This window comes from Photinus pyralis, unplaced genomic scaffold (genome assembly GCF_008802855.1).
Source record: "Photinus pyralis isolate 1611_PpyrPB1 unplaced genomic scaffold, Ppyr1.3 Ppyr1.4_LG3b, whole genome shotgun sequence".
Classification (NCBI taxonomy): domain Eukaryota; kingdom Metazoa; phylum Arthropoda; class Insecta; order Coleoptera; family Lampyridae; genus Photinus; species Photinus pyralis.
This window is the reverse complement of record NW_022170510.1, coordinates 20,676,117-20,748,205: the sequence shown is the minus strand read 5'-3', so window position 1 is coordinate 20,748,205 and position 72,089 is coordinate 20,676,117. Positions and strand designations below refer to the sequence as shown.

The following is a 72,089-nucleotide window of genomic DNA, read 5'->3' as shown; positions in this document are numbered from 1 at the left end:
CTGCCATTTGATTGATGTGTAATGTAATTCAAATTTCTAAGTTTCGGCTCACAAACGTTTTTCTTCAAACTGCACCAAAAACCAACCACTTCACAATGTGCTGAGATAGCCCATAACCTCTTGTTTTAATGTGGAAGATGAATACAAACTAATTCAATCAAGTGATAACTTTCTATTTTATTTATTAATTGACAATTACCCTCAGCCGACTACTATCTATACATTCTAACAATAATAGAGGAGCCATAAGGACCCGACAGATCCTCCCTGAAATCGCACCTTTGTCAGTAGGTATGCCTATTTATCTGTCTTATCGGAACATTTTTTTATGATAGGTATTTTTAACGTCAAAACGTCTTACGAAACGTTGAAAAGTGAGTAATAACATCTACCACCGATTATTGTACTGTAATCTGGAAGCTCTCGTTCTAGACGAAGATCTAGAATCCCTATAGTAAAGTATTAAAGTAGAAATCGCACCGTGCAAGAGCTTACACATAATTGTTCTTCGTAAAAATTTGTTGGTGGATACCTTCCGGCAACCACAAAAACATTATCTATGAGTTCTATGACAACATCATTTCAAAAGGAGAGATGCTAATTTGGATACAATGACTTGCGAGACACTTTGCATGCCTGAAGGCGACAGTGATATTCTATTCAAGAAGAAAGCTAGCGATCGAGCTACAATACGATTTGAAATTGGTAAATGAAATTGTGAAAGGACGGATGAAGATCATTATGCATAATAACCATTGAAAAATGTAGTGAATCAAATCACACTGTTACTTTTATGTACTGTAATAAGTTACAAATTACGATTCTGGCTTTATATAAAAGGTCCTTTTATAACTGAAAGAGGATATTTATTCACAAAATTTTATTGCAGGTACCTGCGCTGATACTATCAATGTAGATTAGCATTAGCACATAAACAGTGGCCTATTTGGTGTTTTATGGCAAGGGATAGACTATATACAGATCCTGCACAATGAATTATGCAAAACGTAGGTCGTTATATGATAGTTCACCTATGTTTATAGTTAGTACCAATTTTTATTAATATTTAAAAGCACGCTTTATATCTCCCCCTAACTGGTTCATACTTTGTGAAATAATGCAATGTTGCGTCAGAAACTCCAACAAATTTCGGCCAATTAAATGCTACAGAAAATAAATAGATTTAACGGTTGGATGACAGACCGAAACTTTAGATTAGCAATTAAACGGATCAGTGAGTGGATTTTATCATATAAAAAACGATATCACTCAAAATAGTCAAAAACAGAATCCGAAAATTTATCCATTATGTTACAGAAGGGGTGAACATACGAATACACAGTACAAATTAGATTTCCAATATGGTACTCCCCATAACATAAATTCGGGTGAAAAAGCAACCCTTCACGTTAGCTCTGTAAATCTCAAAAGAGTGTTAAAACACTTTCAAATGTAATAATCGTATAAAGGAGAATTTCAAGATTAGTTCAGGTTCAGATCACATACTCCGATAAGAATAATAATGAGTTGAATTTTGCGGGTATGTATCTAATGAATCCTGAAGCACTCGCAGCTGGATTGCAAGCTGTTTGTAGAGATTCTATTACTCTCGCCCAATTTAAAAATGGTCAAACGTTTTCCCAACTTTCATATATAAACGTCTAAAACGAATAAGGTCCGTTATAAATTGTAATTGGATGACTGCGGCAACGTCCAATATCTAAATCAATTAAGTTATATAGGACCGCAAGGTTTCTTTATACAATCCAATTAGGACAATTTTGTTGGAATCCCGGAACGTTATTTACCTACCTACCACAAACTTTCTTCAAAGTTTGTCGGCCTATTCATTCCCTGCTGGTTGAGACTGCGGCAACGCAAATTAAATACAGATTATGGCGTGTACGGCATAATTATCTGTATTTTTGTGTTATTAAACTGCACTTAGAATTTATATTACTTCCAATATCAACAGCATGTGCAATAATTATTTGCAGGTGTATATGTATAATCATTGAATTTATAACTATCAGAAGCGCAGGTTAAATGGCAGGATATGTGACTGTTTTCAATAGTTTAAATTACAAGACGTAGATGTCTCTACCATCGAGAAAGATGAATAATAATGTCAGTTTTTTACCTTTGTTAATTATTATACAGGAATCTGTAATGAACCCACTATCTCGATTTGTAATTGTTGTATACAGAATTCTAGATACCCAAGAAACGTACTTATAAGGCATTTATGTGGCACACAGGATGTTGAATGACGTAAGATAAACATTCTTCCTTTCATGAATCGTGACCTTACTTAACATTCCTTAAGGAAGATTGAATTACATTTGAGCAGGAAAGCAAAAAATACGCAGGCATCCTTGATCACTGTAACAGAAATTAAATGTACCTACCTATCTATTCTTAATTTTTGTGTGTGTCGGTTAAACCGTTGCCACCGGTTAAACTACCTAGGACAGGGGTCGGCAACCTATTGAAACGGAAGAGCTAAAAATTACAATTTACAAAATTTCCCAATTCTTAAAGAGCCACAAATAATTTTTGATTCAATATTATAGTTTTTGGCTATATACAGGGTCCTGCAACAGTCCGTCGGTTTTTCCTACATAGCTGATAGATACCTGGTAAAAATATTGGTGGTTGCGGATCTACAGAAATTATTTTTGAATGTACAGGGTGTTCCATTTTTACGATGTCAATTAATAACTGATCTTTTTAAATAGAACATCCTGAATATTTGGTTGTTTCAATGCCGTTTGTTCAAAGTGCTATTTGTCTTCTCTTAAATGTTTATAAGGGGTGCCCTGTGCTTAAACTCCGCAGTGTTTAGGTTATTCAATATTTTTCACAAAAGTACCTACTCATTAATTAATTACGTGTTTATACATCGGAGTAGGCTGGCTATAATAAAAAAAACAAAAGAATACCAGAAAGTAAACAAGTGTCAAAAATTAGATAATTATTTGCTGCAAGTATACTTTTGATACAAAATAAGATTAATTAAAAAGGCGAATTTCGAACAAATGAACTAATTTCTTTAGATAAATACGGAGAGCCGCAACTTTATAGGTATCAAAAGAGCCGCAGGTTGCCGACCCCTGATCTAGGATCACACGTCACACCTGGCAATTTTGATACAAAATAAAAAGGTCGTTAACCTCTTTTCTTTTAAATTCTGACGTTTGAAATTTGTTCTCAATGGTTAATCGATAACTTATCGATAATTATCGATTAATAGATAGTCAATCGATAAATTTTAAAAAAATGGTCGACCGGTCAACAAAAAAAGAATTTTTTGCGCATGGGATTTACACAATATATATTCTGACTATAATAAGCAAAAATAAATAAAAAGTGCGATTAAGACATCGAAAATATTTGCTTTTACAAAAGTTACAGCGATTTGATTGAAAGCTTTCAGGGGCGAAAATTAAAGCTGGAATCTTTGTTTTCCCTAAAAAAAAAAGAAAAATGGAGGGTGATATTTTTCCGCGGTTACTTAGCAAAGAGGAAAAAAAATCCTGGAACAGTTTTAAAGCAATAGTCCATGGTTTCCCGTTCAGTGTTTCCTGGGAAACCATAGAGCTGAAAATTATGACGAGCTGACAGGATTTGGTTTTGTATCATGGGGTATAGAATGTCTCTAAAAAATAAAGATGCACAGGTTACATTCTCATTTAGATCAATTTAAGGATAATATGGGAGCTTATTCGGAATAAGGACAACACTTTCTCGAGACAATGGAACTTAGGCACCTTCCCAAGGCCAGGAAGTTGGAAGCATGATGGAAGATCAGATTCAGTTGAACATGACAAAAACAGCAAAACTGTTCCATTTTTAAACATTTAGACTCTAAGATAAACAAATTATAAATGTAGAAACGTTACCATTTAATAAATCATGCCTATGTAAGTAGGATTCTATAGGTATTTTTATTTTTTGGTTTTTTGCATTTTTTTCACACAAAAACAAATACATAACCATTTTTTGTTCTAATTCTTATTTGTGGCTATAGAAGCAATAAAAATAAGGTATATATGTCCCATGCGCAAAAATGCTGTAGACCGGTGTAATTTATCGAAAATGTTAAAGGATTGGTCGATAAACCTATAATTTCCGATAATCTATCGATTAATCTCACAACTAAACTATTAAGATAGATAATTATCGAGAGAATTTTTAACGACATAAACTTTTCAATGTTTAGGTATACCAGTTTACTTCCAACAAAAGCGATGTAAAAGCATTGTTGAGTTGCCATATGATCACAATTCACAACCTACTGCTGTACTCATTTTTGAGGATTATCGTCCACTTGATCACCTTTGATTTCAGACAACTTGAGCATCAAAAGATCCTGTTTTATTTAAATTATCTCTCGCAATATCAATACCAAAAAAACAAAAATGTTAGCGAGTGTACGCATGGATGATGTAATATATCGATTGAGAATATATATCGATGAGATTTATGAAAAAGTATCGATAGTTTTCTCTTGATAATTTCCGCTACTTATTTATTAATCGATAAATATCAGAGATAGACAATTTTCGTGGCAATAATAATCGATTATTATCAGCAGCTAACAATCATTATTAATTATTTTCAAAAGTTATCGATAATTATCAAACGTTATCTTTCATTATCGAAAATTAGCCTTACGATTTATCGATAATTGTCGATTATTATCGAAAGTTAACGATAAGTGATTAAAGTTATCGATAATTATCGATAGTTATCAATTAATGATTAATCGATAATTATCAGACTGAACAGACTTATCGATAAATCGATAACAATTTCATTTATCGCTCAGCTCTAGTAGGTATACGAATTCACGTAAACTGGGACTGATTTATTTGTGCACAATGCTGCATGGTTATAAAAAAAGCTGATTCGCGAAATTTAGTTATCAAATGTGAATGTGGAAATGATGTAGCTGCCTGCTTGCAACGGACAATATTTTGCCTTAAAATTTTTTTTGATCGTTTTTTAATAACAAAATCTCCCGCTTTCAGTAAAAATGTGGAACCTGCCTATTTTACTGCCTGTGAATAGAATGTATGAAATTGCATTCCTTCAAGGACAAGGACTGCAAGCTTCGTTCGTCTAAATGTATTATTATTTACATTACAAATTTACGCAATGCTTCTTAAGGGATCTATTTTTAGAACATTCCAATCCTATTTATAAAACCATTCCAATGATAACACAAAAAACATCCGGAGTTCCTGACATCTGACGATTAAAATGGAAAATATTCGAATGGTCAAAATAAATGGTTTGTAATGCTGCCATCTAATGTCAATGTAACGCTCCACTTTCGATCGCCCACGGACTTTCAAACGATCGAACTGCTCCTAGCGGCGGCCAGTTGGCACATGGTCACAAACTGTTATATGGGATCCGCGCTTCTGATAGTTATAAATTCAATGGTATAATGTGCTGCAGGTTTTACATCTATAGATTGCATTACATAGATGCATGCTCAGTTTTTATTACTGCAGCGCGTGTTGTGTTGTTGCTTTTTCGTGCAATATAAAACTCGAGGTCAGTTCGGCTTAAATACGGCTATCAGTGTTTAAAGGGTGTAAAAATTACTCCAGTTCCCCAAAACCGCAGCTTCGAGGGTAGCACTACAACTTTCCAAACTAAATGCGGTAGATTCACAAATATATTTTGTTTTTCATTGCAATGTGCGTATTTTATTTATTTTATTTACGATAAGTTGTCGCCACTGTCCTTATAAAGTCACTGTAGATTGGACTAGCTGTAGCTATGTGGCTGAATGCAAGACAGAAGTGCACCTTATGTTTTTTTTTGTAATTACAATGGTCCAGGCCGAAGGCACCCGTGGAGCAGGCCCAAATGATCCTGAGGGCTGACAATTTGGGGGTGGGTGATATGAATGGTTATGATAATATTATATAATGATCATATATAAAACAATAGATGGATAATTAAATTATTGCGTCGATTAGTATAAAACAAGTCAAATTTTTGTAAGTACCGTCTCTGCCTGTGAAAAATAGACTGATGTCTTACAGAGCCTTTATAATTGCACAAAAGTTATAAATTATACACTAAATTCATACTACTAACTATAAATAGTGACAAATTACGCTTTACTCTTTCAAGAGACGCCTCTGAAATGACGTAATTTTCAACCATTGCCTAGAGCGTCGTTTAATTGCATATTTTTAATCCATTTTAAACATTCTAGAGAGCAGTTAAGTGTCGAATAAAAACAGGTAATAAACTTTACGCTTGTCACTTGAACATTTCTTATTAGTTTCGTGCGGTAAAAAAACGAATTTGACTTGACTTGCGTCCCAAATTCTTTTTACAGTTTCGCTCCTAAATTTACAATTTATACCATTGTGCATGAAGAAGTTTATGGTAATATTCAGTAGAAATTACAAACACCAGGACGTAGACGCCATTAAATGGAATGGTCGAATTATTCCACGTGTGGTTCGGTTTGATGCATGTTGATGTAAGAGCATTTCTGAGACAATAGTGGAATCATTTTCCATTTTTGCAATCCTATGATCGTCGTTGTAATGCTATTCACATAGCGCTCGGAATATTAAAGAACTACATTAAATTAAGATTCAAATTTTCAGGGCTGCTTTGAAATTCTCCCAAAGTTTTGCGATTTGAATTTGAATTAATAATACAGCGAAGAAACGAGAGAAATTGTAAGTAATTTTTTTTCGAACAGTTATATTACTTATTCAAACTGAAAAGGCGAATATAATGGAATTTGGTGTAAATTCGAATGGTGTATTTCTCGAACTTTTGTTATTGAAGGAAAGTTGCTGTAAGTGAACAATTTATTCGAAGTAGAAATATGGCGAATGTATAATTTGATTATCTCGTCGATTTTCGAAATACGCATGTATAGGTAAGAAAAAATCTTTCGCTACGACAATTTCGGTTAGGTTTTATTTTCTAAATCATAGAAAATAGGACTATAAGGCCTATGCGAATACATGTGTTTCCATTGTGTTCGAATCGTGTTAGTTTAATAGCCATAGATGTGAAATGAGAATGAGAAATATAAAGAGCCGCAACTTGATTAATGTAGATGAGGCTTAATCAGGCACCGACAAATAGATAGATCGTAACACCACAGAGTAACACCGCTTGTTAAAAAACATGTAGATGTTTCAGTACCTCGTTAACTTCGAAAAGAGTAGTACTCTGGAGGCTCTATTTTCAGGCAAATGTTTTATTATTGTATTTTTATAAATACTGTTATATATCATACCCTAAGGTGTTTTTTTGTCAAATGTAAAAATAGGTAGTAAGTAATATAAGTGGTAATAGTAATCAATTTTGAAGTTTTGTTTTAGTGGTTAGGTGGTCATAGAACAAAATTTAATACCTAATCGATACAGGATTTTATGCTCTACACCACACATTTTGTATTTTGATAAAGTGTGTAGTTTTCCTGTAGAATGCCAAAAACTAAAAACTAAGAAAATGCGCCTTTTTTGACATGCTAGGACAAAAATAATCGACGCAATTGTTTATTTCCAAGGCACTCTCTAAACTTTACAGTAAATAATTATTTATTGTTATTTAATTTCAGACATAACGTAATCAGATTGAAAGCTGCAATTTCAAATTCACTTTAAAAAGTATGTACTTATTGTATTTTATGATTCTGTTTTAAATATATCAACTTTGCTTTTATTGAATTAAATGAATTCATGACGACCCTCTGGACTTTCAAATCACTCAAGACGTCAGATCACAGTTCGAAAACAGTACAGGAATTATGGCCTCACGGGCTGTCAAATTTAAGCAGAACCTACCAACGATTAATCACAGCTCTAAATCCACGGCATCTATTACCGCAATAATGATCGTGTTGGATGAAGCTCGCTATACCCGAGTGTTGCTTAATTTTAGCAGTGCAAATGGGTGTAATTGTAACTCATTCGAAGACATTAACTTAAATTCTAGTAGAACGATCCCGAGCAGAAATGGAAAGACACATTTGAGCTATGCGCCGACACATGCTTTCGGAACGACTAATAGACCTAATCTAAGAATTTCAAAGAATGATCTACTCGTCACAAAAACCACACTAACAGTTTGTCAAAATGCCGGAAAGGTAAATGTATAACTAAAACAAAAGCTTTTAGCTTCAGTGAATTTAAGCGACGAAAGGGGTTGAAAAGTTTAAATACGGATATCTAGTAAAAAAGAACAGAGAACGTCCGGACTGTCGTATCTATCTGTCGGTTGGGCTAAAACTTCAAATTATAATATCTCGAAAACGGAAAGCACGAAGAGGATACTCTTAACAAAGAAAATTAGAAATCTGCACGAGACGTACTTCTCGATGGCGTCAAAACTTTCAATTCGAATATCTCGAAACCTAATTATCGGAATAAGTTGCTTGCAAAGGTAAAAAGTAACTGGCGGTGTCAAAACAACAAATTTGAATATCTGGAAAACAGGATGTCATAAGAGGATACTCTCAAAAGGAAAATGGTACGTCGAGCTATATCTGTCGATGTACAGGGTAAGTCGACGATTACGCGGAGTAACTTAATGCCTTGAAGATATTCGATATAGTGTTTTTGTCGAGTTTTTGTATTATATGGTTAAATATTCTCTACATTTAGAAATATTTGGAATTATACAGGGTGCGCTCACAAAGTAGGGCGCCAAAAAGGTACATTTTTTTAAATGGATTTGTGAGAAAAATTTGGCATTTGCAAGCGTCCATGCTCTATACCTTTTATCCTGTGTAAAGTAAAAGTCCAATAAATACATCTACTATGAACCATTAAAAAAAATAGCTTACAGGGTGTTTTTTTGTAAGGCCAAAGTTACAAAACTTCATATTAATCTCAATTTTTTAATGGAACTCTCTGTATATGTGAATTCAAGCTCCAAAAACGTTCAACTTTTGATAATAATTAATGGGAATACGAGAAAGAGAGACCGTGATTCGAGCTTTAAAAAACTTTAAAGCGCGTGACAAAATTCCCAGTGGAAGGTAACTCTTGGGCGCCCGAAGTCGACCACCCCTCGAAGGAGAAAAACAAATACCTATCGGGAGATTGGTATGTACACGTAGACTCCTCGTCTTTCTACAAGCGTTCTTCCACGGGCCCTCATTTGCTTCTAGCCAGCCCACCAAAGTGAGATGAAAAAATACCTGTTTACAAATAAATTGACAAAAATGTCCTAAAAAGGTTAAAACATTCTACACTTGGTCTAGCTTTTGGCGCGTTTGGCTTTAAATTAATGTACTGTCTATTAGCTAATCTTCTAAAAGTCTTTTGAATTTGTTACAATAATAAAAGTCATCACTTTTAATTGTACTCTAAAGGTCTATTGAAGTAATAACTACCTGGGATCGCCCGCGGCCGTACCAATTACGCTCAATCTTATTTTTCTTTTTCACACAGTAGGTAAACTTGTTTGAATCTTCGACCCATTTAAACCTGGACTGTTAGCGTCGTATAATATTTAATATAATACTTGAAGCCAACATCGGCAGCGCCATCACTGGGTATGACGAAAATAAGAACTAAATCTGAGGCGCTAAATATGAAATTTGCAAGGACAAGTATATCCACACAAAATGTTTATACAATAACTGTTTATACCACGAATGAATTTATATAATAAATAACTTTTCAAGTAGATATAATTTTTGGATAGTAATAACAATGGATCGTGGAATAAGATTTTATTTAACAAATGTACATGTTTATTGCCGCATCTAACTAATCTCCAGGATAACGTGTAGTAGGTACATGACGGTGAGGGTGTTACACAACGATCCATATGTTGATGATCAGTGAAAGTGTTTACGATTTCATCTACTGCCATTTCTTCAACTCTTGTTCTTGGTCGGAGAAACTATCGATATTTTCATTTGATGGATTTGGAAAAATTCAAGGAACCGAATTAGCTTTTTACTTACGCGAAAAACGTTTCTGTTTTAACGTCTTTGTTTTTAAGGTTATAAACTGCATCACAATTTTTTACAAAACAACTTCAGCGTTCCATTTTTAATTCATTATATAAAAGTAACACAATCTAACCAACCCAAAATTACATAAAACCACTATAAAACACTTAAGGTAAGTTCATAGCTCTCCGTTCATACGTTTCCGTTTGTCCGTTAGCCAATCAGAAGACAGCAAATTTTTAAATCGTACGTCGTCCGTTTACGACGGAAAAGTTGGTTGAAGTTGAACATTTACGTTTCCGTTGGTCCGTTTTTAACAAGAGTGAGGTTATGTTTGGTACGTAAACAGCGTTCGCCTACTCGTTCTTCACGGTAATATGCCAGATAGCAATGTGTTCTTACTTTCGTACCATTTTTACATACTGAAAATCACTGACGGTACAGTACAAAATAAAGTTTAGGTTATGATTATACTTGCAAATGTACAATGTGGACGGATTGCTATGAACCTTAACAAAATGTACTATCCGTTTGACGGATCAACGCAACGGATGAACGGACAGCTATGAACCCACCTTTAAAAGTAAATCTCGTAAAATTGACGTGTGTCAAATTTCGTTAAACAAAACGCCTTGTGATGACTCTGTTGATGTTGGCTTCATAAATTTTGACTTGCAAGCAATCCGGTTATTTTTTCATCCAAGGTTTGAATATATCGAGTCCTTTGCGAAGGGACAGCATTGTCATATGTTCTGAACGTCATTTTATATCCTGCTTCGTATCCCATTTGAATAAGAATGACAGATTTCATTAGAATGCACGGTCATTTGTTTCACTTTATCTACCTTAGCGGTTAAAGTGATTACTTTATCTACCCTCACTATGGTAAAAAGAACTACACCTTGTGTTTATAGATCTGGTGAAAGCCTGCGACACGGTGCCTAGGGATGAAATTTGGAGGGTTAACGGAATTTCAAAGAAGTACACGCGGTTGGTGAATGACATGTATGATGAAGCACATACCAGAATAAGATCAAGTGTTGGAATGACGGACAGGTTTCCCAATGGAGTTTGAGTACATCAGGGATCTGTGCTCGGTCCATGTTTATTTATCATACTAATGGACGTTCTGCCGCAAAAAGTACGAAAATAAGCCCTTTGAACCATGTTTTTGCATATGATATAGTGCTTGTAGATGAGCGAAAAGGGCAACACCGACATCGCTGAATCCGATTCTAATAATAAGAACAATATTTATGATATAAGAAAGTACAAATCGTTATGGTTAGTATCCCTGGTATGGCCTGTGTCTATAAAGAGTGCTATTCATTTAAGAATTCCTCCTCAGCATAGTATGATTTGCTGAGTAGAAGGTTTTTTTGTAGCTCTTTCTTAAAATTGAAACGCTGGCATTAATTTATAAGAAGATGATAGCTTCTTTAAGCACGTGTGAATAATGCCGTGCTGGGTTCTAGTTAGCCTATGGTAGGGAATACTAATGTGATCTTGGTATAGTATGAATATAGGTGCATATACAGTGCGTTCGAGATAAGAGGGTCACTAGCATGCCGTGTGCCATATCACACAGAAAAAACCTACAATAACTTATTCAATGTTTCGTTTTTACGATCTACTTTTGCACGATACAATCTCCCCGTGTAATGCAACAGGTACCGTGCATCCTGACAGCACACGGCATGCTAGATTTCATAAATTTTCTAAATATTGAATAACGAATTTCTCTATTTTTTTGTATATCAACCATATGCATATTTTATGTTATCGTGGGGAAAATGTACACATTGCATTTGAAAAACAAAAGTTGTATCGATTTCCGGTTACATCGGAAGTGATACCGGAAGTGTGAATATGCGATCAGATAGATCGTAACGAGGATAGTAATGTCACATATAAAATTAGGTATATTTAACAAATTTTTCGTATCTCGCCAAATAAAAGAGATATTGACCCTCTTATCTCGAACGCACCGTATATACAGTGAAGGTAATGTAAGTATTTTAAAGCTTGATAATGAATTTTTACAACTGGTCCTAGCACTCACTTTCCCTAACATCCTTATAGTTATTTTATATTTATTATAGAAGGGAAAAAAGTATTAGATTTTAGCTCGAGGTTGTGTCGGGAGCCCAAAAACCTAGACCTAAAATCTAACATTCCTCCACGAAGGAGTTGTGCGCGTTGACAGGATTTTTCCGACGACAGCTATTTATAATAATAATAATAATAATATATTTATTGAACACATACATAATATGAAGCGTTCTCAATAGGTTTATGATCGGCAGTGCCGTTTTTCACATATCCCCCTTTACTTACATGTACGCAAGATAGCGCTTTATAAGATTACTGCAGACTGCTTTTCTATTAGCAGCTGCTTAAAACTTATACTAAACTGTGCGAGTGATCTACAGTTTCGGAAGAGATTAAGATGATCATTAATTAATGATGGTGCGACGTGTAAAAAGCGACATTTCAATTTTGTGGTTTTATGTATGGGCATGGAATACGAATGAACATTTCTTAATGATAAATTGTGAAATGCTGATCTCTTAACTAATAAGTTATGTAAATATACCGGTTATTTCGAATTCAAGATTCTATATAACATTTTCCCCATTTATTTGAAAAAAATCGGAGAAAAACTGTAAAAGGTAGAAAAAAACTGAAAAATCTCCAGGACAGTATAACACGCTTGAGGATGGCGCCCAGATGTCGCCGACCCCACATCTTGTGGCTCGGTCCCTAAAGTTGTTAATTACACGGCCCCGATAGGTACATGTACACTCCTCGTCATTTGACAAGCGTTCTTCTACGGGCTCGCATTTACTGCCAGTCAGCCAGCCCGCCCAAGTGAGATTAAAAGCTACCTACCTTTTTACAAATAAATTTGCAAAAATGCGCTAAAAAGGTTACTTTATTGAATGTCTTGATAATCCCATGTATTTGTGTTGTTTTTCTGTTTCGACTATTGAATCGTGGAAAAAATGCTTCATATTTCCTAATTTAAATTTATAGCTGCAATAATACCACAGTTTGTTGGCAATAGTATCGACGTACCTAACTTTGAATACTTGCATACTCAGATTGGAAGTTATTTATGATATTATGTATCAGATGAGTTGGATTGTGAAACACCGGCCCTTAGTAAACCAAATCCGGTATAAATGAATTCGTTTGCCCGTGATGGCTCTGTCTAACTTTCAAGTTTGTGTCGGTACGCGCTAAACTAAACCCCTACACATAAAAAATGACGATAAAGATGAGCGTTATTGGACGTTTTGCATAGCAACATGATACTTCATTTTACAGCCGCAAGGTAAGATTCTTGTGGTTTAAGATGCGTAGGTATGAACTGCGATTATTTTCCCAATGTTTGCGGTGATTAGTATAACAGAAATACTACACTAGAAATATTACACTTTTGTACAACACATAGTTACAAGAAATGCAATCAGTTTTAGGGTGGAAATGTAAATGAGGTTACTAAAAGAATTCGGATTTTTTTGTTTATTCTTATGAAAATTTTATGTTGTCGTACTGAATAAATTACGTTTTTAATAAAATGCGTAAAATTTTTTCGCCTTGGTAATTTACAAAAATGTAAATGGGCTACGTATAAAGTTATTCTACCGAAACAAAAAAATAACTGAATGGCTCATTGCGTAATTTCACCCCGCGTACCTTCAGAATATAAATTTCGCATTACAGATGAAATTAGTAAAATTACAAAGGGCATACACTAACAGATTGGCAGTAGACACACACATGATATTATATCGACAGATCAATACTGCAATATGTAAATTTTCTAATAGCATCATAAATGTAAACGGGTCAAACAAATTTATTTACTTTCGCTATATTTGCATTGTGATTTTATTGAAATAAAACCAGCTGTCGAGTGCAGACGTCTTCCCTGTTAGCTGTTTCAAGGAGAATGTCGTAATTTTAGCTTTAATGTGGAATAAAATCGCAAAATAAATAATTATACAAATTTATTCCTGTAAATGTGAGTAATCTGCCCACATTTAATCATTAGTCTGCTCTTTATTGTATTTGTTATACACATAAATCCAGTCCTCTTACCTGCAACGTTTAAATGGTGGCAAGGTTGTGCATTACCATAAATTTCAATACATAATGTGCTAGCAAAACAAATTTAATTTACATTGTGACACTAGGAGGAAACAACACGAAGAAATATTAGGACGATTATAAACCGTGCACACTGGTATTGTTTAGATTTTAGTATGACATCGATCGACAACAGTGTATTTTACGAGTATTTTACGATCGAGTTTGAAAATGCAGCTTGTCATTTAATTATGCCCAAAAAAGTCAATCTAGATTATCTTCACCTAATTCATGGCATCTATGAGAGGAACAATATAAATGCCTTCTTATTATGCATTAAGCTGTTTCTAAATTTGAAATACACACAATAATTTAGACAATTAATAGAAAGAGCTTTTCCAAACTGCTTACGTACATAACAGTAGATAAGTTTAAAAGTAAAGCTTGGCCGTTTATTGTAGGAGAAGAAGTTGCTAATGGGTGAAAAACAATTTGAACGTTGATTTCATCAAGATAGAATTTCGCACCGAAAACGTGTGGAAAGGTTAGAAGTTGTAATGCCAGATCGGATTTTAGTTAATATTGAAGTTCCACACGGCTATATTTTAGGACGTGTACTTATTTTACAGCTTTGGAAGACAAATGCTGTAACACATTACTAAACTTGGGTAAAATGGATTATTAATCCAGGCGTCAGAGTCCCAAAAACCGGTCAATAAAGAAAACATTTTTAATAAGCTAATTTTTTTTGGATGTAAATAATATATGGTACCTAGAAAAATAATTCTCCAACTACGACCGGAACATTTGTTTAAACAAAGGGAAAGGGGAATTTTTATGGTTTTTTTTTCATATATCTCCGTAACCAGGGGTTTGGGGATAAAAATGGCTTCTACTCGTAGGATCAATAGTTTAGCCGCAATTTCTATCTAAAGAAGATGTAAAACTCAAATGCTCACTTTTTGGAAAAAAATGACTATCTTCAAAGTTGACCTACAGAGCTCGGGTTAGGCGCAAATTATTATACATTTAACACTCAAAAACGTATATAGTGACTTTCGTCGAAAAATGTCTAGTTAAGGAAATATAACGCAAACACTGCAAAAAGTCCGAAAATTTCGCGGTTTTTCGATATACTACACTTTTTCCACAACTTTTAGAGAGTTGCAAACTTGAATATACACTACTCTAATGGGTCCAAACAACATACTAAAAAATCAGAGATACATCATCTTTTGCGAATTTAGCGATTTTTTGTGTCGATTTCGACTGGCCTATTATGTTTTTTCGTTAGGTCACTAGTGTTCTAGATATTGCTTGGAAATGGAAGTACTACAGCATATTTGTATGACAAGGGGTTCGCATTCGCAAAATATCCATCAATATCCAGAACAAAAAAGAATGGCATTATTCTCCTTCAGTAATAATTAAATGAAAAACACGAAAATCGTCGGAAAAGTACTTTGAAATATACGTAGGGTTTTAGTCTACAATAAACGCTTTTTATACGGAACTGTGTTGCTAGGGATATATTTACAGTCTGGAGAAGAGATTAAAACAACAAGTGGTTTACTAAAAATTTTTTCCTTATCAAAACCTTTGAGGCCTGGACTATACCTATATTTTAACGTATGGTAAGCTTTCGTGTCAGTTCTGAAAACATTACTCGGTTGGGGAATACAAGGCAGACTCTTCGCCTTCATTGCAAACTTCCTAAATAATAGAGAACCTTTCTAACCATCATGGGGTAATGGATCAGCTCAAAAATCTTCAGCTTCGGGATCTGTGTTAAGTTCAACGCTGTTTCTCGTTGCAATAAATGAGAAAATCGCGATATTATCCTTACGTTTAAAATTATATTCTGCAAATGGCCGAAAACAGCATTCACCCCGCTCACGATCTCATTTTCCCAAGACGTCCACTAGACATATGCTCAAACAAACCCTCTCTGCCCACTCAAACGCATAATGCCCAATCAGATACAGCGAGAAACATAGCCGTTTCCAGCTCATTCGGAGCAAAGTGTAAGATGGTCTAATTTATTATACTGATGGATCCAAAACCTCTAAAGCCGTCGGTGCAGCATTCATCATTACAACAACTCGATTGTATCAGCTTCCGACAAGCAGCAGCGTGCTCACGGCTGAACTATATACCATCTCTGTAGTCCTTGATCACTTCGATCCTGCTTTCAATTCTATCATTCATTTCTATCTTGCCGCCAAAGAAGCGATAAATAGTCCTACCCCATAGCAATCCCCACAATGCTCGCTGCTGATGCCAAATCATGTTCAGGCAGCAATTGTATCTTGGCTGGCAATTTTCATGGACCCGACCACTACCACTACAAAGCTCCGCCCGATAAATCCCGATGTCCGCCCATGAACACGACTTGGCCTATCCCGATCTGAGGTCACATTGAATCGCCTCTCCCTTGGTCACACTCGAGCTACCCATCTTCATCACATTCTAGGTCAAGATCCCCCTTTCTGCTCCTCCTGTCAGAAACCAGTAACAGTACATCATATTATCCTAGACTGCCATATGCCTTTATCACCCAAAGACATAAAACGGGCTGGGATCATCACTTTTGAAGTTCTGCGTAACATTTCAGACAAAGACAGAAAAGTAAAATAAAATAGGTTAAAGTAAAAGAAGAAAGGTCATTACTTCACTAGTTTCGGTTCGAATTCAGCTCGACGAACGGAAGACAAATAAAAAACTAATTAAAATACATACAAACGCCGCCCTATACAGGGTGATTCCTATAGTACCTGCCACCGTTTGGGAGCGAGTAGGTGGTGCGTAGGGGAGTATTTTGATATAGGACACTTGGGGTCGGAAATCTAAAATAAGGGTGCCAGAGCCAAATTTACCTTCTGGAATTTCGCGCCTGTAGGTAGGCACCCCAACCGGCCGGCGGTGCACACGGAGCGATCTCAGGCGGCGATGTGTGGCTGACACTTGATCAGAATTTTGTTTAAACCCACGAAATCCCGTCTGCAACGACGCGTATCAAGTGAATAAACACTATGCCAATAGTATAATAATAGTTGGCTAGATGTAGGAAGTGCATTGAGAACAACGGTGGCCACGTTGAACACTTGTAAACGTTATTGCTTTTGACTGTCGTTTTCCCTCCTCCCTCCCATGTCGCTTCCTCGCGCTAACTCGCTCTGCATCGCTCCGCGCGAAACGTCGGTCGGTTGGGTTGCCTACATACAGGCGTGAAATTCCAGAAGATAAATTTGGTTCTGGCGCCCTTATTTTAGATTTCCGAACCCAAGTGTCCTATATCAAAATACTCCCCTAGGCACCCCCTATACGCTCCCAAACGGTGGCAGGTACTATAGGAATCACCCTGAAACAAATAACTACAGCGCGCGTATTTTCGATAAAGCAAATAGCGAAAATAACAACAAAAATCAGATGACGCCAAATATTACATTGTTTCGTGAATATGTAGGGGAATTTATGCGAACTACGCAAAAGTATTTTCGGGAAAATCAAAATATTTATCTGTATAATTGATGAGAAGGCACGGTAAACCTAAACTTCTTTCATTGTCTATAGCTTTACAAAAAATGCAAAAAAAAATTGTAGATAATTATGTACTTAATCCGAGACTTAATCATAGTGTAACCAAACGGATGTAACGTTTAAAATGGCTTGTTGTCAACTAATCTAACTACACAGGGTGTTTACGGTTTTGTGATTTTATTTTTTAGGGGTGATTAAACACATTAAAGGAACATGATTCGCCCTTGAAGTCTACTAATATGGGAGCTATGATCTTTGTTTTTCAAAATTTCAAACGCTGTTGTACCACAACAGATAGATAACATCAAAACTATTATCTGTCATGGCACAGCAGGTTAACAATTAAAATATTAACATTTTACAGCGGAACGGAGACCCTTCTGCCAATAAATTTTGACAATTTCCTTTGTGTTTATTAATTATTCATTATTAGCTGGGAATTGCAACAAAAAAACTGTAACATTAAAAATTAAAAGGTATAAATAATGCCCAGTATTCTCCCTCGACTTTTCGTTTCGCACCCTCTTCCCGACGTGTTTGTTTACAAGTACAACTGAGCCAACGGGAACCGTACGGATCATTCGTTACCGAACTTTACCTTCCGTTAACTCCTTGCTTACTTACGGATCAATATTTATCTTTGTCAATAAATCTTAAAGTTTTCGAGTAAATTTGACAAAATACATAAGTACGGCTAACGTTTATTTACAATTTTTCTTCGGCGCCTTACTGCTAACCTTTTTACTCGTTAATTTGGGGTAGATATAAGATGTTTTCAAAAGTACTGCATACTTAAACCTGGCAGTATGGAACAAGCTTTCGGCGACGACCATTCTTTGGGTTGAACTTTGAAGATTGGACAATACAGATCTGCTCTCAACGTTGATTCGTTTGCTATTATTAATTTTCAAAACCAAAGCCAGGCAACGACGCGACAAACACAATTTAAAACAAATAATTCATTGACAAGATCAACAACCCTCGTAATAGTAATCGGCCGGTTGTTTAGCTATTATGCGAGCTATTATGCGACTTCTATTAAGGTGTTTTACTCACTTTTTAATGTTTTTCATGTTTCACCCCTCCCACCAAAAAAGTGTGACAATTTGCAAAACCATCACATCGTAATTCTAAAACTAAAACCCGGCTTTATGGCTCAGTGGTAAGAGCGTTGGGTTATAAATCCGGAGGTCGGGTGTTCGAACCTGGGTTGAGGTGAATTTTTCATCTGTGGCGGAGATGTAAATTACCTTAGACCAGTTCCGAGCATTCTACCGGCTACTCCGAATTAGGTTTTTCTGCAGTTTTCCTAATTCGTAAGGTAAATACCGGAGTAGTATAGACCAACTTAAGACCTTCTGCAGAGGCACCTCTAAATAGTATTATGCGGGTCACTCTGTAGTTGGGCGTAAGCCTTTTGAGGGCCTAGAACAAGAGGGGCAATAAATAAATAAATAAATAAATGAATAAATAAATAAAAACTGTCAGGTGCACATGCTTGTAGAATAAGGATCAGAGAAAGGGCTGGAACAGGAGGAAAAAATATTATCATGGGTACATAAAAAGTATCTAGAAATAAACAATACAACACCTGAAGAACTGGAAAACACCTTCTAATGGCCAGATAACAACAAGCAACGTAAAACAAGCACACAAAAAATAAAATAAGAAAAGGTAGGTAAGTATAGTCATTTTACCGCTCTCCAAGGGTGCAAGAAAGGTATCGACAAAATTGACCTATCGTTTTTTTCTGTAGAAATACTAGAATCCGTGCAAATTTATGGAACATTTAAAAATTCATTATTATTTATATTAGATAATTATTTTTTTCATTCATTTTCAGCATTCGTGATAACCTCCGCTTGCATTGGATATTTTCCATAAGCGAAAAAACGAAGCAGTTTCGAATAAGTGTGATCCGATAGTATTTCAGCGTATGCGAGGCCCGAAGTAATTTATTGTGTAACCGCCGTTCGCAGAATGTCAACCTTGTTATCGACGCATAGCTAACCATATAACGTAATATCATAATTACAGTGTCGCATAACATCAATAACCGAGTTTAGTTTACACTTTACAACAAAACCTTTACCGTTATCGTCATTATTCGTATCCTATGACTACGCAAACCGGGTAAATGTTCTTAAGTAGGTACAATTGTAACCCTTGGAATCTTATTACAGCCGAAGTTTCTTACATAATCGGACATCGTTGAATATGCCAGTGAATTTGTGAACTCGTTTAATTTAAAAGGCTTAAATTATGATTGAAGTGAAACGGGTTGAACGTGTCCTTGAATTTACCACCTCTCCCTCGTTGATTATTGCTCCATAGGCACGTGCATTCATTGCTTGTTCTTATAGTGGAGTCATTTTATGTTAAAAACTCATGTAACCGAGAACAAATTGCAAAAGAATTGATCTAAGCGGTGGAATAAAGTTTACCAATGCTTGACGCCCGGAAATGCCTTAACCATAGGTTACAACCCGAAAATAAATGGTTTTTGGCTCATAACTAAGGCAAAATTGCTTTTAGGAAAAATTATTTTATGCAAAATTGTGATTATCTACCAAAATTGTATATCGTGCAATATTCAGGATAATTTGGAATTTCAATTTCTTAAGTGCTATTGAAGAAGAACCAAAGGGTAACCACTTTGGAAGAACCTTCCAATCTATCGCGAAAAAACACATTTTCTCATTTTTTCTTCGTTTTTTTTTGTTAATAACAATATGTTCCAGGCGTTTGCGGCCAGGGAGACTATGATTTTCTGATTCAGTGGATTTTTTTTTACATAGGATACGCTTGGTTTCGTTGAGTGAAATTACAACATCCAGTTTATACTACTTTTAAAGCTAATTTGACTGGACTATGAGTGAAAGGCCTGATTAGAGAAAATCGTCGAATTTCAATGAGAGCAATTTCAGAAAATGTTGGTGGGACTATACAGGGTGGTGCCTAGCGCAACGCAGCATAGGGAGTTCAATGGTAATTTCTTTATAATCAATTACTAGCTCCCCTATAAATTATTTGAGAGCAAAAGTCTAAATAAGTTTTTTTTAGAGAAAAAAATACTGCATCTGTTCATACTTTTAGTTATAATTTTCCATTTTTCAAAACCGTAAAAATCGACAAAATAAAAAATTACATTTTTATAAATCAGTGATGCTTTGGAATCTTTTAACAAACTACAAGCGCATCGCATCTAAGTTATCGTTATTTGACGTCGAACGATTTTCATATTTAATTCTGTTACAACTATCCGATGCAAGAAAAAGCGGCAATTGGGTAATGTTTTTTTAGAGAATGTATGCTGCATCTGCATCAGATACTATTTGTTTATCAGAGAGAATCAGAGTACCTACATAATCGAAGAAAAAAAAACTGATTTGAAGCAAATTTGTTCCTAAACTTATATTCGGATTTTCCGCTACTGCAGCCAAAACGTTGAATGTATTGTCGTTTTCCTGATGGTTTTGACGGACACTTTTAACGTTATTGCACTTGCAGTTCTTTAACTAATTTATAAACAAGTATAAATTTAATATACGTCAAATGCAAATAATGAAACGTGATCGCCGTTTTTTTTAGGTAATTCCAAGGCATATTTGATTTATTGTAAAATAAACCTTTTTATTTTGTCGATTTCTACGGTTTTGAAAAACGGAAAATTATGAGTAATAGCATGAACAGATTCAGTATTTTTTTCTCTAAAAAAAACTTATTTAGACTTTTGCTCTAAAATAATTAGGGGAGCTAGTAATTGACTACAAAGAAATTACCATTGAAATCCCGTCGCGCTAGGCACCACCCGGTATACGATGTGCATAGTATCGCACAGAAATTGGGTTACAGCAAAGTTTGTGCGCAATGAGTTCCTCGCCTTTTGTCAGAGGACCAAAAAAGCTTGCGAATGAGGTCTTGCAACATCTCATTGAATACAGGCAAAATGGCAATTCGTCAATAATTGCTTGAACCGTCCAATAAGCTGTCATCGATGGAATAGCAACACACAAATTCTCCACCACCAAAGTTTAAAGTTCCACATTTTAGGTCATGCGAACAATTTTTTTCGACCATGAAAGACCCTTGCTCAGAGTTTCCAGAACCCAGAGTGCATATCAACTCAAAACTGTATAATGAAACTTTGAACAAGCTCCATCAGACGTAAACGTCCAGGGATAAGCTCTCACGTGGTGTCATTGTGTTGCAATACGTATTTCAAAAGTAGTGAAAGAAAATCTACAACGAACAAAATTGAGGATATTAGAGCATCCATCTTGTAATACAGCGTAGCGATTTTCACATCTATATGGGATACTGAAAAAGGCGTTAAAAGGCAATCGTTTTCAGTGGGACGAATAAGTACAAAATGCCGTAAAAGAATTCTTCGAGACCGCACAAGACAGAGTACGTATACATTGGATGGTGATACAATATGAGATATGTGCTTTTTTAAATTAATGTCTCATCATGGCTTTATTTATTCCAATTTAAAACGAACAAAATGAAATTTCTCATTAGAATATTTGCTATGCAATATTCGCAAATATAATAATGGACAGACGTTTACTAAATTATCAAAGACAATATTCTGAAAATGCTAACAGTGGCGCATTCCTCGTTTATTAAATGCCTTCTCTTATTGGAGAACATTATTGAATTGTCTAGCCTACTAATAAGTATTATGCATGATTTGATTAGATTATACAATATAGATGTAATACTGCGAATTAGACAAAATTTGTAAAGGTGTGCAGACTCGGCGAAGAAAATTTACATTATACAAAAGGATTTGAAATGACGAAATATTTCGCATTCCAAATATATTGGAGAATCTTTCAGCAATGAATGGAAATGCGTTCAGATATGATGAAAATTTGTTATATACCAAAAGCGGAACCATTGTACGGAAATATTTGTGGTCCTGTTTATGACATCAACCTTTCAATTTGATCACAGTATATTACAATTCCTTTTTATGTGGTTAAAATAAAACTTTAGTGCAGATGCAAAAGTAAAAGTGAGATAAAAAATTCTTATTTTATTATGACAGTGTAATTAATTATTTCATATTTATGTGTGAAAAATGAAACCATGCAAATAAAGACCAAGCATATACCACTTGTACTCAATTGAAACTTAAATTTTAATCTTATTTAAACTGTTAGTTTGGCAGTATTGTTATTCGTTGATTTTCATTTCCGTTCTTACCGTTACATGTGTTAGTAGTTTACTAAACAGTACAGGTATGATTCTACACGCTAAAAAGGCATTTGTCGATCAGCTCTGGACAGTTTGTCGGCGATGGCAGAATGTGCGCCATATTAGCTTGTAATGTATCTTTTCTAATTTACACAAAACCGTATTCACTAAATGAAGTTACGCCTCGAGTTAGGCTAGAACCTATTTGACTTGAAGGCGAGCTTGAAGGATATCCTACTGCAGGTATATATCTACAGATTGTATAATAATTATAGCCACATAAAAAAGGTTTTCGCTTTACCCTTCAGACGAGTAACTTTGGCGCATTTTCCGTGAATTGATCAGTAGTTCCCGAAAAGTCATGTAACGGACTATTTATGTGAACAAAGTTAGCACTGCGCCTGATGCTTAAAATATGCGCTAAGTTTGCCTTTACTAGTGGCATATATGGTTAAAATTTCAAAAAAATATCTCCATAAATAAGAAAGTTAACATTGCGCAGTGTGCGCATGCGCAAATTAATCGTCAAAATTTTTCTTGGTTGGGGTGCCAGAGCTAAATACATACTAAATGCAGAAAGGACGAACAAAATATCTAGAAAACTGTATGAGCAGTTACGCCCTAGGAAGGACGCTCGGAGAAAGCGGTAGTACCTAATAGCGGCTTCCATCCAACATTAGTTGGAATAATATGCGCTAAAATAAAAACGAATAAAGCGCATAGGTAAGCTACTACACGTGGAAAACGAGTTATTGGGGCATGATTAGGTCGTAACTCATAAAACCATTTGTAATTGTGCATTTATTAAATGCATTTTATGTATGTAATGAATGAGTTATTTCCATAACCTTACGTTTATTAAGTCATCATCAGCGATGTGGCTTTAATTATAATGGCAATTTATCGCGGTATACCGCATAACATGAGAAGGACATTATATAAGAATTAGCATTTTCCATTTTGTATTTAAAAAAACAATTATTTATTGGAATGAAAAAAGTTTCTTCGTAGTTCTACGAAAAGTACGAGACTACGAGGTACCTATAAATATGCGAAAATATACAAATTATTTCTTTATAGTCAATAAAAAAAACAGTCATGCGTTCTTTTGAAGTGCTGCTTTTGTAGTGTAACAAATTCTCAACAGTGGATATTCTTTGTAAAGATGAAAAAAACGTCTGTATCTGTACTGATGTACTTAAAGGAAATTGAAATATCGGTCTTAGTTTATTAGTTAGATCCATGAATAGAGAAATCGTATTTTTGCACTTCTTCGTGCTAAATCGCGTTTTCCTAATGAAACACGAATGACGGGAAATTTTCAATAGAGCATAGTTCTGCGTATAGACTGTGGCAAAAAGCGACGCTTTTCTTATAATCGTTCTATTTACGGCGAAACCCTTCTTCCGAAAATCAAAATTATAACCAATCATATCTACACAGTTGACAACAAAGATTATCCCCTCAACGTACGTTAATAGACCAAAAAATAGAGATCGAACCATTTTTATAAATCAATTTGTTATCAGACATTAAGAGATAAATCCAAACTTAAATTGTAGGAAAAAATAAAATTTCATCTCTCTTAACTACACAGAAAAAACGATAAATCACATCCACCTGTTAATTAAATTAAGCATTTACAATTGATAACAGATAAAGACCCAACAATTCCCAGAAATTTCTACGTTAAATAAAATAAAAATGTAAACAAAAACAACCTTGATCGCTTTCTCGTATGACATAATAATCTCCATGCCGTTACATAGACCAGCGACAAATTAATAAAATTTAATTACAATATTGTTAATTACACAAAAAGGAGACCGCCAATGTCCATCTTAATTAACATTTCTGAAATAAAGCAATATTTTTAGCGCATTTTCCAAACGGATAACGAACACCATTGTCCGCACTTTGTCCGTCTGTACCGCCACTAGTCCTCCAGTTTAAGCTTCAATGTGGTTTCTTTCTTATACGGCGTAGCACAGCCTCGAGACCAGAACGACAAAGCATCTTTTGGAGTTATTACTGATTCTGTGCGGGGAAAATGCGCTTTCGCCGGTCGCGAATGACCACGTATTTAACTTGTTTTTCATTATTATTTTGCTCAGCTGCAGTAAGCTTAAATAAAGTACCTTGTCGATAAGATCGATTGGTCCATAAAAGATATATTTATTTTATAACATAAGAACACTCCTAAAGTTTAATATACATAGAATAGAGCACAGATGTAAGTACAATATTATCCTTAATGGATTGACCGTTCTTAAACTCATACTGAAATAGAGGAAGTAAATATGCACCAAAACCACTAGATTCATTGTCAGTCATTGAATAGCATATATTAAAACCACACAAACCCAGACGCAAACATAATGTTAGGCAATGCCAGTCGAGTTCGAAGTTAACAAAACAAGTAAAAAGGTTTTCGCCTTTAGCGCATTTTCCATGCATTAATTAGTGCAGTACAGACCGAGGTACAGACCATAGGTATGTGCGCTATGTTTTTCTTGACTAGAGACATCTATGGTCAAAATGTCACAGAAATGTCTCCATAAACAAGAAAATTGCGATTGTCACGGCCATTGCGCAGTCTGCGCATGCCTACACCTGATTTTTACAATACGCGACATGCTATCTGTGGTTAGAATTTATTTATTAATTATTTTATTTGTAAATCAGCATATGCATGATGAAAGCTCATTTTCGGTAACGCAGATCAGTATTTTACTTTACAAAGTTTAAAATTATCGATCTCACGAGTAATCTCACTTATAATAAAATAGAGCCTGCACATATACGCTATAGCAGAAGGCTTTTAATGAAAATTTGAAGTTCCTAGCTAATGTAACTGCTGAGATCTCATCCGGACAGCCAGCTTTCAAAAATGCGTTAAAAATATCTCTCTAAGTAAGAACGGTAGCATTGCGCAGTCTACCTTATTTACTAGAAGCATCTGTAGTTGACATTTCAAAACATGTCTAATAATAAGAAAGTTAGCACATTGCGTAGTCTGCATGCGCACGTTTGCAATATGCGATATGTTGGCCTTTACTAGAAGCCTCTTTGGTTAAAAAAGAAATCTCAATAGGTAACTAAAACACTACGCAGTCTGCTCATGCGCACATTAATCGCCAAGATTTTTCTTGGCTCGAGTGCCATAGCTATAAGCAACAGAGTTAAACAAGACCGAACTAAATATATGCCGGCCCGTTAACTTAAAAAAAACATTACCTATCTGCAAAGGGTCTACTTGTGATAGTATCAACGTCGAGGTCAACGAATTTGGTACAATAAAAGCAAGAGACCAGTTATTTCGATTACCAAACGTAAAACGGCATTAGTATTTTCACGGGCTATACTGAAACGCGGGAATACTTTTCAGGATACCTTTATTGCTGTTTTCCATGAGAACTTGAGCAATAATGATCATCACGCACCCCTTTATTACCTACTTACTCCTGTATTTCTTTGCTTAAACCAAAGCTATCAAAGCAAATGATTACTCTACAGAGTAAACTACTATTGCTCAGTATCATTTTACGCGGCGTTAGGTACTCAACTATTACTCTACATATTACAACTACTAGAAAACTTTGAAATGGGTCTACACACGGTCTCTGCTTTCATTAATTTATCAAAAGCCTTTGACTGTGTGTCACACGACATCTTGGTTAAGAAACTAAAGCGTTTATATAATTTTAGCAACCTAAGTTGCGCATTAATCCAGTCATACTTAAAAGGCAGGAAGCAATGTGTGTTATACAATATACAACTCTAGAATTTCGGAAGCAATACCTGTTACACTTGGCGTACCCCAAGGGTCAACACTTGGTCCTTTATTATTTCTAATGTGTATAAACGACATGCCATCTGTTTTATCACCATCTACTCGTTGTATATTGTACGCGGACGATGTTACGCTCACTTGCAGCAGTAAGGAGTCGAATATAGCCTATGCTAATATCGAATTGGATATTAAAGCTCTCGAACGCTGGTGTGCAATTCATAACTTGAAGTTGAATTCTGATAAAACGTCAATTATTTGTTACTCATTACGTAAACAGAATGCAATCAATGTTTCCGGTCGCACTAGTGGCTCTTTTCTGGGGTGTGTAATTGATCAGCGTCTCAATTTTAGTACGCATTGTGAAAATTTATGCAGACAAGTCAGCAAATCATTATATTTATTAAGAAGATTAAAGGACATGTCATCTTTTGCAGTAAGTACGAAAAAATGCCTACTTTGCTTTGGTACACAGCAAACTCACTTACGCTATTTAAGCCTAGGGACATTGTGCGTCATGGAAATCGGTTCTCAGGCCCCAACGTAAATGCATAAGAACTTTGGCTAATTTAGGACATCGGGACGATTGCCGTAACAAATTTGTTGAACTGAATATTCTAACATTACCCTGTGTATATATTTTGGAATCGGTTCTTTATGCAAAGGCTAACATGTCAATGTACAATTTTCATTCCGAAGTACATTCCTATAATACTTGCCAGTAGGACAATATTAAAAAAAACTACTGTCGCTTAACTACCTCACAAAATGGGGCAATTTATCAGGCCCAAACACTTTTCAACAGTATCCCGTTCTGTATTAGGCACTTAAGTCTAAAATGGTTTAAAAAGAAAGTTAAAACATTCTTATTGGCAAATGCCTTTTATAGTTACGAGGAATATTTGAGTGCAGTTGGGAATTGGAATTTGAAAGTTTAAGACATGTTGTTTGTTTTATAATTATATCGTTTGTAATTTATATTTTATACTAGCTATTATTTATTGTGTTATGTTAGACTTTTTGTTATGGTTTATATACTATTAGATAATAATGACAACTGTAAATGCCTGTTTATGCATACTACAGGAAACTATTAAACTATTAACTATTAACTACTCGAGGTATTACTCAACTATTACTCGGTATTACTCAAGTATTACTCGTATTACTCAAACCGAGACTCAAACCGTGTACACCAAATTACTCCAGCGGTTTACCCCTCGGAGCGGGTTATACAGAGTTCATACCAATGCCCAGCGAGCCGAAGGCGAGTTCGGCATAGCTAGGGGTCTGCCGTAGACCCGCCCCTCAACGTACGCGGCGGCAAACGACGGCTATAAATACGTATACTTTTTCAACCGTACATTCCGAGGTACATTCGAACCTAATAAAAAACGGCAATCTTTGCGAAAACATAGAACTATGTGATTTATTACCATTATATCCCACCCGAGATACTTGTTAATATAAGATAATCATTATTTATCATTTGCCTAATAAGATACCTATTCCTCGAGATATTCACTATAAGTGATACACGGCCGATCAAACAAACATTTAACATAGTTCTAGACAAATGCGAGGACAAATGTAATTATTTTATTATAAGATCTTATTTCGCCCATCAAAAGGGCAGTCTCGTACAGTTTTTGGCCCTCACGACTATCGATGACTATGAGCTAAAATTAAGATGGGTTGTGCATCTATCTTTTGCTGAATAAAACGTGAGATAACTCTTTGGGTTTTATTGTCATCTTCACCCCGATCTTCATTTTTATTAAACGATTTAGTCAGTAGGTCAAAATCGTCCAAGACCAGAAACTCAAGATAAAGGGATGAAATCAATAACACTCTGCTCCACGACTTTAAGCTTACAAAACTTTATAGGTAAGCGGTTGGGAAGTAAACCCTCGTTTGTAATTTCAGTAAAGTCCCTTAGGCTGGAAAATAAATTGATATCAAAATTATTTTGATTCACAACAACATGTACCTAAAGCAATATTTGTCACAATGTAAATTCTTCCACCTATAGAGATGTACAATCGAACAAAAAAATGTAATTAGGAGGTACTCGAGTGCGGAAAGAAATTTCTGCAGGTTACATCATTCTCGATATAATACTCTCGCTCACGATTTACATAGTTAACGCATTTTACTTTTCGTTCTTTACTCAACACATCCCTCGTCGAAGATTTTCGAGATTAAATTCTACGTTGTTAACACACAACGTCAAATTAAATCCTGAAAATATCTCCCATCGCACCTTTAAGATTCTCTTCAAAATTATCTTTCAACGATCTATCTTCGAGCCTAAAGAGTCTTCGGGTACCAATTAACGTCTGTACTTAAGAGATATTTGATAAACAGGCCTCGTTTTCTCAACTGGAACGAGTGTTGAAATACTAGCCGTTAAGGGAATTACGTAACGACGGTGTCGATGGTAAATGGACGTCGTGGGTAGGTAGATAACAATTTTGACAACACAAAATACGAAAATTGGTATCAGTGACGCTTCATCAGTAGCGCAACCATGAGTTCAATGAAAATGTATTGATTCATGACTGACTCGATGAAAGGGTGCGGTGTCCTCTACATAGTATACAAGAGGGGATGATCTGGTAAATTATCTTTTAATTAAATGCGGCGTTTTGTATGCAAAGTGAATAAATAAAAGTAATCCAACTAAAAAATTCGATCAAAAGGGGATTGCATAACAAGAATGACATCAACCCTAATTCTAGATTCCATTTTCCGCTTCGATTGCCTGCTTAAGACTTAACTGACAAATTCCGTATTGATTGAACTGTGCAAAAATGTGCCAATGTACGAAATGAGTAGGCGTCATATCTATGCACGAATGTTAATTAAGGACCGCGCCTAAATTCATTTGATAGCAGGTACCTAAAGCAATTTTGCCGCTTCGTTACGTCTAATTTTTACCCCTGCCGAAATCGAATGGGCGTAATAATTAATAATCTCAGGAATGTGCACTAACTGAAAGCGTAAACAACGTGGTTGTACGGGAATAGCAGACAGGCGGTTTAAAGAACTTGCTCGACAGGTAAAAAAAGAAGGGACACACAGATCGTGCTCTTAGGTCGGCACCTGTCCTGCCCTTAAGCAATTCATACAAATGTGTTTAGTACAACAATATAAGAAAGGTGGCTTATTGTAAATCTCTTAAGGACCGACCGCATTTGTTAACGCTTTCAACACCAAAATACAAAGGACCTACCTCTTCGGCGAATTCAAAATCGCCCTCGAATTTTCTCTTTCGTTTGGCATCAGATGAATGGATTAGGACGCCCAGTAGCACAAATACTAGGAGGAATTTCATTTCGGCAGTAGTCCCGCCAAAATTGCTCGTTTTCAACTGTATTTAAACGGGAGAATTTTATAATCACAATATAAACACTGAATTCGGTAATAAAAACACGGCACAAAAAACGCGACTTATCGCGACAAAACACGAACACTTTTTGATTTCGATTCCAAGAGAGACGTACCCTTCTCCAAGTATTGGAGATTGCGCGGCGCCACGCAAGAAAAAGCATTCTTGTGCAGGATGAAGTGGCAGAGCGGGGGCAGCATACGGATAAACAATCGATTCCATAGGCGGCGGTCGGCCTTTACGTTCGCATTTCACTTCTGAATTCCGCAGATTCGATTGGTTTCATTTTCTACGACCCATTAGCATCAGAATATTCAGTGCGTAATTATTACCGAACAAAAAGTTAAATTCGGTTAACGGTATGTAAATTATTTCGCCGCAAAATATACCAATAAGTCATGCGGCAATAACGCAATTAATAGGTAACTAGGTAGGTAAGGTCATTTTTTTACGAATTAAGATACCTCATTCCTAAATTCCAATTATATGACAGTAAAAAATGCCCCCTTGTTAGAAATTAAATGATTTTTTATACGGGTAGTCATAAAAACCGGTAGCCATTATATAGTTTCAAATGCAAATTGCTAAAATTAAAGGTTTTCATGTCTAATGTATGCCAGCAAATACCAATGGCAATGCACATTTCTTTTCAATCGCGTTTTTTACAATGCGACTTTCTAAAGTGGTAATCTTCAAATTCAGTTTTTTCACTAAGTACCAAAAATAGTTAATAATAACATGATGATTAACATGATTTTCATTTGGAAGTGCACTTTTATAGCAGCACTCCAAAAAAATTTATTGCAGTTGTCGTTAACACTTTCGCTAAGTAAGATATGCGTCTGGGGGAAGCTTTAAGAAACAAAAAACAAAAAAATACATCTTCTTTGAACTTATTTTATACAGAAAAATTATTATTTGATGTATATTTTTAATTTATTTTTTTAGAATGCGTATCCGCGCCTCCCGCATATTATTGTGGACTACATCATTATAATTTGTTTAACAACAAAAACTACATTGTTTAAAACATAAGTTTTATTTCAACTCATAACGTTAACAAAAAAAAGAAAGAACAAAAAAATATTGTTTTCTAAATAATATTATAATTTGTAGGTATCTTATAAAAGTGAATTAAATAATGTATCGAACGAAAAAAACATCTCCATCTTCAAAAAAACACGCTAAGTAAACGAAAAACACCCAACAATAACCGACTCTTGCTACCCTAAAAAATTTACACTGACGTTGTTGTTTCACATGTCAAATGAGCCTGGCTTAACTTCATCCCCCTCCAATACAAAAAAATATGTGTAAAATTTCACGAAACGTAAAATTTGTAAATTTCAATCCCCAGGCGATCAAACATATACGGCTATCGAACTGCGCGAAGATTATACAGACCAAACCATAGAAAGTATGTATGACACTCTTAAAGCGCTCATGTGCGTCCGCCGTACACAGCGTTTAGGAGGCTTGGCGCACATGTGCGCTTTCCGCACTGAAAGTGTTCAAGCTAGTGGGCTGAGTTATTTGTACAAAAAATACGTAGACAAATAGTATGTATACATTTTACACTATAACATACATGAGTACTACTTGTAATTATAGATAATTATTAATGGGGATACATAAAGATGAAGACGTGCATAGTAATAGTGTAAATTTAATTACGTGATTTACCTATTTTTAACAATTAACAAACAATAAATTTCTATCAAAGCTAATTAGTATTTATCATTCGCAATTTATAACATATAAAACACAATCGCGACCTATTTATCGGTTATACTGCGATGTCCAAGATTATAAGAAAATTCTGTGTCACATTTGTTTAACGAAGGTAAGCTGCTTAAGTATCTTTCAAGTCGAAACACATTAGGAGAGAGGAAAAAATAATGCAATTTCTCAAGAGGATTAGAGCAAGAAGACGCCATTAAAACTTTAATCGGCCCTCCATTTGACTTTCGGACAACGTTGCCAAACTTCTCAGTATAGCTTGTAATTATAGACTGATTTGGTGTTACTGTGTGGTTTGACGTATACGGGACAGAAGTGAGAAATGACGGTAGGTAGCAACCCGTTCAGCAGGATCAAGAGGACTTTCTAAGCGCATACACTTGAAGCACTTTAGTCTGGTGATTGCACCCAATGTTACGTTGTGTTATTTGACATCAAAAAAGCTTTTGACAGCATCGACTTAAATATCCTTCATTTCCTCCGAAGAAACTTACAACCGAACAGAAAATTTGCTGTGAACAATTCTGCACGAATTCTGCCGAATACGTGCTGAACATGGGAACCCCTGAGAGACCCATGCTATTTATGATTTATGTAAACGATCCACCGTTACACTTACTAAGTGGAACCATCCTATATGTACGCCGATGATACAGCTGTTGTAGTGAGTGCTGAGGATTTGGATTCAGAAATTGTCTAAATCAGGTGTTCCAAGAATAACCTAAAAGCGATTATAGATCAAACAACCATTATTAATATGTCTCGTACAAAAAAAAGGTTGTTGCAATACCTATATTAATAGAAAATACGACCATATCCATTCAATACTCACAAACTGCTACCTATTTGGGATGTAAAATTGATAGCGAGTTATCCTGGCACACATCGAGCACATGCCGACAAAATTAAATAAGGCATTTTACATGATAACTCGCATAAAATCCATTCTTCAACATAATGCATTTTATATTGTGCAGGAGTTCATTCGTCATAGAATTCTGTGATGCCTTGCCAGATGTACCTACCTATAACCATAGATGCCTCAGCCACACTATGCTCCTCGCACTGATCATCGTCCTGCTCTACGTGCTGCCGCGATGTTTCGCTCTTTGTCCACACACTCCTCTACTCGTCCACTCTGCATTTGGCATTTGCCTTTGCAACACGATGGATGTCGAAACTGTTGGCTATGTATTTTTGGTATAGCTAATTACATCAATTTCCTAAAAAGAGATACGTCCTCGTCGTCTTCACTAACGCAGATGCGGGATGACATCTATTCGTCATTAAAAAAAAATAAGGATGATGCTTTCTGCCAGCGCTTCGCGCGATTATGTGGCCAGTCACTCGCGCTCGTATTGCCCATCCTTTGACTCGCGCCCAAAAAACCGACAAAACATGGAGCGATTGGCAGAACGAGGAGCATGACGTGCGGCATTGCGAGTGATGTGGCCACACTACGTCTCTGCCTCCTCGTCACGCTACTTCCCATGCTAATTGACGAGTGTGTGGCTGGGGTATAAAAATAAATAAAATGTGTTATATTATGCTATAACATTATGCTTTAATGTGATTTTAGGTGTGGGCTCTATGAATAGTACTTACTAGTATTTTATATTGAGAGGTTCCACCCTGTATATACAACTTACGACGATACATACATTTTTGAGAGTTGGCAACCATGTAATTTCTAGGGGAGAAAAAGCTGCTTGCACCACCTAAAAAGCACGAACGAGAGTTACATTTAGGCATCCTGTCTTGAAGGGTGGTCGTGAACGTTTCGCTCCATAAATGTTTGTTGTTATTTTTGTGTTATTTAATGCAGGTAGTAATTTTTGCATTTGTGTTTTGTTTACCGCATTTTATATTTGTTGTGTGTTTGAATATTTGTTTTTGAAATTTACTTGGTTTAACCGCAATGCAATCAAATGTGTGATACCGTTATGCTATTGTTTGTAATTGTTTACGTTTTTGGTGTAATGTTTGCTTAATTTATGTTTATTGATGTTGATTACTTGGTCTTATCCCTGAAGTTACATTCATATAAGTTTGGTTCATTTTATTTTAATATGTGGAAATTACCGATTCGCTTAATGTATGTACTGACTTGTTGTATGTTACTAACAATTTTCTCCGTGAATGAAGCAGTCTCGGGAAGGTGGAAAAAGAAACTGTAGTCTATAATTATGTGTTAGGGCACCTAATTCCGTGCACTGTCTTCGACATCCAACTGTAGGTTCGAAACCCCGAAACCAGGGGCGGACTACCCATCTTGCAGGAGCGAGATTACGCTAATCAAAGCTCTTCAGTTTAGAATCTATGTGCGTTAAGTGAGTGGCGATTCAATAATTTCCACATATTTTGTTTTTAGTCAAATTTGCCTACAAGGCCATGTAATTTTCCATCTTGCTTGATGAGTCACATCCTGTACTTTTAACCATTTCTCAGAATCTTGATACCTGCTTCTACCTGACCCATTGTCCCCAAAAACTTGCTTTAACCTTGAGTGTAACCAACATTGTGTATATGCATTTACTATCTTTGTTAACTACTGCTTAAACTTTTACAAAATATTTTGTTAATTAACTTTTGGACTGTTTTAATCAAACTGCAAGGTTTTTCTTACGTCGTACTCTTTTTATCCTTGGCAGTGACTTTTGCGAGAGTACGACACCTTTTGGCTTTGTTTGTTTTGTTTATATTAATGTACATCATGATACTACAGTTAAGTTGTGGTATCATGAATGTACATCAACTAAATTTCCGGGTTTTCACAATCATAATAATTACGATCATTATTAAACAAACTTTTCACAATTTCAGTGTTTTATTTAACGTTCCTTCCCTATTGTGCTTCAGGTCAAAGCGTTATCTTCAACTAACGTAAGGGGGCCCTGCCTTAGATGTTTTATCACGTGCCACTTTTCAAATTTAAGCGGGATCTTGTTTAGTTTTAGAGGGAATAGTCATTCGGGTGGCCATTTTAAACGTTGCCGGGTTTATTTTATTTCCGTGTTCTTGTAGTGTGAAGTTAGCGTAGAACCTGGGGGTTAAGTACACTACAATATTTACGCGGTATGTATCTGTTCTCGCTAATCGCTAGTCTTTTTTGTATATTTTTTAAGCGGCAGAGCAAACAGATGTAAGCATTTATAGGGGAGTCGATGGAGTCTGTCTGTCCGTGAACACGATACGATAGGTAACTGTCAAACACTTGGACCGATTTGGTTCAAACTTTCCACAGTTGACCTATATGCCACAAGCAGAGTTGGACTGGGGCAAGCATAGAGTGACCCAGTGACCCGGTGACCCAGTTAGTTTACTGACCCGGTGACCCAGTGACCCGGTGACCCAGCTTGACCCGGTGACCCAGCTTGACCCAGTGACCCAGCTTGACCCGGTGACCCAGCTTGACCCGGTGACCCATCTTGACCCAGCTTTACTCAGTGACCCGTCTTGACCCGGTGGCCCAGTAATTAAATTATTGTTAGGTATCATCCAATACAATTTCAAGTAACTTTTAATTAAAAAAAAAAACTTCCTCAATAATATTCGGCAACAAGCACGTAGCCCAATTTCATTCAACAGAACTAATACCTAAAAAAATCAAATGCATTTGTTTCTAGTTTGTAGTCAAGTAGTCAATGAAAGTATTTAGAGAAAAGATTTATTTGGATTAAGCTAACTAGTAGAAAAAAATTAAATGTGGATGAACACTTGTAAGCAAACTGGAAAGCCCTGAAGCAAAGAAATAACATTATTCTAATACAATTCGGAACATGGAAAGTTTTTTACGGCAGTATTAAAGCAAACATCACAGAAATGGCAGTTGTCAAGCAATCGAGTATTATTTTCAACAAACCAGCATTTCATTTATTTCATAATCTGTACACTTGAACCGAGGACACTGACTTAACTGCGTTATTCGATCAAACTAGGTGACTGGGTCGAATTGGGTCCCCGGGTGAAATTGGGTCGCTGGGTCAAACTGGATCACTGGGTCAAGTTGGGTCACTGGGTCAAACTGGGTCTAACTAAAAAGAGTATGACGTGACCCAGCGACCCAGTGACCCTTTTTTTAAGCCGCTCTTTTATTATTACCCAAGAAATGTATATTCTGCCGTATCAGTTATTCTGGCGTTTCTAATTGTGATTTAACAATTTAATGAATAAATATATTATTATTATTAAAATGCCCTTTGGTGTGGGGATAATTCGCTCCCGGTTAATTCGCACCCGTACAATAGGGAGAATGCAAAAAAGTGCTATAAATTTTCATTAATATGGTGCAGTAATGATCACTGAGCGCATGGAAATTTCAATTTTTTCAAAACAAGCAAGCGTTTTCTCAAAATTAGGGAAAGAAGTTTGAATTTCGTGACGCGTCCAAAAACGTTTTCTAATGGGGTGACTTCACAAGTGCGCTTCAAGTCCCACCCCCAATTGATCTACTTAATAAGATGTATCGCGCCTGGAACGTTAATATCCAGAATAGTGGTTTTGTTTATATTGTAACGGAAACGCTCCAGACATGACGTCGCCTTTGGCGCTCTGGAATTTTCTAGGCGCGCGATAGTGGGAATGTTTGCACGTATCTGGTAATTACGCGAATGTTTTGGACTTACATTGCTTGCGTGTATAAATGGTTGCGAACCGAACATCGCGGGAGTTTACTATCGAACGAGATCGAGTACGGACGAAACATTGAGCGCGAAAATCTGATATAAATTGCGAAGTGTGATGTAAATAGTCGATATAAATTGTACAGTTTTTATAGTGTTTTAGTTTTGTTTAATAAATATTGATATAAATCGAACCCAAATTTATAAATCACGTTACAATATGTTCTGTGAGCACCCAGTGATGTTTCTAACACATTCTTATGTTATATAAGCATGAAACCGGGATGTGCCAATGGTGTGCAACTTACTCCGTGCTCAGTCATCTAACAACTTACACTAAAATGATCTTCACGGCAATAAAATACAGTTTTTTTATACCTCTGATAATAAGTAATTAACATGCAGCTGAACAGCGATTTTTTTTTCTTTTTGTGGGTACCTACCTATCTTTTGAAACCGCGTTACAAATATTTTATTGGGTGCCGTTGCTGTTGTATTTTGTTATGGGCAATTTTTAAGTCAGCTTAACTATAAACGCTAGCAGGTTACATATCTGCCCCATTTCGTAAACTAAGGTTTATTGCAGGCCATATTCATTGGCGATGTACGTCATATGAAGTACGTAGTACTGGTACGTGACCAAAATTGCGTAAATTTAAAGTAATTAAGTAAGGATCGCACTTCGTTGTGCCTACAATTTAAAAGTAACTAGATTAGGTTTAGGTACATGACCTTTCTAAAAATAGTTCGTAAAGCGTAATGCAAGTTTTTCGTAAAGTAATTAGACGGGATAGCAGACGAACCCTTCATTTACACAGGGCCGCCGAGAGCCGATTCGGGCCCCGGGACTGTTCAGCACTTCGGGCCCTACTAACCTTTCAAAAAATGTTTGATACACCAAATAATATTTATATGTAAAATATGTCGTAACGTAACTTGTAAAGTGATACTTATTTGATGACGATGACCTAATGACTCAAACTCAAATAAAACAACGAATTCGCAAAATTAAAGTAAAGGTATTTTAATGTAGGAGACGGCGACTAAATTAATTCATATCTTAACTAGAACTGAGTCATGAAGATCATGTTTCCAAGCATTGCATTCAAGTTCAAGTTCACTTGCACTTTTTGCTGTGAATAACATTTTTGGCCAGTATCAGTCTTTGTAGGTATAAAAAGTTAAAAACAACTCGAAAAAGTGTTACGAGCCAGAAAAAGCAGATATTAAGCTTAAGCCCTAATAAAAGCACTAAATTCCAAAAAAAGCATAAAAAACTGTATTACACCTATTTTTGTTCAGATTCGTTCTTAATTGTTATAATTTTTTCGTGCTATCATCCATCATAAAAAATATCCTAATGGCTAGAAATAATCTACCCCGAAGTCAAGCGAATCATCTCGCATTTGGCCTTTGGAGCAATATACAAATGTTCTCGAAATGAAAGTTTGATAACATCTGGTTATAAAATTAAAATGTACTTATGTAAAAATAGAAATGCAACATCCGACGTGCTGATTTATTTTTGCAGATTCACTTCGTGATTACCTAGGTGGGCACGTGCCCTTTAAGCACCAGCCACTCCGAATAACAAAATATGCAACTTGTGAAAACGCGTCGTGCGGCGCGTCTGGGTCCATCCGGGCCCCTAGACCGACCGGGCCCCGGGAATTAGTCCCGTCTGCCCCCCCCTCTTGTCGGGCCTGCATTTACAAATGAATTAACAAACGATAGGGGGGTATATAAATTTATTCCACAGCACCGACCGGGCCCCGGGAATTAGTCCCGGCTGCCCCCCCCCCCCCTCTTGTCGGGCCTGCATTTACAAATGAATTAACAAACGATAGGGGGGTATATAAATTTATTCCACAGCACATAGTTAACATTTATCGACATAGTATCGGTATTATTACTTTATTGAATGGCAATATTTTAATTTTTAACGACTTCCATTCATTTAATAAGCAATTTTACATAGCGCGCTCAGAGAATAGCGCGCTACTGACGTCGTTGGTAATTCCATTGTCATATTTTTATTTTTTAACTGGATTTCTGGCAAGAATCTCCTGTGCACGTTTCGCGGTTTACAAGCGCACCACACGCAGACGACAACAACCTGCTGTTTCATAAGTACAGTAAGCTCAGTAGTTAATAATTTTTGTTTACCCCTTAGATTGCATTACATGTTTTGGTATATCTGTTTATTTAATTATTTTCTTTTATTGTTATTCATGGATTTTTGCGTACTATGTTACACACTGTATAAGGTTAGAATTTCGTTTCATTTTCTTTATATTATTTTGTACTCTATACATATTAATCTGTTGTTGTCCTGTAATTGGAAAATGTATTTTTTTCTGTTGGACATTAAATATTATTATTATTATAAGTGTGCCATAATATTGGTACAATAAAGACTATAGCTCAAGCTCACCGCCATCAGAAGTGAAATAGATACGACTGGCAATTGGCAAGTCTGTACGATCTTGTATTGATTCACATAGTGACATGATGTAAATGTTAGATGTGATGTACGAAGAGACTCATTTCATTACACTTCACTTCCCAAACACTTCATCATGGTGAGCTATTAGTCTCAACTCAATGCGAAATACTCTCAAACAAAATAGGAGCTGGTGGTTCTTCTTTTAAGTTAATGCTGGAAAATCGCTTACTTGAACTAAAATTAACTGTTTTCGACTTCTCTTGATTTTTTGAGCAAATCTAATTAACTTACGTGATCAATTATTTCATAAAGCAATCTTAACATCATGAATCACTTCACTGAAGCAAACTTATGTTCGTTTATTTAAAACTAAACTAATTATCTCAGTAGCACATCTAAACGAAGAGATACAAAGTCTCGGAACAAAAATTGCCACTTTCTTCCCTAGGTGTAGTGTACCGTGTACCTATAATGTACGTACTGTTACAAATCCTATTTCGGGCAGAAAGTTACTTTCGTATTAATACTGTATGTATTTCGTATAGACGTATACGCAAAGGTTTTGCGGTGTAAGTATAGGTATTGACGTTCAGTGAGATTGGTATACTATGCCAGTGTATTTAATATTAAATTACATTATTATTAAGTAGATGTTCCTTTTTAACACTAGGTACACAATGTATTCTTCTATACAGATTACAGTAACAGTGGTTATTGATACGAAACAGTTTCTTATACAATGTCCATACAGTGTACCTAATACAGCACCAAGCTTCCAAATGTTCCATGGAATCACGGTCTACTGACTACACCTTGTAAAATGTTTCTATGACGAATTTTGCTCGTATCCAAATAAAATAATACTAGGTACAGCTTACACTTTACTATAGGTCTCACCGAATGTTCTGAGAGGGAATTTTCCAGGAGCGAATTATCTGGGCGCGAATTGTTCAAATTATCCGGGTGCGAATTATCCTGGTGCAAATTGTCTGGGAGCGAATACGATATAGGGTGCCCCATTTTGAATTTGGGGGCTCTGGATCGCTTTTGGGAAATACTACCAAATTTGAAAAACGACTTTTGTATTGTATCCCTGCCAGAAAATGAGAACGAGAGGGGTTTACATATAGTGAATAACCCGGTACGTGGTTACGTTGCAAAGGCGGCGCGCTGTGATGGCGCCGTTGGAAGCTAATTAAATAGGCGCCTAATGAGGGACTCGGCTAGGATACGTCCCCAAAATATGATTGGCATCCACAAATATTTCATCACGACCTCAAAATATACCTTTGCCTAGTACTAGTACTGTAGTATTATCTTTGCTAGTACTAATAATTATACTGCATTCATTATAAGGTAGTAGATGACGCTGTGTTTGAAGATAAGCACACAGAAGAAAAACATAAAAAGAAACTGTAGGTACCAAATTATTGTAAAGTAGAAATATCCAGCACTGCCAAGTGCCAACAGAAATAAATCCAACTACTTATTTCCATATATATAAGAGAAGTATATGGATAAACGAGTGGACACGCCTATCGCCAACGTTAGTGGATGGAAATATACTTCTGTCATTAGTTGGGAACTAGGCGCTAATGCGCTTGCCTGTTATTATGTAGTGTTATTTACCAAGCATTTACTCCAGTTTGACATAACGGATTGAGGTTAAATTGTTTGTTTTGTTTATGAGTTATTGAACTTTTGTTTAATTTTAATAGTAAAGAAGCCTTTCGTAGTTATATAAATCAGTATACGTAAGTGATACACAATAATTGTAAAGGAATACCTAATGTTTGGCAATTTTAGTGTGTTCATTACTTAGAAATAAAGAAATGCAGGTACTTGTGGGAAAGTGGATTCTTCGGTTTCATGGCACAAGTAAGTTACAATGCAATTATCTGCAATCAATTCATTTATGCCATACTTGTTATTAGATTCCCAAGTGAAAAAAGCAACAAGAATCGGTGACTGCAAGCATGTGAACTATCGGAATTCGATGATGTAAAAACAAGGTTGTGTTCTCGTCATTTTAACCGCTATGACTGCATTGATTTGGATGCACGCAAGCATGATGGGGGCACGAAGTTATATGGGGGTCACTTAACACCTAAAAGATTTCCAACTCGACAATGTTAATTTTATTTTAAAATCAGTAAATGTCTTTAATTTAATTGTGTTTCTTTGAACATTTGTAATGTATCACTTTATATTATAGCTGATGCGAACTTATCCAATTTCATGTTATATTCAAGATATAATCCCTATAGGTATATTATTTCAATTGCAATTTAAGTTTCTAAATCGTTACAAAGTTTGCCTTCGAAGTTGAAGGGTGTAACCGTAAACAAACTCCGCTGAGGAAGCTCGAAAGTTCTCTGTGAAAATGCTACAGTTTCCAAGCAGAACGATACGGAGTACCTTGAACCAGAACGCACTGGGTGGCACGTGAGCGCTGATTTGAGTTGGCAGTGAAATCATTCAAGTAGGCCATTAACTGCAGGTCCCGAATCCTTGTGTGCCGAAAACAATGTTGAGGGCACAAAAAAGGGAAGATTCAAATTGTCGTCGCTGATCGGTGAAGATGCTAGTAGGGGAATCGAAGCGTTATAGTCAACAGGTAAGAAACGCTTCGGCGGCGATTGGTCTTGAGAGGGTGGGCCTCGGCCACCTAGTATACTTATCTAAAGACATCACAGTAGCAGACAATAGTGATAGGAGTCGGCAGGTGGAATGGGGCCAATGTGGTGAATATGAACCTGCATGAAGCGAATAGAAGTCTGGGTGAAGTTTCCGAATGGTGCGTGGTTGTGTTTACATATGGTAATTGCACACAATAATGGTTTAATAAAATTTTAACCCTATTTTCGAGTTATAGGTTATGAAATTTGAAATTGGCGCTACTTAAAAGTAGGCGGAGAGAAGTAAATATTTACTTGGGGAGTTTGCGCATAAATACAGAGTTGAGGACTAAGGAATAGGGCAGCTCTCTTTTATGGCGAACAATTTGCACATTGCAATCATAGGCGGTTATCCATATCTTCTCTTATGTATATGCTTATTTCACGCTTGGATCTTTGACATTAACATCTAATGACAATTTGACAGTTTAGTTGGCAACAGAAACTACCAGCTTAAGAAATTGGTCACTCGCGTTTTTTAGCGTAATACTGACTCGTGTTTTAACCAATCACACTGAAGACCAAAGCTTCCCTATACTTTCTACCGCTATCTTCTTAAAGTGAATAGACTATAAAGCAGAGTAAAATATAACATCGAAGTTGAATAACGTTTATTATAATTTTCCTATGGCTATCGATTTCGGCAACATTGCCATCATCAGGCCTAGCTATAAATATATCCTGTGTTATATAAAAGATATTATATTTATCTTTTATATAACACAGGATATATTTATAGCTAGGCCTGATGATGGCAATGTTGCCGAAATCGATAGCCATAGGAAAATTATAATAAACGTTATTCAACTTCGATGTTATATTTTACTCTACTCATAAACGTTTATCGACAAATGGAGACGTACATAAAAAATATAGACTATAAAGCAGTTGATGCGCATAGAGATGCATGCAGACACGGTTCCTACATATCGAGCCACAAACAACGTTTGCATGCAAATATAATATACATAATGAAATATAAATATTTAGGTATACAACAAATTTCCAAAAACAAATCATGCAAATTACAAAGAAATTTTATGACTTCAAAGTAGCGAATTCGTCGATGACGTCATTGAAGTTCATATTCCTGGCAACCATCTTGCTCAATCGACAATATAGCTAAATTGCAGGGAAGTCTATCCTGACCAGTAGTTGCCCTTAAATTATTTTGAGCTTACTAAAACTGCGTTCAGCAGATGCAGTTGTGGCAAAAATAGAAAAATGGTAATGGCAATCTCTAAATTGAGGTAAGTACCTAAACTGGGTGTAATTGACATTTACGAATGAATTTCAATAAATCCCAGAGAGTGCAACCTTCAAGGGATCTTTCTCTTTCGCTGAACGGTAATAAACAGAAAATTAGAAGGGAATTATTACAATAGGTACACAAGTTACAGAAACTCGTCTCGTAATGTAACGATTAATGTTGTGCAAATTATTATTTTCTTGCTCATTTTTCCAATATTTCGGCAATTTTGGCCGTCCAACCAACGCCTTCTTCGCGCAAATGGTCGGCAAAAGTTTACTTGCCACCAGCTTGGTTATTTACAGTGATAGGCGGCGGAGTTGGGAGACGGATTGGAATGGAGAAGAATCGCCCCAATTAGCTGAAGGTAGAAATACTAAGCTTTTTCTCATGATGCTTTTTATTCTAATGGCAAGTACACACACAACAAAAAAAACAGCATGTAATTTCTCATTAATAAATTATGTTCCAGTCACACGTGGTGGGATTCACTGTCCATCATACTATTTAAGATGGACATAATGCCATTTGTCCACTGAAATAAAAAAACCATACAATCAATAACCTGTTAGCCACAATTTAATTAGATATACTTAAAAGATATTTTTCATACCTAATGAAGCAAGCAAAGAAAATTAGCTAAAGATGTGCGGCAAGATAAGAGTTTGTAGAAGTAAAATAAATCTTATCCACTGAAAAGCATTTAAAAAAAAGCGTAAATTATTTGAATAATATTATTACCTATCGGATCCACTGGCTGTGGTGGCTGTAGTAGTGGTGTTTTATTAATAATCTCCATTGCTTCATCGTTTGAAATCATGAACGAGTTACCCTCCAGGGATGTGTTTATACTAAAAGATGCCATCAACAGAAAATAATATTGTTACCCAACTTACCATGAAATACCTTTAGCGTCTACTTCCTTACCAACTAATTGTTTCCAAAATTTATGTACCTAAAGCATACAGAATTAAGTGATTAAAAATGCACAACCAACTTTTACCTGATCAACAACTCCAAGAGCAAAATCAGCAGGTTTAGCCTCCCCATTAAATGCAAATTGATTTTCTGGTTTTCCATCAGGGATCTTATAAATTTTAAACCATTCCACGGTCGCCTTTAGTAAGCCTGGGAAGTGTTTGTCTAGGTCTCCCACATCGTTAATATCATTTGCTAAGGGATCATTAATATCAATCGCGATCAGCTTCCAGTCAGTCTCTCCTGCAAAATTTATAAATTGAGTAAAAATTCGTAGCAAGTAAATAGAGTATATTAGTACAAATAGCTGCTGTTTCCAAAACATGCATTGTATTGCTTCTGGTTTTCATTTGTACATAATTAAAAAACTAGTGATCAATACATTAACTAAAGGCAGTATTGTTCTTATTAGGAACAACCAAACAAACACGCATTGCAGGTCAGCTCTCAATTTAGGTAGCAAAACGAGAGTTCATTTTATATCGGCGAATATTGCCTACCCGCGTAAGTTCACCAAGCGTCGAACTAACCATGCGCGTTGCCCTTCCTTGCATCAACAGTTATGAGGTGAATGGTTTCCAATAGTCCTCTCCTAACACTTGGTAGATAGAATCACAGTTCCTACAGAAAACTATGATTATAACCTGTTTTGCGCAGAGTTCTTTCGCGTACACGTACAATGGCCCGAGATTAGAGAGTGAGGGACGGAAAAGTGTGTTGGCCTCATAGAACTGCTCTATATTAATGTTTTTTAAAATCAGGTTGTTAAAATGAACTCCTTGTCGATCTTGTGACGGTATACCAAAAAATGGTTAAGCGCAAATATAAGCTCTGCTTTTTAGCGTAACACAACGAAGTTGAGGTAAAGCTTATGTGCTCGTGTTTCCGTCCGTCCGTTCCATCGAGATCTCGGCCCCTGGGCCACCTAGAGACTTCGGGTTTTCTCTAATTGATAGCTGTTATGGTCTATATTTGCCCATTTGGATCAGTTTCATTTAACTCCATATTTTGCGCAGACTGCGCAATGCCAACTTTCATATTTATGGAGATATTTCTTTGAAATTTTAACCACAGATGCTTCTAGTAAAGGCAAACATTTCGCACATGGTAAAAATTATGTGGACATGCGCAGTGACTGCGCAATGCTAACTTTCTTATTTATGGAGATATTTCTTTGAAATTTTAACCACAGATGCTTCTAGTAAAGGCAATCATTTCGCACATGGTAAAAATTATGTGGACATGCGCAGTGACTGCACAGACTGCTCATAGCCAACTTTCTTATGTGTGGTAAGTTCTTTGAAACTTTATTTTACTTATTTAACCCCTCTCTTTCTCTGGACGTGGATGTACTTCAATATACAGATTCGACATTTTGTGTACTTTCGATGACGATGCATCGTTTCAATACTTTGTGTTACGCGGCAATACCCACGAGTGGGTTTTGGAACATTTTTTTCTTTATTCCTTGATCCTAAAGAATCTGAAGTTTCGCCTAATTGGTACTATAACATGTAGTAGGTACCTGTTGTAAAATATAGACCTGGTAATCAATACATTTATTATTATTATTATTATCGAGACGATGCAAGCAGAGTTTGCTATACACTCCTTAGAAGCATTAGGTTTTGTTTAGAAAGAATAATTACCTTCTTTATAAATATTAAGGTCACTCCATCCGTTAATACAAATGTGTATCAGTGTATCAATTAGAAAACAGATAATTGCTCATTTGCCTAGCACGAAACCAACTCTCATTTCTGAATATTGCGTTTTGTAACAAAATACTTAGTAACAATTGCGTGCAAAGCTCAATATTGATTTCTAATTAAATTCCCGAAAATTGTTCTGCTTTGGGTCGAAATGTGCCGCGTTCTAAGCAGGACCAAATATAGAATCGAGTGTAGAACTGTCAAAATGAAAAATGAGTATGGCCCAATGCTGTAATAGCATATTAGAAACGGGATAAGAACGCAAAGTAAGCTACAATAAGCACATTTTTAGTCACATGTGACCTCAAATTACGCAACACGAAAATAGTTTTGCATTAATGGATGACCCCATCTTCGATCTAGGTCCATAAATACTTCTAAAAATGTAATTGAGTCGACATTTTTAAGTGTATCGATGGATCTTAAAAAGAACATCACCTATACAGTCTTGTCTGTAGTCAAGCTCAGTAATTTACACTCAAACCATTCTGTGGCTAAGCTTTTAATGGACAGTTTGAATCAATTTTGCTTTATGCCAAAGCATCAAGTATCAGGGTGTTCGGCGAGGAATGGAACAGTGCGGTACCTTTGGAACGGATGCAGATTTTAACATTCTAAAAATTTTGATATAAATGTAAGCTAGGGCCATATATTTTGTGATAAAAAGTCGAGAAAAAGTTTTAAATGCGTAACTGATAGGTGGCGCTACCTAACTTAATTCTTTAAAATGGAATTCCCTGCTTTTTATTAGATTTTTGGAATTTGCAACATTGTGATAACTTTAGTTATAAGTGGCACCTACCTATCTCGTTTACTTTTCGGGAAAATAATAATTTTTACAAATTTATCATGTACGTAAATAAGAGAGAAAAAAAGTGTGGGAAGACGTGTGCTTGTGTATGTGCAGTTAACTGTGCGATTTTTTTTATTATTGTTAATAGAGAAGAGAGAAAGAAAATAAACGAGTTTGGATAAAGACATTATTTGATTACACAAACACTAGAACTATTTTTTTTCTAGGGGTCTACGTACAAAATTTCATTTAAATACCTTAACAATTAAAAAAATTGGATTGCGCATGCGCACAACAAATTTTTTTTGTTCGGTATTCGTTTTACTCGCATTCGAAGTGCCTACATACAAAATTTCATTTAAATATCTTAACAAATTAACAAATCAAATTAAATTTTTGGTTCGGCAGTCGTTTTGCTTTTATTCGAAGTGTCTACATACAAAATTTCATGCAATTCGGTTCATAACTAGCCGCATTAGTTTTTCTTTTATTCGAGCTGCAAAATTTCATCGTAATCGGTCCATTTGTTCTCTTTTAAATCGATGGACATGAATCCCATCGAGTTAGCGATCGGACGATTGGGAGAAAGCATAAACGGCTCCTAAAACTTTAAACTCGACCCTAAAATCTACCAAAATGGCGGATTTATGTGGGTATCGACAAAGGGAATGTGGTAGCCCCCGACAAGATCTTACTGTTCGGAGAGTCCAAATGGGCTAGACTTCGATAGCTTTTGTCACCTCGCCCATTTATGAACCGAGTTGCATGAAATTCAAACTGGGCATAGCCAAGTCCATATCAAAAGTAATTCACCGCTTTGGCCTTTTGTTTGTACATTTTAAAATAAACAATGCTAAAATATAATTTTCCGTCGAAAGTAAATACTTTTTCATTATTACTAAAAGCACTATTAAAAGTTTTATCATTTTTATAATAACAGATGATAGCTAAAATTTCAAGTATTAAAAGACGCATTAAGATATATTTATTTGAAAAATACAATAACACATTAAAATTTTATGTGTCGTATGTATGAGTTATTATTATTATTATAACTAGGAGACCATGGCGTTGTCATGACTATTTGCTTTTGTCCAATAGATTATTGTTTCTAGAATAACTGCCTCTCGAACCAAAATGTTAGGTTGAAATAACATTTATTCAAATACAATACAGGGTGTTTCTTTGGGAGCTTTAGTTAAACGTTTCTGGGAAAGTAAAATAGGTAGGTTTTTGAAAATTTGTACTTAGTAGTTACGCTGAAGGCCGAATCGATGTAAAATATTTTCAAAATGGCCGCACTTCCGGAAACACCGGAAGTAGATAGTAACTTCGTTATTTTAAATAGCAACCGCAATTTATTGGGTTTTTGGATTCTGCGTGAAATTTCAGTTCTTTTGATACCCATATCGCACATCTAGTTCAATAGTGCCATAAGTGCAAAAAATTCAAATTTTCACTTAAGTCCATATTGCTGTTCTTCTATGTCTAACGCATGCACTGCAATATAGCCATATGTAACATTTTAATATTATTCAATGCAGTGTAAGATATTTCCCTATTGCAGGTTCATAGTATTGTGGTGCAATAGAGCCGTAACTGTCAGTTGTGGCCATATGATTCTTGAATACTTGCGCATCATGGTGCGCTACCGCCGCAAACAACAGTTATGGCTCTATAGCATCAAAAACTATTTTGCCGCTATAATTATGACGCAGTTGCTTTCCTACCAACAACAGTGAAGTGTGTGTTTGTTTCCGCTGGCAACAGATTAATTTGGTGTTAAGTGAACAAATATTGTATCTTGAGCGAGTATTGCACATTCGTTTGTTATTATGTCTCGTGCAAAAAAGTTAGTAAAGTTGGCTTTAGATAAAGATAACATTGAAAACGAGGATCCGAAAGAGAGTGAGGTTCGAGTAAACAAACGCTTGGTTTTATAATCTCTAGATGTATTTGTATTTTAGAACACCTCTAAACCAAAGAAAACGTATGCTGAACTTCAAAATTGCCAGTTGGTACCTAACGTAATATTACAAGAAGTAAGTCTAAATGAATCTGTCATGATTCACGACAAATAATATTGTCATTTATTTGAATTTTTATTATTTTAGTATTCTACGAATCAACCCTTTTTATTGGACTTAGAGGTAGATTTTTCGAAATACAATGATCCCATTTTTGGATTAGAGGCACATAACGTAAGTTGATTTAACTTTAAATAACAATTATGTACTTATTTTTATATTAGAACTCAACAACGCTAGATTTACCAGGATGCTCAGGGAATACTGCAGTGTCAGAGATTAGTAATGGACATGTTGTGACTCCCTTGGACGACCAGCAAGCGGAGGAGGTGACCAGTTAATATCAGAATCTTCCCATATTACACTCATTTGCGTTCTAGATTAATAATGATGCAGCCATTTTTGACTCAGATGATTCCATTAATGATAAAGATTACACACCTTCAGGTGATGATTCTAGTTCACCAGAAAACACAAGCTCTGAAATCGAAGTGAACCCTAATAATGATGTAGAAAAACGGATTATCGCTGAAGCTCAAGATGAAAAGAAAAAACCACGTAAAATAATCGCTAGGCCCGAAACTTGGAAAAGGAACGTGAAAAAAATGAGGGTAAATTCAGGTTTGCCCTATGTGTCTGAAGGTAATAGGGAGATTCCTGGAAAACGTTTAAAACCTCCTTGTACAACAAAATGCAGGTCAGCGTGTACTACTAAATTTACCGATGCTGATAGACTAACTATTCACACTTGTTTTTGGAAACAAGGAGATAATGCTCTTCAAAGACAATTTGTAAGTAGTCACATGGAAACTCTAAAAGTAAAATACCGTCGAGCCATTGAGGGAAGTAATCGCAGTGAAAATTTGTGTTATTACTTGACGCTGCGAGGAATTAAAATACAAGTGTGTAAAACATTTTTCATGAACACCCTGGACATTGGTGATAAGTTTATAAGGACAACATGGAAAAAATCGAATGGTAATGCTCTGATAGAAAGAGATCGAAGAGGAAACTTCAATAAGAGGGAAACAATCAATACTTCGATTAAAGAAAAAATTGTTGCTCACATCAACTCTTTTGAACGAATAGAATCTCATTATCTCAGAGCACAGACGACACGTGAGTACATAGACGGATCTTTAACGATAGCGCAAATGTATCGATACTATAAATCCGAGCAAGAGGCTGAAGGGTTGCCAGTTGCCAAAAAATGTACCTATGAACACATTTTTAAAACCCAATTTAACATATCATTTTTCCAACCTAAAAAGGACCAATGTGCAATTTGCGAAACCTTTAAAAATTCTGATACAGACGAAAGATTGTCGCTTCAGAAAGGATACGAACGGCACATTAACAACAAAATCAAGAGTAGAGAAGAAAAGGCTCGAGACGTCGAGAAAGGAAAACAAGATTCTTCCTTTAAAATAGCCTGTTTTGACTTACAAGCGGTTTTACCGACGCCTTGTGGAGATGTTTCCACATTTTATTACAAATGCCGTTTAAATTGTTTGAACTTCACAGTTTTTGAAATACCATCGAAAAGAGGGTTTTGTTACTTTTGGCATGAGGCGATTGCTAATAGAGGTGCTAATGAAATAGCAACTTGTATATTACATTATTTAAAAACGGAGTGCAAAGGAAAAGATGTCATCTTCTATTCCGACAACTGCGTAGGGCAAAATAAGAACAAAATGATTGTTTCTATGTATCTCTGCGCAGTTAACAAATTTGATGTCAAAAGCATTACACATAAATTCCTTACGGTAGGCCATACCCAAAATGAAGGAGACTCAATGCACGCCAGTATTGAGCGCCAGAAGCGTAGAGTACTAAGAAGTGGCCCTATTTATGTACCGTCACAATGGGCTCCAATTATCAGAGCGGCCAAGAAAGAAGGTACACCCTACATCGTGAATGAACTTGCCACAGAAGATTTTCTGGATTTTAAAAAATTTAGCGACACAATTGGGAAAAATTTTTCAATTAATTCCAAACAAGAAAAGGTTGTGTGGAATGAGATTCAAGTTCTACGCGTAGAAAAAAATTATCCAACGTCGTTTTTTTATAAAACTGACTTTGACTTCCTTGAATATGAACAAATTAACATCCAGGAAAAACTAAGGCGTTGCATTGACATTAGCGCATGTTATCCCGAAAAGGCCTTTGTAAAAGCCCCATCGATATCTCAAAAAACTAAAGAACATCTTGCTTATTTATGTGCAAAAAATGCTATTAAAAAAGTGTACCATGGGTTCTATAATAACATAATTGGTGAAAAGTAATCGTTTAACTTTTTTAGAGTATAATGAACGTGCTTTTATATACTTTTATATATTTTTTACTTTTGAATAAAAAAAATATTTCAGTTAGTAATTTACTGCAATAACGCCACAACTACTAGAAAACTATTTGGTTTTATGCACGGGTGGTTCAAAAGTGGTGGACGCAATATGGCCACAACTAACAAAATTATACTTTTAATTAATCCATTGATAATGGTATAAATTAAAATCAAAGTATCACATTAAATAATCAATGTATGACAAGGCGCACAAAAATCGATAGTAATATGCAATTGTTATGGTTGGATATCTAAACAGCACTAACTTTATTTGCACGTACTCTAACATTGTTGTGTTGGCACTTGCGGCACTATTGAACTAGATGTGCGATATGTCGATATCTGCCATTTATGGTTTTTAAGTTATTTTGACTTTAAGAAAGAAAATGGCGGATGCAGATGGTACCTTGATAATTGATTACTTGAAAACGGTGGCAACCTATTTTTATCAGTGCATATAGAATGAATACAGCTTTCTTTTAGTGTACTTAAAAAAAGTTAAGTTGCGTAAGACCGCCCCTATGGAGATCCAAATTTACGAAACTTCAAAGACTAAAAACTCAGTTTTTTTAAATGGAATCACCATTTTCTTAATATTGCATGAGATAAAGAATCGAAATGGGCATATTTTGACAATACATGTTCCTATAACTATCTTTAACAGTTTCTGATTTATTCCCATTTTATTGAATTGACACTATTTTTTTCGAATTTTCTTTTTAGTAGTCGGCCATGATTTTATAACAATTGAATTTTAAACAGTGACACTAATCCGTCACCTACTGTTATAGGTTAACATAAGTTTTTCAAAAATCGAAAAATAACTCGCAGTGGTTTCACCTATTTTGGAATTTAATTGTTATTTATGGTGAAATGGGCAGAATCGCGGCACATGCTTGCCGTACATTCATTCGAACACTGGAATGAAATTGTATGAATTTTGGAAATGTTGTATCCCCAAATGCACTACAAACCGTTGAAGCACAAGTGATACAAAGCACAAGAGAATATTTAAGAAAATGAATTGAATTGCAAATGCCAGATTAACAAAATAAATCCAATGTAAAATATAAAAAACTTCGTTGAAACATTTTTTGTATGGAATTGTTGCTAAAACAGATATCGCATTATCTCTCTGAATTTTCAGACTTATATGTTGTTTAAGAAATTCAGTTGAATGACTCTGTCTAGATTTCTCAAAAATTTTCCGTCCTATATCCTTAATAAATGACTTATTTATTAATGAATTATTTAGAGACTAGAATCAATGATATTAAAGTATCCTTTCCTTGATTTGTTTAAAATTCGATTGTTATAAAATCATGGCCAACTACTAAAATGAAAATGCGAAAAAAAAATGGCATCAATTCAATGAAATGGGAATAAATCAGAAAATGTTAAAGATAGCTATAGGAACATGTAATATCAAAATATTCCAATTTCGATTCTCTATCTCATGCAATAGTAAGAACATGGTCATTCCATTAAAAAAAACTGAGTTTTTGGACTTTGAAGTTTCTTAAATTTGGATCTCCATAGGTGCGGTTGTATGCAACCTACACTAAAAGAAAGCCCCATTCATTCTCTATGCACTGATAAAAATGGGTTGCCATGACTATAACCGTTTTCAAGTAATCAAGGTACCATTTGCATCCGCCATTTTTTTTCATAAAGTCAAAATAACTTAAAAACCATAAATGGCAGATATGGACATGTGAGTATCAAAAGAATTGAAATTTTACGTAGAATCCAAAAATGCAATAAAGAATAGGGGTTGCCATTTAATATAACGAAGTTACTATCTACTTCCGGTGTTTCCGGAAGTGTGGCCATTTTGAAAATATTTTACATCGATTCGCTCTTCAGAGTAACTCCTAAGTACAAATTTTCAACAACCTACTTATTTTACTTTCCCAGAAACGTTTAACTAAAGCTCCCAAAAAAACACCCTGTATATAACAAGATTTGTATAACACAAATATATCTTTCATTTTTATCATTATCACACACTGATAATAATTTGTCATCAAATTTACATTATTCGCAAGCTTAAACATTTAGTAACAATCCCTCATTAACATATTCAAATAATTAAAAACATACCTACTCTTTTAAAGACTGGAAATTTTTATCGATAGGTAATATCTCTATACAGCATTGTTGAACCAATTAAATCTCAAAATTTTTATTTCACCATTTATGAAAAATCTTGTGAAAAATGAATATTCCACCTTGCAACAGAACTGCAGTCTCCTTTGCTCTAGGTAGAATTACAGTTTTATGGTCACAACATTAATGATACTGCTATAGCATTAGGGGCCCAACATACCTTTCTCAACTGCATTCTAGCACGCTTGCCCAATGCCTACTTTCCTATTTATCTAATTTAAAGTCAATAATTCGCGCAATAATTAGCAATTAAAAGAATACACAAATCTTTATCTATAATAGTTAATGAAGGTCAAGTAGTTAAACTTGGACATAAACACGATAACAAGTCACAATGTTTATTAGCTCGTAACTTAAAAGTCTAAAGTAATAAACTTACCTTCATCGATTAAAGCAATTGTTCCGATAATTTTAACTTGGAGAATCTCTCCTCGCTTGGCTATTCTGTAACCGATTTCGATGACATCGATAGGATCATTGTCACCTTTTGCACCAGTGCCATCATCCAGATGATCGGGATTTTCCCACGTTTGCGGTAAGGCCCCGTAGTTCCATATGTATCCGTGGTGAGGAAAACAATTGGACACAAATCGTGGTTTACCCTTTTTTATGTCTTGCTTAATTGGATTTAGGACTTCCTTCATTGTAATCTAGGAGAGCAAAGTGTAATGGAAACTTTAAACATGGAACATTAGATTTACCTCCATTTTCGCGTTTGTCCATCGAGGAACTTCTACCACCATATTGTATAAATTTTTCTCTTGATCTGAGAATAATGGAATGTCGTGTAAGGGCGAAATTGGTACATTATTGTCGGCTGTAATGTAGAAACATGGAAAAAGCACTTTTAGGTTATAGTAAATAACTTACTTATGTACACCCTGTAATCTTGAGAGAAAGGTGAACCTCGTTCTACAATTCCGTAAGACATTGCCACCTGCGACTGTCGATTGAACGTTGCCTGAGTAAATGAGTTTAGAAATGCTTTCCCTGTGCGGGATTTACGGACTACGTTGCCAAGCAAAAAAGTTTTCAAAACGTGGTAAATCATTATACGGCATGCGTCGCACCATCTGGCGTATATACAGTATGACTAGCAAAAAGAAATCCAACGGTTACAAATGCGACACGAAGATGTCAGCATCCTACAACCTTCCAATTTAATTAATTATCACATTTTTAGTAAAGAAATAATTTAAATTCTAATAAAGTCGTGATTATTTCGTCCGTAATGATAAACGTGGATTTTACACTTCTGAGATAAACATTCAAGGCCTTCGATTTCGATAAGATTCCGAGGAGTGCATATCGTGACATTGGTCCTACTTGTGTCGATTGCCTGGCTTATCAATGCCAATATTCAACACTATTTATTTATTGAAGCGCTTACCTACCTTTATGTAAGAACAGAACTACAACGTTAGAAAACTGTCTCCAATAATATAAACTGACTGCTTTGCCTTTATGTAGCTACTACCTATACATTTAAAAATAATAAAAAAAAGGCTAAGTTACATACGTAGGTGCCTAATTAATTATTCATTCTCCAGCAATTCAACCTAAACAGTTCTCATCTCGTACCACTAAAGGTTGCCGTACATTCCGTTCCGTCATGTCGACGCCGACGGTTCGCGCTAAAGGTGCAGAGCGACTAACAAGTTACTTGCGGCAATCTCGCGTGAGCAACTTCCACATTTACACTATGAGCAGTAAAGTGTCGCCAAAAACTGTCAAGTGAGCCGCCATTGCTGACGCAATTTCTCACAAAACTGTTTATACTAGCAGCGCTTCTAACTTCCGCAAAATATGCTGTCAGTTTCATATCTAGCAACTGTTTTCGAGTACTTATCTCGCATTATGGCGCGAATAGGACATCGTCTTGTTACCGCGGCTGTAGTAGTTTTAGGCAATAATGTGAAAAACAAAAGAAATCGCAAGTGTTGGATGAGAGAATGGATCTCGAAGAGAGAAAAGTATGGGGCCTACCATAAATTAATTGATGACCTGAAGATCGAAGAATCCCAACAATTTATAGCCACAGTAAATTCTTTAATATTTTATACAGGGTCATTCTTGACGGGTGTCAGTTAAAAAGATGTGGAGAACCTTTTGAAAATGAACATGATGAATTGAACTAAAATGTTATCAAGATGGCGCCACTTCCGGAAATACTGGAAGAAGCTATCAACTTTGTTATTTTAAATAGGGACCCCCTATTTTTTCTACATTTAGGATTTTACGTCGAATTTGGAGTACATCCATACATACCACATAGTTGACCCTTTGCTCCAAGGGCTTCGGCGATATTCAAGTTTTTATGTCAAAAATTGAATTTGCATGAGTAATTTTAAAAATTTATTATTTGAAATTATTTGAGATATTGCAAAACAGTTTTCACTGCTTTATTAGGGAAAGATGGAATTTTCTTATGGTATGCGTAACCGTATAAAAAAGTGAGACTGTCTTCATTTTGTCAAAGCTCTCAACTTTTAAATTTTTAAATATCCGTAACACCGTTTTTTTAGATGGCACCCCCTATTTTTTTCTTCACTGCGGTTTTGCTTTTTCCGAGACCTTTAATTTGATACAAAATGTCAAAGGCTGCTTTAAACGGTTTCCGAGATATTCCATGTTATTATCGCCGCCACAAGAGAAGAGCCCTGCTTATTTATACAAAATCGAAGAAAACGAAGAGCAAAAGAGGTTATGGAAAATTTGAAAATAATTAGGAGTATTACGACGTTGGTCAAATCAGCATCAAATCTGCATGTTAAACTTGACAAGCGTTATAGGTTATCTCTTTTCATTACATTTAGCTTTTCAAAAGCGCACGTCTATTATATCCCAAGAACTTGTTTCGTTCTCTGTCCTTTTTTGGGTTGCGCAAATTTTTGAGATGTAAGTATCAACACCTTGGATTTATGCATTCGTACATTGATGACGCAGGGCTCTTCTCTTTTGGCGGCGATAATAGTCACTTCTTGTAGCAAATTGAAAAAAAAATTAAGTCGATTGATGTTATGTTGTTTTTACGAGTGTTTTTTATTATGATAACGTCTAAACGTCAAATTTTCGCTTCTTGAACAGTTTTCAACTTTTATTTCTCGTCAATAATGGCTCGTTTGGGTTACACTAATGAAGATTTTTTGAATTTAATATTAATACACGTTGAATGTAGGTAATCGAATAAAGGCCAGTATTTGTCGTCTTGTTTCGGAAAGATAACCTGACAAGGCGCGGCCCACAGAGAGGCTACAATTTGCAAATTATTACAAAAATTGCAGGAATAACGGTATGTTGCAAACAAAAATACAAAAAAGAAAGCCTGTGGTAGACTCTGAAGAGCAAGAAATAACTATTACTGGCTTATTTTACTGCAAATCCAACTGCATCGCTTAATGATATTCAAAGAGACTTAATTTTTTTTTTCAATTTGTTACAAGAAGTAGGTAATTAAAACATGGAATATCTCGGAAATCGCTTGAAGCAGCCTTGGACATGTTGTATCAAGTTAAAGGTTTCGGAAAAAGGAAAACAACAGTGAAGAAAAAGGGGGGGGGGTGCCAATTGAAAAAATGGTGATACTGATATTTAAAAATGTAAAAGTTGAGAGCTTTGACAAAATGAAGTAGTCTCACTTTTTTAGACGATTACGCATACCGTAAGAAAATTCGATCTTTCCTTAATAAAACAGTGAAAACTCTTTTGCAAATCCTCTCGCCGTTTTCGAATAATAATTTGAAGATTACCCCTGCAAATTCAATTTTTGACATAAAAACTTGTATAGGATCTTCGAAAGGACAATGAACAACAAAAATGTAGTTCGCACAATTTTTTTAATTACAAATATGAGAAACATATCGTTGCATATAAGCACAGATATAATCTGTGATATAAGTAAATTAGAAAATCTTGCCACCAGAGGTCTCAGTCTGTTAAGGTGGCGTAAAGTCACTAGATATAGAAATTAGAAAGTACCGCAATCTCTCTTTCATAGTCTAAGACCGCAATCATCCGCCATTTTTGGGCAAATTTGCTGCCAACTTAAGAAAATTGACAAATAAAATCTGAATAGCTGTAATTTTTTATAACCTAACTTTATAATACTGTCATGTTTTATCTCTATATATAAAAATGAATCCCTGTTTCTTCTGGTCACGCAATAACTTTAGAACGTGCGGCAGCAATTGTTTTAACAGCTACATCGATCGGCATATATCCGTCAAACAATTAATTTGTATGCTGTCAATTCGATCGGAAAGTTTATCCAGATTTCAGTGAGTTTTTTGAGAAATGTCGATGTTATTTCACCGCAATCACGCCTTTTATATTAAAAGTTTGATGTACCTAATATCCATTTTTGGTAAGTGTTGATACATTAAACACGTGGTATACATAGTTATACAGAAACACTAGAGAGTTAATTTCTATTTTCAGTTGAATTTTAGTTTTTTCGAGATGCTACTAATTAGACGTACCAGCATGGTACTAACTTAGGTCGCAGAATTCGTAATCCTACAAGTCAAACATACCGGATGGTGCACGGTAAGTAGGAACATAGGGACTTAACATGGGAAATTAGTTTTATGCAATATCCTGCCCTCCTGTACATTTTACAGAAAAAACTGTAGAGTTTAAAGTTGTTCAGAATTAAAAGGTGCATACAAAACTGTTTTTTATTATACCTGAATCACAATCTCCGTTTTAAACACTCAAATGCGTGCGAAAAAGGGCCTTTAAAACACACGTGCTTTAAAGTTGCTAAGTAGCGATACTTCAAGATGACTTTTGAAACTGTCATCTGGATGAAATAAAAAATCCTCTTAAGTCGCTTTCTGTAAATGCAGAACATTTCTTTGGCTTTTGTACCTATCCTTTTGTTGAAGCTTTGACAAACGCGCGTAATTTAGGGTATGCTTCCAAATCTGGTCCACTTTTTAATCGCAGCATTGCTTTAGTTTTGAATGAATGCACCAAAATATAGAAGATTTAAATACCTTTGACATTTCCTTCATATATGCCAGCATTATGATGCATTTAAGACTGTATTCGTAAGTAACTTCCTATTCATCCATGGAAACAACTTTTCATATTCTTTATAATAGGATTTACTGGAGTTGGATTTTACACCTACCAACGTTTGTTTAGATTTTACAACAATCGATTTAATGGGCGGTGTATTATCTTTTTCAACGGAAATCGTTTAATTCACAAAGACGATGATTTTTATAAGCAAACGTCAAGTGACATTTCCATGGCAATCGTGAAATTACGAACACCCAGCCCACTTAATTAGACATGTATTCGAGTATAACATCAATATGACTTCATTGTATTTCCTATTTTTAGATTATACTGCAGGTATAATAAACAATACTATAAGATACACGTGTATAATTAGTCTTTAAAGCACTTGCAACGTTAAAGGCACTCCGCTTTGCGTCGTGCCCTTAAACTCGTTGCGCGTGCTTTAAAGACTTGATTATACACTTGTATCTTAATATACTATTATGTCTTACTAACCTATCATAGCACATTTTATATCTGTGATACGCGGCATTAAGTATCACCATAGTAACTCATTCATATTTAATGACAAAACAAACAAATATTTGCAGGTAATTGAAAATTAGAAACGTCAATTATTAATTGTCAATACCTTACTAAATCACAAGATTGGCCTTATTTCGTATAGTTTCTGGAACTTCTTGCTCATTCACGATGAATTGAATTATTTAAAATTACGTTTGACGTTTGGATGGTTTCAATCATATTAACAAATTCGAACTACGCATACTTAATCAAACATTATGAATTATTTTGTAAAGGAATATTTACTTTGACGAAGAAAATTATTTGTAAAACATAAAATTTTGTATGTACCACGGGCATAAGCTGATGTTTATACTCTCAGGCGACTAAAAAGCTTTAACTTGTCGCCCTCGAGAATATAAACATCACTATTATGCCCTTAATACATAAATAACTATTACATGTTTGATTAAGCTTTTGGTATACCCACAAATTTAAAAATAAATTTCAACATTTCTGTTATTAGTAGCAATTCATAAAACAACAAAAGTCATGGCCCCTCCAAGGGAAGCACCTTGTCGTGGTGGGGGGGCTCAGTAACCACTGTTGCCAGCAGTGGTGAAGCTAAGCTATCCCAGGTCGTTTGTTTTTCTTTCTGTGGTGGTTATAGTGTCCTGTACCTCGTGTTTCATGTATTTCAAAATCCCAGTAGCGTCTGTCCCATAGTCGGCGGCTACTGGGTCGGCGTCTGTTCTCTATGTTAGGGGCGGCCGGTAGATGTGCTGGCGGTAGCATAAAAACGCAACTGACATGGCTATGGATTCAGGTTTTTCGCGATCGAACATTACGGCGCGGGGGTTCGAATGGTCCCCAGTGCCGGTCGGGAAGGAGGCGGAACGGGCAGGCCTCACCCGACCGTTATCAAGCGACTGCTCGGCGCTGATAGTAGGTATCCTGGTGACGCAACGAAATCATGAAGGTAGTAGTGATTCGGCAGGGCTCCGTTGTTGTCACCGTTTCAGTTTTCCACCCTGCACAGCTGGCAGTAGCTATAAAATGCAAAAAAAAGGTATGGAAAGTTTAAATAATCCAAACCACTCGGGCGGTGGGGTGTCTGGGCCGGACCCCCTTCGGAACCGTCAGGAAGCTCGGTCCAACGAGGAATTGGATGGTGGCTCCAATCCTCGTACTTGTGCCACCATAACTCTAGCAGATGATGAGGTTTTTCCCCCGATGCGGGAAAACACAACCAGAGAGACGGAGGAATCTGTGCCCCGGTTCCTGGTTGTAAAAAGGAAGGAAGGCGACTTCAATAACGTAAGTCCTTTCCTTATAAGTAAGTCTTTGTATGGATTATTGGGAGAAGTCAAAAATGTAAAGAAAGTGAAAGGTGAATTACTAATAGAAACCCGAACTAGCAAGCAATCTAAACAATTTTTGAAAGCGAAGCGACTTGGTGAATTCGAGGTGAAAGTAGAACCTCATATGGCTTTGAACACGTCAAAGGGAGTCGTGTATTGTAAGGACTTGTTAAATTGTACCATTGAAGAGATAATGGAAAATTTACAATCCCAGGGTGTCATTGGCGGTAGGCGTATAAGAACGAAACGCGACGGAGAGTTTCACGATACTCCTAACCACATTCTTACCTTCAACGTTCCGCGTTTACCTAAATCAATAATGGCCGCATTTTATACATTGCAAGTACGTCCTTACATACCTAACCCCTTAAGATGCTTCAACTGTCAGCGTTTTGGACACTCCGCCACAAACTGTAAACAGGAGAAGAGATGTGTGTGTGGAAAATCCCCGCACGAGGGTACTCTATGTGAAATTCCTGTGGAGTGCCCAAATTGTAAAGGACCCCATAAAGCAATTGCAAAATCCTGCGAAGTTTACAAGCAGGAAATGAAAATTCAGGAAGTAAAGATATTGCACAAGTTGTCGTACCCTGAGGCGAAGAAAAAGGTGGACACCCTAGTGGTGCCTAGCATGTCATTCGCGCAGATAACCGCTGCGTCACCTTCAAATCACTCTAATACTGTGCCTGAAATCAGAAAAATAATACAGGAAGAGATGAAAAGTTGCATGAAGGTACTTACCACCAAAATCGAACAACTTTCTCGACATGCATCTGGACTTCATAAATCAAAGCCTATCTCGCAAGTAAGCGAAACAAGTATTCAGTTCTTAGAGCCGACCACTGCATCGGAAGTTGAGACCATGGACGTGGAAACGCGAGGGTCAAAGCGTAGGATGTCATTAGCTAGGACAAGGTCCTCCAGCATCACCTCTGTCGATTCGCAGACAGTGCAGGAGGCCAAACAACAAAAGAAAAAGAAAGGTTGGCCAAAAGGCAAGCCCAGAATGCCTCGTAAAACGGCAGGTGATCCGCAAATTTTTAGTCAGTAAATTTAATCTGTGATTACATCTGTGATATGTTTTCTTGTCTTTGTCTATCATGTGAAACTGTTAATTGTTTGTAATAGTCCCATATACACTGTAATTTTTTATTTTATTTACATGTTAAATTATTCTACTGTGTTTGTTTCTACTTACTTTTAAAATGGATACAACAAAAATTATCCAATGGAACTGTCGGGGACTATCTAACAATTTCAACGAACTGAAACTCTTAATTCAAAAGTATACCCCATTGTGTATTGCTCTTCAAGAGACGCACCTGAAACCGAGATCAAAATACAATATAAAAAATTTCAGTCTGGTAAGGAAAGATTTTTACTCACCTGAAAGAGCCTGTGGAGGAGTGGCTTTTCTCATTAGAAAAGGCACACCATATAAAAGGGTTGAATTAAATACAACTTACCAAGCTGTAGCAGTACAATTTGAAATTGTTAAAACTTTTACACTTTGTAACATCTACGTTCCTAATACAGCATATGAAGTAGAACAAATTAGACAAATTATAAATCAGCTCCCAACACCCTTTGTTCTTGTCGGAGATTTCAATTCCCACAAAATTGTTTGGGGCTCTACCTCAAATGATGCCCGAGGCAAAGAGTTATTGGAACTCATAGAAAACGATAACTTAAGTATCTTGAATAACGGTTCGGCCACGTTTTTCAACGTGAGATCCGGAACATTCGACGCAATTGATCTTTCTATATGGTCTCCAAATATATACTGTAATTTTGAATGGGAGGTGGAAACTGATCTCCATCACAGCGATCATTTTCCCATAATCATTTCTGTTAGAGGCAAAAATCCCACGATAAGATCAGTGGCTAGATTTAAGATCCCACAAGCAGATTGGGAACTTTTTGCAAGTAAGTTCGTCCCTCCAGCCCTAGATAGCTTAAGTTTAAAAACTCTTACATCTGCTATATTAGACGCTGCGAACGCCAGTATTCCAAAATCCAAACCTGGCAATAAAGCAAAAATGGTTCCGTGGTGGTCGTCTGAAATAAAAGAAAAAATATCATTAAAAAATCAAGCCTTATATAGATTTAGACGTAATCCTACGTTGGACAATTTAATAATTTTTTTATTATACCTGAATCACAATCTCAGTTTTAAACACTCAAATGCGTGCGAAAAAGGGCCTTTAAAACACACGTGCTTTAAAGTTGCTAAGTAACGATACTTCAAGTATGACTTTTGAAACTGTCATCTGGATGAAATAAAAACTCCTCTTAGGTCGCTTTCTGTAAATGCAGAACATTTCTTTGGCTTTTGTACCTATCCTTTGGTTGAAGCTTTCACAAACGCGCATAATTTAGGGTATGCTTCCAAATCTGTTCTACTTTTTAATCGCAGCATTGTTCGAAGTTTTGAATGAATGCACCAAAAGATAGAAGATTTAAATACCTTTGACATTTCCTTCATATATGCCAGCATTATGGATGCATTTAAGACTGTTTTCGTAAGTAACTTCCTATTCATCCATGGAAACAACTTTTCATATTCTTTATAATAGGCTTTACTGGAGTTGGATTTTACACCTACCAACGTTTGTTTAGATTTTACAACAATCGATTTAATGGGCGGTGTATTATGTTTTTCAACGGAAATCGTTTATTCACAAAGACGATGATTTTTATAAGCAAACGTCAAGTGACATTTCCATGGCAATCGTGAAATTACGAACACCCAGCCCACTTAATTAAACATGTATTCGAGTATAACGTCAATATGATTTCATTGTATTTCCTATTTTTAAATTATACTGCAGGTATAATAAAAATACTATAAGATACACGTGTATAATTGGTCTTTAAAGCACTTGCAACGTTAAAGGCACTCCGCTTTGCGTCGTGCCCTTAAACTCGTTGCGCGTGCTTTAAAGACTTGATTATACACTTGTATCTTAATATACTATTAAGAAACGTCGTTCGGAGTGTCGCCGAAAAATACTGGAAGCACAGAGGAGCTCCTGGAATCAATACGTGTCCACGATTACACCGGACACTACTAGCAAGGAAGTGTGGAAAAAGGTTGGAGCCGTATCAGGTAAAATTGGTTGCAATAGTCTGGCCTTCTTGCGAGATTCAGAGGGACAAATCACAAACAAACCAGAGGATATATCGGATATCATAGCAACCCAATTTTACCAAGTTAGTAGCTCCAAAAATTATGCGGATACATTTCTTCACACTAAACAACATAAAGAATCCAATCCTATTATTTTTGATACTAAGGAAAACTTAAATTATAATACTCCGTTTACCTTAGAAGAGTTGAATATCGCTATCCGTAACACCAAGTCATGTTCACCGGGAGAAGACGAAATCCACAACCAGATGTTTCATCACTGTACTCCTGAAATGCAACAAAGTATTAGATTTCTTTAATATTTGTTGGAATGAACATACTTACCCCTCGGAATGGAAACAGGCCGTTGTCATTCCTATACCGAAACCTGGAAAAGATCCGTTGCTGGCACAAAGTTATCGCCCAATTAGTTTAACGTCTTGCTTGGGAAAACTGCTAGAGAAAATGGTTAATGTGCGGCTGCAAACATTTCTTGAAGATAATAATATATACGTACCTTATCAAACGGGTTTTCGGAAGGGACGGGCAACGGCTGACCATTTGGTCAAATTGACCGATAGAATTCTGAGTGCATTTGACAGTGGTGAACACCTGCTTGCGGTTTTCTTTGATATAAAGGGCGCTTACGACATGACTTGGTGATATGGAATATTGCAGAATATGTATAAATACAATCTTCGAGGGAAGTTACCAAAATTTATACAATCCTTTCTAGAGAACAGAAAGTTTGTTGTAAGAATCGGTGACATCCACTCAAAAGAGTATGTTTTAGAAAATGGTGTGCCGCAGGGGTCAACACTTAGCTGTTCCCTGTTTGGCATCGCCATAAACGAAATAGCTAAAGGTGTTGAGGGGATGATTGATAAATGCTTGTATGTTGATGATTTAATGGTTTGTTGTTCTGGTAAGACGGTCGGTGCAATAACTCGAAGTCTACAAGTGGCCATAAACAAAATCTGTAGTAACGCCAATGCGGTCGGGTTTGTGCTGTCGGAGGAAAAGACAAAGGCTGTCCACTTTTGCCGACTCCGTAGACCGCACTATGATCCTGTGCTACTAATGAATGATCGTGTAATCAGTGTTGTTCAGGAAGTCAAGTTTCTCGGGCTTACCTTTGACCGGGAATTACGGTGGTCAAAGCATTTAAATAATGTTACTGCTACATGTAGAAAATCGCTGAACATCATGAGAGTTCTCGCTCATCATAGGTGGGGAGCTCACCCTAAGACCCTACTGGATATATATAAGGCCCTCATCCTATCAAGGATGGATTATGGATGTGCAGCGTATTCTACGTGTGGCAATAATGCTTTGCTTGGGGAACTTGATAAGATTCAGAACCTGGCTATTCGATATTCTTTGGGAGCATATCCAACAAGTCCAGTTCCATCGCTCTACGTCGAGGCAAATATTCCCCCTCTAGCTCTTCGCCGGAAACAGATTGTTGCAAACTACTATATAAAAGTAAGGTTAGATGATAAACATCCAAATTTTAGATCTCTTACTGATGCGACTACCATTGCTCGTCTATACAGATGTAGATCGTTAGGTGTTAGGGCTAGAGAGGTATTAAACCACCTCCAATTGGAGAATATTGACTTCACGAGTATGTCATCTACTGCACGGCGTGGACTTGTGAAAAGTAAAATCTATGAGCGGTGGAGTGAGCAGTGGTCGGAGTCTGATACGGCTTTGAAAAGGATCAAACCTAGTCTGGATCCGCTATTCTATATCGACGTTAGACGTTTGAACTTGATCAGGCTGTACAGACTCCGTCTGGGGCATACTGCTCTCACTCAGGGGTATTTGTTGGCAGGTGAAGAACGGCCATTATGCGAACAATGTGGTGTTAATTTAACACCACATCACATTATTTCTATTTGTCCGCAGTATATGAATGTACGTGTGATATTTAATATAAACCCGATATGGGAAAATAACTTCAAAAATGAAGAGCAATGTAAAAATACTCTCGCGTTCATCCAACAAATTGGCATTGCAAACCATCTGTGATATTTTTAAATTTTTGTCTTTATGTATATTTGTGTAGTAAATAAGTAAATGTAATCACGCCTGTCTTGTGTTGTGTGTTCAGAAACTGTGATATTATAGTACCTTAGTGTAAGTAAAAAAAAAAAAAGTCATGGCTATTGCTACTAAAAACAGTTTTGTATGCACCTTTTAATTCTGAACAACTTTAAAGTCTACAATTTTTTTCTGTAAAATGTACAGGAGGGCAGGATATTGCATAAAACTAATTTCCCATGTTAAATCCCCATGTTCCTACTTACCGTGCACCCCCCGGTATATACGAGTACGTCAAACTGACGAGCAGCAATGTCCCCTTTAATCCCTATCGAGCTGCATTTAATTCTCACGTAACAATCGATTACAGTTTACAGTAAATCGTTGCTATTAGACCAATGAACTTTGTCTGTCCACATTGCAAGGCTTTTAAGTTAAAAACTGAAGCCCCGGGATTATGTTGCGCCAGTGGCCAAGCGAATACACTACATAGAAGTGCGTTTATTTTTTATTATTCTGGGGAGAGATGGGGAGATTTTGGGGAAAGTGTGTAAAAATCTCTTTTCCGGCTAAACGGTTGAACCGATTGGAACCGAATTTGGTACACATATTCTTAGACATAAAAGGGCAGAATCGTGCATGCGCAGGTGGGGCGGGTGTTACCTGCGCTAGGCACAGTAAATTTCTTGAAATAATTTTTTGTTATTATTTATTCCAGTTCAAATTGATTAGGTATGCATAGCTAGGAAAGCGGACAACGTCCGTCGGGTCAGCTAGTAAAAATATATATAGATATCTCCTGGTGGAACAATCCCTAACATTAAAGTTACTAGAATCTGGTAACTTCCGCCATTTTTGGGCAAAAATCATGCGTTCTCTCTCTAACACACGAGCCCAATGGATTGCGGTATTTTCTATATTTAGTGACTTTAAGGTGGCGTTTACATTGAAAGAGTGGAAATTTGTTTCCACAATAACTTCCTTTTTGGTATATAGTTTTGGTTGAAATAACATTCATTCAAATATATAATCTTCCGACATTTGCATGAAACAAAAATTATTTAGCTAATTCCTGCATTTTCGCCGTTATTTAAGAAAGAAGTTCTTAAAAACCTACCATATAAAATATATATTTTCATTTTTATCACACACTGATAAAAAAATCAAATCAAATTTAACTTCATTCACAAGCTTAAACCCTCAGCATCCATCGGTCGTTAACAGAAATTTATTTTTTTACCTCGAAACAAAGTTATTAGGAAATCACAACGCAACTTTTGCACTTTTTGTAAACGCCACCTTAATCTGAATCGAAAATTGGATGAACAACTTCCATAGACCTCCAGAATTTTTATTTTGGTTAACTTGACTTTTGTTGCTTTAAGAAGTAAGTTTAGTTGATTTCTGTATGTTACAAATCCATATCCATAGTCCAAATCTATAAATGGTCGACATTGCTCTACATATAGTACGTCACGGTTCTTAAATTTAACTAAAACCCTTTAGTTATTCACGAATAGCCACGAATCATTATTCAGATCACGTTTTAAATACTTATAGGTATAATGTATTACCGGAAAAAATAAATTTTTACGGTTAGCAATCAATTTTGAGTTGGCAACAAATTCCTCATGCATTTTCACGTTAATTATGTTTGCATACTGATCCGTAATTCTAATTCTTAACACGAAAGATTCATAATGAAGTACCTAATCGATGTTGTATGTACATATAAATATAGTCAAGACATGACAATCTTAGATCTTCTATAGTGGTTGATGGTTGACATATTGTTATGCTCTGAATGTCCAAGTAGTTTAAAGCATTAATTTCGTCGCGCAAGATATCTAGGTTCAGGCAAAGAGTAAAATAATTGTATTCTTGGGTTCAGGTCCCCTACTAGCGAGTAAAAATCCGCTTTTTGTTTAATATCATTAATGTATTTGTTAAATCCGAATGGAAACAGTTCCGTTGCGGTAGACGGAGGTCTATGCATTGCAATAGCATAAGATAACATATGTTGTCTGTGGTTTTATCTAAAATTTCAATAGTAACTTGACACACTTGCACGTTCTTAAGTAAACAATATTACTCCATCATTTTTCTAAATTTGGCCTTGACATTTCGTTATATTTTAATTCAGTGAAGTTGATGTGTTGCTTGAGTTCGGACGAGAGTGAACGATTGGGAAGTTCTGCAACAGGAAACATTAGCGACCACAATTACGTGCAGTGGGAATTCCGGAGCGCAAGCTGGAATGCGTTCAGAATGGGCACCGAAAGGTTGCGAGAAATTATAGCGGAAATCCAGCTCGAAGATCTGGAGCACATGGATGATACCTATAGGTACATTCCCGAATCGGTTAATCAGGGGTTGATACCGATCCTATCGGCCATGTCCCCAGTAAACATTGTTACATTACATTGATAAACATGCTACATATTTTTAGATTTGTTATGTCACATTTTACATCACAGGTAACTTACTTTTACATAAATATGCAATGCATAATGTTACACTCATGCTTCTTTGTTTAATATATCCTTGTAATATAAATTGTTCTTCCAATTTAACTTACTTGCACTGTACAGGTGAAATATTTCTTAAGTAGATTTGATACCAAAATACCAAAAAAGTTACTCACATGCGACCTGGTAATTCAGTAAAAATTACGAATTAAAAGTGAAATTAAATATCACCAAAATGTTTTCTATTTCAAAAAATTTATAATACATATACGTATAAATAATATACCTAGGTAATACCATATTAATATAAAAAAAATACAATTTATAAAAAACAACAATCAACAGGAAAATAAATAAAATGAATTCTTAAATATTGCTTCAGGACAAACGTATACTACGAATTGTTGACATTTTCCTTATCCTTTTCCTTGCCTCGCTGCAGTCTTTGTTTGCTAAGACGAAACCATTCTCCCACATTTCGCTCAAGATCGCTGAGTTGAATTAAGCTATTGTAGCGCAGCATTACCACTTCTAAACAAACAAAATATGAATCAGTAATCTTAATTGAAATAAATGTGGGATTAATTTTTTTACAATAAACTAAGGCTTACAAAAACACTACTACTAATATCTAGTCAATTATAATTGTTAATCGTAAAATTTGAAATGTGCCGTCTTACCAATAATAGCGTTCATGATCGTGAGGTTTTGAACCTTGAAATTGCCTCTGTGGCCCATCCAGGAGCACTGTACCCCTAAATTGTTAGTAAAAACACGGGATAGACATCGGTTAATGTTGTCCTTTGGGGGTACGTTACGCTAATAAGCCCCCCAGGTATGATCATGAAATTGATAGAAATGGATAGAGGACACCTTAATAACACGTTTAGATTAAAAAAATTTGCGGAAGAGGGCCTAAATTTTCCACAATCTTAATTAAAAGTTCACCTCATTTTCTGGAAATCTGGTGTTATTTTACGTATATTTTGTAATTCTTAAGTTGGCGAAACTGAAAAATTTTATGTGATAGCTCTTATTCCACTAATAAACAAAGGTGACAGTAAATTTTTGTAGGAGGTTATGTTAACTTCTTCGTCTACTAAAAGGAAATATGCTGGATTTAACGTGTAAATTAATAGAATGTAATAAAAGTAGTACAACAGGTATAATATACAATACAATTTTAGGTTTTGTTTGACTTAAACACCAAATAAGCGACACTTCCATGTGACTGACATTTTAATAACACCACTTTTTGAAGCGTATACAGTCTAAACTTGAATGCATTAGGGAAGAAGGATGTCGTAGAGAAGGTTGCATGTGGCAACAATTTCTTGGTATCGATCACCGAGAGGGGAAACCCGGGCACTTCCTGCATGTTTCATATGAATCGCCGCTTAGCATCCACCGACTAATACGGTCGAGAGGGGAAGGAACATCTTTCGCATTTTCCATGGATCGCAGGTACGTTAGCGATCGCCGCTTAACTTGGAACGCCTTTTTCGTATCGACCACCGCTTAGCATCCACCGCCTAATACGATCGAGAGGGGAAGGAACATCTCTCGCATTTTCCATGGATCGCAGCTACGTTAGCGATCGCCGCTTAACTTGGAACGCCTTTTTCGTATCAATCACCGCTTAGCATACACCGCCTAATACGGTCGAGAGGGGAAGGAACATCACTCGCATTTTCCATGAATCGCTGCTTAGCAATGTAGGATGTAGAGAACTACTTACTGTTATTATGGTATAATTAAAAACACATGTATAAAGTTGTATACCATTGTTTAAAGTTAATTAAATCGTGGAAAAATAACATAACCTCTTAAGAAACTAACTAAAGTTGGCACTCAGGAATGTTAAGCACACCAGTACCAACTGAAAAACAATCATGAAATTTGGAGTAATATAACCTCACTTACGACGAAATGAAGTGAACTTTGAATGAAGATTGTGAAAAATGTAAGGCTTCTTCCGCAAATTTTTTAACTGATAACGTGTAATTAAGGTGTCCTCTATCCATTTCTATCAATTTCATGATCATACCTGGGGGGGCTTATTAGCGCAACGTAACCAAATGTTTCATCAGGCGCTTCTCCCAAAAACTTAGCGATTTGTTCTCTTATGAAAACGCTCCTTTCCGAAACGCTGCTTAGACTTTTGGGGTAACAATTCATGCGAAACCGCATTAGCCATTTCCGCAACGTCCGGCGGGGTGCACATACCTTCTTCATCTTCAGTTTCGTCAAAATCAATCTTAACACTTCTTCACTACGCCACAAATTGTTTGACTTAAATTTACGATTTTTCAAACAATTATGTTTTGTCATGGCAACCGGCTTACTTGATCATTTACAATTGAAACATCCAACTACGATCAGACTACATGATTTTCTGCCGTTATCTGACTAGTTTAAATTTCTAATTTCTAGAGAAGAACTTTTCACTTTCGTAGAAAAAATAGTATGAAACACGCATGCCGAAACGGTCATTGAAAAACTCGTATAATAGGAACACTCGCTGGCGCTCGTGTTCCTACATTTATACTCGTTTTTCAATAATACCGTTTCTGCACTTGTATTTCAATGTACTATTTTTTTATTATACTTGAATCACAATCTCCGTTTTAAACACTCAAATGCGTGCGAAATAGGGCCTTTAAATCAAAAGTGTTTTAAAACTACTCCCTATTCATCCACGAAAACAACTTTTCATATTCTTTACAGATTTTACTGGATTTGGATTTTGCACCTACCAACTTTTCTTCTGCTTTTGCAACAAGCCATTGAATAGACGGTTTTATTATCTGCTACAACCGAAGTCTTTTTATTTACCGAGACGATGCTTTTATAAGCAAACGTCAAGTGACATGTCCATTGCAATCATGGAATAAACATGTACGCTACGTTACGCGTCGTGCCATTGTCTCTTAATATACTATTTATTATTGAAGCGTTTTCGCATGACTCAGAATAAGTTTTTCTTACAAGATCCCGATAAGTGAAATAAGAACGTATGCTCCAAATGAAATTTAGATGCTGTTGAACTCCACCAAATCAATTGAACGTTAAAATGTGAACGTGTAACGTAAAATTAAATTCATTAAGTATTAAGTTGCGTTAGATCATTAACGATAAAATAATATTGCCGAGATTCATGGGGTTATATTGCCTTCGTTAAAATTGTGCTGTTCTAGGTTGGGCATTTTTTAAATTTTTAGTTAGGTGCGTGCAAATACTAATACCTTTACATGACTTCTAAAATTGTGCGTGCAATTTTGTTTCTGTACAACATGAATATTATTTTCAAACATGACAAACTGCAGTATATACATATATAAAATTCGCAACTAAAGGATTTGTTATCCCGATTAAAAAATTTTTGTTTGTAATTGAAAAACATTAGCGTGATTAAAGCGACTTCCCACGGCAAGCGTTAAAAAATTGGCTAAATAAATTAAACTCGCTTGCAGAGAAAGAAGACGTGAAAAACAAAATCTAAAATAGCAAAGAAGGAACGGAATAAAATCAGGAAGGGCGTTGCGTGTTGTTTCAATCGATCGCAGTTAGAAATTTGACCTAAGCTTACATTGAACTTCGGCCAAGTAATGCGAAGTTTCATGCAAACCCGTATCAATTCCCAAATCGTTGAGAAAAGAATCCGATATGCCAATGATAAAATGTTCGTCGAGATGAATAATTGATACTGACACGCTGCCGAGTAACCGCAGTTGAATTGATATCGAATTTTCTGTTTAGTTTGTTAGTACGCGTATACGTAAATCTGTTGCTTCCCTGCAACCGTGTTTTCACATTTACAGCATACATTTAATCGAAAACTTGATTCATAGGTAGTTTTTTCATTTGCTGAAAAGTTTACTGGTTTCTCATCCGTAAATAATGCAATAATAATGCCCAACCCAACCTGGAATTACCATAATAAACGGGACTTCAAGAACACGAGATCCAATAGTCCTACTGAAGTTTGTAACGGGAGGCCGCTTTGCATTTCAATTTTGCCAAATTTTATATATGGATAAAATTGCATGTACCTATACCATTTTGTACGGATAGTAAGGACGAGCCACGTTATTAACGCTCGATTGGTTGCCAAGGTAGCAGTGAACTCTCCTATTTCGGTGGGTCCATTTTGACCGAGATCAAATTGTAGTGTAAACAAATGATGCTAATCTACTATTGGTTTAAAAGGGACGCTGATCGAGAAAACTTCGTTGGTTCCGCTTTGGTCTTATATAAATAGCGAAGTGCACAACGAGCTGGAGAGAGGTGTAGCGTGTACATCTCGTCCGCGGTTTTGCAATAGAATTAGTTTTCGGTTAAGGTGTAAAGTTCGGATAAGCGATTTAATTGCGAAACGTTAAGAAATGGCGTGTTAATTTACGCGGAGTCAAGGTTTAATAGCGGATGTAATACAGGTGTGTTTTTTTAGGGAGATGAGGAAAAAGACCGATATCCATGAACTGTATTTATCAAACTAAACGCTAAATTTTTCAGAGTGCGTCTATTTCGTATTTAAAATTATATACACCGAGTTCCGACGAAAAAACACAATTAAATTTTGTAGTTACCACAGCAACAATATAAAAAATGAAAGTTGAAGTGTATTTTGCACGAACGAATCGATATTGGTAAAGTGCGGAATTAAAAGCATTAAGATATCCGTGTAAAATGGACTTGTGGTACGCTTTCCGAACCAACGTACGCTGATCGTGCCTATGGTAATGTATTCTTCATGCAGTAATCTCTGAACATCGACGGCGTTTTCAAATAATGTAGGCTAGAGGTCCAGGAAAG

The 72,089-nt window shown here is 35.9% G+C and overlaps 2 protein-coding genes and 2 long non-coding RNA genes across 7 annotated transcripts; 1 reads left to right on the top strand and 3 right to left on the bottom strand.

Annotated features, from left to right (window-relative positions):
* Positions 1-43,096: 43,096 nt before the first annotated feature.
* Positions 43,097-53,848, bottom strand: LOC116166688 (inorganic pyrophosphatase-like). Of its 2 annotated transcripts, XM_031481737.1 has the most exons (8): positions 53,608-53,848; positions 53,439-53,554; positions 53,117-53,387; positions 43,718-43,935; positions 43,611-43,669; positions 43,456-43,565; positions 43,328-43,406; positions 43,097-43,249 (listed from the first exon to the last, which is right to left on the bottom strand). In XM_031481737.1, the coding sequence occupies exons 1-7, from the start codon at positions 53,786-53,788 to the stop codon at positions 43,354-43,356; spliced, it is 1,008 nt and encodes a 335-aa protein (XP_031337597.1). In that variant the 5' UTR covers positions 53,789-53,848; the 3' UTR covers positions 43,097-43,249; positions 43,328-43,353. The 2 variants fall into 2 exon arrangements, with proteins under 2 accessions (XP_031337597.1, XP_031337598.1); XM_031481738.1 differs by lacking the exon at positions 43,328-43,406 and having other exon boundaries at positions 53,608-53,844.
* Positions 47,637-50,974, top strand: LOC116166686. Of its 2 annotated transcripts, XM_031481735.1 has the most exons (5): positions 47,637-48,110; positions 48,165-48,239; positions 48,312-48,398; positions 48,449-48,553; positions 48,605-50,974. In XM_031481735.1, exons 1-5 carry the CDS (start codon positions 48,033-48,035, stop codon positions 50,507-50,509), a joined length of 2,250 nt encoding a protein of 749 aa, XP_031337595.1. In that variant the 5' UTR covers positions 47,637-48,032; the 3' UTR covers positions 50,510-50,974. The 2 variants fall into 2 exon arrangements, with proteins under 2 accessions (XP_031337595.1, XP_031337596.1); XM_031481736.1 differs by having other exon boundaries at positions 48,449-48,739.
* A 7,559-nt stretch (positions 53,849-61,407) lies between the features above and the next one.
* On the bottom strand, positions 61,408-63,579 carry LOC116167498. 2 transcript variants are annotated; one of them, XR_004144553.1, is made up of 4 exons: positions 63,278-63,579; positions 63,106-63,213; positions 62,957-63,048; positions 61,408-61,688 (listed from the first exon to the last, which is right to left on the bottom strand). It is a non-coding gene; the product is annotated as an uncharacterized LOC116167498 (long non-coding RNA). The 2 variants fall into 2 exon arrangements; XR_004144552.1 differs by having other exon boundaries at positions 63,106-63,350.
* Positions 63,580-67,499: 3,920 nt separating this feature from the next.
* Positions 67,500-68,082, bottom strand: LOC116167253. The gene is made up of 2 exons (XR_004144492.1): positions 67,955-68,082; positions 67,500-67,805 (listed from the first exon to the last, which is right to left on the bottom strand). It is a non-coding gene; the product is annotated as an uncharacterized LOC116167253 (long non-coding RNA).
* Positions 68,083-72,089: the final 4,007 nt, after the last annotated feature.

Bases quoted from the DNA above. Each gene is read 5' to 3' on its own strand.
- LOC116166688 (XM_031481737.1), bottom strand. From the start codon at position 53,788: ATGATTTACCACGTTTTGAAAACTTTTTTGCTTGGCAACGTAGTCCGT. The intron at 43,936-53,116 runs GTAAGTTTATTA...TAAATTTTGCAG, and splicing joins AATTGCTTTAATCGATGAAG to GAGAGACTGACTGGAAGCTG. The intron at 43,566-43,610 runs GTAAGTTGGGTA...GGCATCTTTTAG, and splicing joins GACGCTAAAGGTATTTCATG to TATAAACACATCCCTGGAGG.
- LOC116166686 (XM_031481735.1), top strand. From the start codon at position 48,033: ATGTCTCGTGCAAAAAAGTTAGTAAAGTTGGCTTTAGATAAAGATAAC. The intron at 48,111-48,164 runs GTTCGAGTAAAC...TTTGTATTTTAG, and splicing joins AGGATCCGAAAGAGAGTGAG to AACACCTCTAAACCAAAGAA. The intron at 48,240-48,311 runs GTAAGTCTAAAT...TTATTATTTTAG, and splicing joins CTAACGTAATATTACAAGAA to TATTCTACGAATCAACCCTT.